The sequence below is a fragment of the Cucumis melo genome, chromosome 5 (assembly GCF_025177605.1).
Source record: "Cucumis melo cultivar AY chromosome 5, USDA_Cmelo_AY_1.0, whole genome shotgun sequence".
Lineage (NCBI taxonomy): Eukaryota > Viridiplantae > Streptophyta > Magnoliopsida > Cucurbitales > Cucurbitaceae > Cucumis > Cucumis melo.
The window spans coordinates 8,595,467-8,667,555 of NC_066861.1; the positions used below are offsets into that span (position 1 = coordinate 8,595,467).

The window sequence follows — 72,089 nt, forward strand, 5'->3', positions numbered from 1 at the left end:
ATTGAACTGTGTGTAGAGACATACAAAGATCGATGTTCGAGTTATAGTTTTAAGTCTTTATAGTATAGGGATGAAGTTGGGTACCTTATTCTGATAACAATATGGATACAGGTCACTTTGTATTTAATACAGACACAATGATCCAACACATTTGTGTAGGTGACATGTGAGTGCGGGGGGAGGGGAGCAAAACCGAGTGGGGAGCTGGAAACATAATCACACAAGATAGAATTCACTTCTTCTCCAATTTAGGGTAAGTAGATGAATGCTACATTAAATGGTATCTTGGAGACTTGAACAAAGGGCCCTACCTTTTCTATAGCACGAGAGAGGTTTTTATTTATTGGTTCGACCACAAACAAGTTGTTTATTAAAAGAGCACTGGTATTTAAGGCTTATAAGTAAATAAAGGGTAAAACAGTAGTTTGATCTAGTTGGTATCACAAACATTTGTGAAGGACTAACTTATACTATTATTAGTTTATATTCATAGACAAAGAAATATATCTACAGTTGAGAAGCGTTCAACTGTGACTCTTTAGTGGAGTGCACTCATAACTAACATAAAAATTGATTAATGGGTTAATGAATTTAGCCAATTAATCTTATTTTGTTGTAGCTTCTAATCTGTAGATCAATTAAGTCCCCTTCTTAGCTCGTAAACGGTAATGAAGTTAATATATATTGGGTGTAATTTGAAATAATGTTCAAATTTACATAGGGAGTTAATATATAATGTATGGCGATACATTATAATATAAAATTTATATTTTAATTAAACTTTATTATATAAATTTAATTTTGGGTATGATTCAAAATTAATTTATAAGAGAATAAAATATTTAAATGAGTTCAAATATTAATTTGAATTAAATTCATATTAAAATGAAAAATTTTCATAAATATAACAAACTACTAAAATATTTACGTGTAACAAACTCCATAAAGTTAGTCATTTTTTAAATATTTCAGGCTTGCCCTTCCGTCATTCTTTCCCATTCATCTGATCCATCATCTTTCTTTTTTTTCTTTTATTTTTCTTTCTTCCCGTTTTCGTCTGTTCCATCATCTTTCATTCTTTTCCCTTTTTTTTATTCAACTTCGTAAATCAAATATAAAAGATATCTTTTTTTTCAAACTTTTATATGGTTGTTTAAGATTGTGTACTGAATATAAAAGACTGAAAAAAAGCATCGTTTAGATTTGGGTAGTCGAATCTAAACGATCGTGTATAAAAAGTAGTCAAATCTAAATGATCATGTAAAAGAAAATAAACGATAGTGTAGACAAATCTAAATGAGAGTGTACCAAAAGAATCTTACAAAAAATCGTTTAGCCAATCTAAACAATCGTATACATTGTGTAGAGAATTTAAAAAATAAATCGTTTAGATTTGGTTACCTAAATCTAAATGATCAAATCTAAACAATCGTATACAGACAATATAAAAAATAGATCATGTACCAAATATGAGCGATCGTGTACCAAATATATTATGCACATTATGAACTTTTTTCGTTTTCAGAATTGTTCTATACAGTGTAATTATTTTGCCGCTTTATTATATTTTTGAAAAGACCCCTATTAAAATTATAGGTTAAACTTCAATGCTCATTTGAAATGCATTAAACTGTAGGTTACGAAAGAAATTTATAAATGAATATGATTCAAATTTGGATTAAATTAAATATAAGATATTTAGTATAACTCCAATTAATTAATAGTTTAGTTTAATTATATTTAAATTTAATTTAATTAAATTAAAACTATAGGTTATCTGAGTGATTCATTTAAATGTGATTTAAATGAATTATTAAGGAAAATTTTCATAACTATAACAAACTAGTACAATATTTACGGCTCGCGTAACAAAGTCCATGAAATTAACCATTTTTTAATTATTTTAAGTTTTCCTTTTCGTCTTTCTTCTCCTCTTCGCTACGATTTCTTTCCATTGTCTTTCTTCTTTTTCTCCTTTTTTTTTCCAAACTGTTATTTGGTTCAAGATCCTGTATCAAATATAAAAGATCTGTTTTTTTCAAACTTGTATTTGGTTGTTCAAGATCATGTAGACTTGAAAAAAATGTCACGATCGTGTAAAAAAATAGCAATTATGTATAAAGAATCTTGAAAAAAATCGTTTAGATTGGAGTAGCCAAATCTAAACGATTGTGTACCAAAGAATAACGAAAAAACAAACAATTGTGTAAACAAATCTAAATGATCGTGTACCAAAAAAATCTTGAAAAAAATTCATTTAGCCAAATCTAAAAGATCGTGTACCAAATTTTGAAAAAAAATTGTTTAGATTTGGCTACCAAAATCTAAATGATCAAATCTAAATGATTGTGTACCCAAATCTAAACGAGCGTGTACTCAAATCTAAATGATTGTGTAACCAAATTAAATGATAAAATTGAAAAAATAAATCGTTTAGATTTGGCTATTCAAATCTAAACGATCGTGTACCAAATATATTACGCATGTTGTTGACGGCGTGGTTGACGGGACAGTTTTGGTATTTTCCATTGTGGGTCTCTGGGCTTTTTCCGTTTTCAGAATTGTTCTATACAATGTAAATATTTTGCCACATTGTTATACTTTTGAAGAGACCCCAATTATTAAGTAAATAGGATTTAATTAATTAATTAAATTAAGAAAACAACCTTTCTACTAACCCTAAAGCGGGTACGAGTGAAATTCATCTTGAACCCTATGTCCCTGTAACGCCCCAAAATTTAAAGTAATTTTTATTATTATTATCTTAAGTTAAATTTTGGAATTTAAGGTGTTATTTAAATTTTTCTTGAAATACTTGGTTTGGGGGAAGTAGAAATTTTAGATATTTTGGAGAAATATCTAATTGGTTAATTAAGGTGGGTTGATTTAATTGTGTTTAGGTGTATTATTGGATTTAAAGTTTTAATAATTGTATTATGAAAATAATATAATTATTTATGAAAAGATTTTTGGAGGAGATAAAGGTGATTGGTTTGGTAGAGGAGAGAGAATATTTGAATTTATTTGGGGAAAGATAAAAAGAAGAAGAAAAGGAGATTTGGTGGGTTTTAAATGAAGAGAGAGAAGATTTGGTTGTTTTGGAATTTAATAAGGAACAGGAAAAAGGGAAAATATAATAAATTTATTGTTATTATTTTTTGGGTTAAATAGGTTCTTGGGAAGTGAGGAAACCATCATCTTCTTCAAAAAAAAAAAAAAAAAAAAAAAACAGAAGAAACAAACCCTAATTTCCTCTTCTCAATCGCTGCCGCCGCCGACCCGACCCGAAGTGCCGCACCGTCTCCTCAGCCACCGTAGATCGCCTTAGCGTTCGTGCATTGTCGTTGAAGCCCAACCGACCACCGTTCGCAATCTGTCAGCCACCGCAAGTCGTTTGCCGTTCGTGCGTCGTGGTCGAAGCCCAGTCGCGCCAGCCGCCTTCGTCGCGTTGTCTGCCAGGTATCCGTCGTTTTCGGTCGCGCTCCATCAGCTGTCGTTCGAAGCCAGTGCACGTCAGCCGCACGCCGTGCAACACGTGCGAGCCACATCCCCAGCGCGTCGAACCGTGCATACCCTCGCCGAGCCGTACGCACATCCTTACCAAGCTGTGCTAGCCACCCGCGAGCCTTAACCAAGTCGCGCTGCTTCCCAGCCGAGCCGTCAAGCTTTTGGGAGCTATAAGCCTGTTTTTGGGTTCTTTCCACCTGTTTTGGTAAGTTTTGACTGGGTTTTGGTATGCCCAACTAAGTTTAAGTTTTTGGACCTAAATAATTTAATTTTGATTTAAATTAAATTATTATTTATCCTAAAGGACCGGTTGGACCAATTGGAGTTTGGGTTGTGGAACTTTTTCTAGTTAAAGGAAATTGTTACAACCTTGATATTGGGTAAGCTGATTCAAGTGGGGTTTTTGGACCTTTATTTCCTTAGGGGTCAAGTTATTAATTGGTGTTTCTAACTATTTAGGACTTTGTTGCTTGGAAAGCGTGTCTTGCTATTAAAATTCGACCGAGCTAATCTCCAGGTAAGAGATTCTACTACTAGACCCTCGAGTTTAATTTAAAAAGACCGCACGTATGAATGGTTATGTACTGATGATGGCTAGTTATAGAGCTTGAAGTTACATATAGAAACTGATATTGTAACTTTGACTGCGGGATGACTATGTGTTAGAGCTGATGATGCATTGATGTTATCACCTACGTTTTAATGATACAGTATTGTGATTGAGCATGATATGACATGATATGATAGAATATGTATGGTATGACATGTTATGGCATGATATGTTATGATGTGTTTGATGATGTGTTATGTGCATGCTATGGATAGGGTGTATGTTAGCTTTACCTATTAGAGTCGTACCCACATGAGTGTCCTTCGAGATTCCACTCTTTTACACAACTGTGTAGTCCGACGGGATCACTAGTCTGACATTGACATTGGCATTGACACAAACATGATTTGAGAGATCCGACGGGATCGTTCACACTTATGACTGCGTAGTCCGATGGGACCACCAATCTGACGTTAACATTGACATAGACATGATTTGAGTGATTCAACGAGATCACTCACAACTCGATCGTCTTAGGTGTTCTCTTGGGTTCTCCAAAGACCAGTTTGTTCCTACAGGATTACGTGCCAGTTCAGGGGTACCACTCTTCAGGACTCTTATAGAAAGTTAACAAACACATAGTGGGACTAATAGTGGGTCCCTTATTGAGTATTTTTATACTCACTCTTTCCATTTCTATTTTTGAGGTAGGGGCAGAGGTAAGAGCAAAGGCAAGCTGGCGAATGACCAGAAGTGACCGTGGCGAGCTATAGGGATACGTTTGCTTCCGCTTACGTCATGTGTCAGATTTCAGAGTTGATATTTCCTTTCATTTTATTCTATTTTATTTATTTCTTTGTTTTTCTTTCCCTTTAAAACTAGTAGGGCCCGAGATAGAATTTGTTTTAATTTATTTCCGTACATTCTTTTTATGATTTTAAGGACAATTCACAATTTTGTTGTATTTTTTATTTACTTGAAATAAATTTTAATTCTTTTCTTTTAAAGTAAAGTCCTCAACTTAGTATAAGAGGTTGGGTCTTTACAGTTTGTATCAGAGCCTAAGTTTTAGGTTCTGTAGACTGACTTACGATGTAAGTCTTTGTTTTTGGTTTACCTCAATGGCTAATACGATCCTTCGTCACTCGCCAGGTATGTTTTAAGACTTTGCTAATGTTATGGTTATAACCTTGCTTGAATAAAATAAATATAAGTAGTATAAATGTTATGACTATTTTGTGACAAGTTGCTACTTATGAAACTTTAGGAAAGATGCCGCCACGTAGAGGTGCACGTCGAGGGGGTAGTAGGGGAGGCAGAGGAGCTGGACGTATCCAGCCTGAGGAGCAACCTGCTGTGCAAGCAGCCAACCCTACCGCACCTGTCACTCAGGCGGATCTTGCCGCAATGGAGCAGCGATACCAGGACATGCTACGTGCTGCTTTGGCACCTTTTTATACTGCCCAGAAGACCCAGTCCGCTCCTGCTCAGACCCAGGTCGCCCCTACCCAAGCCCTAGTGGTACCTCAGATTGTGTCAGACCAGCTGTCAGCGGAGGCTAAACATCTGACGGACTTTAGGAAGTATAATCCTAAAACTTTTGACGGGTCCATGGACAACCCCACCAAGACGCAGATGTGGTTGACCTCTATAGAGAAAATCTTCAGGTACATGAAATGCCCTAATGACCAGAAGGTTCAGTGCGTAATTTTCTTCCTGGAAGATAGAGGTACCGCCTGGAGGGAGACTGCAGAGAGGATGCTGGGTGGCGACGTTAGCAAGATAACCTGGGAGCAGTTCAAGGAGAGCTTCTATGCTAAGTTCTTCTCCTCCAACGTGAAGTACGCTAAATAGCAAGAGTTCCTGATTTTGGAGCAAGGCGACAAGACTGTGGAGCAGTATGAAGTCGAGTTCGATATGCTATCCCGTTTTACCCCTGATGTAGTGAAGGATGAGGAGGCCAGGACCAAGAAGTTCGTTAGAGGTCTCAGACTAGACCTTCAGAGTATCGTTCGAGCCCTCAGGCCAACCACCGATACCGATGCACTACGCCTGACGCTGGACTTGAGTCTGCACGAGAGAGCAGATCTGTCCAAGGCTCAGGTAGAGGGTCAACCTTCGGTTAGAAGAGGAAGGCTGAGTCGCAGCCAGCGTTAGCACCGCAGCGAAATTTGAGGTTAGGAGGTCTCTTCCAGCGACATCGTCAGGAGCTTGCTGCAGCAGGAAGAACATTGAGAGAGCTACCTGTTTGTCGTAGGTGAGAGAGAGTTCATGGAGGTCGTTGCTTGGTAGGGAGCGGAGTTTGCTTCAGGTGCAAGAAACCAGGGCATACTGCTGACGTTTGTCCTCAGAAACTCATTGAGACTACCCCGCACCAGCCTTCTGCTTCCCAGCAGGAAAGAGTTTTTGCCACTACTCGTTAGGAAGCCGAGCGAGCTGGTACCATGGTGACAGGTACACTCCCAATCTTGGAGCATTACGCACTTGTATTGTTTAACTCTGGGTCATCCCATTCTTTCATATCTTCAGTTTTTGTTCGACAAATGAGCTTAGAAGTTGATCCGTTGGGTAGTATAGTATCTGTTTCTACCCCATTGGGAAAAATCATGTTGTCTAAAGATAAGATAAAGGCATGTCAGGTAGAGGTAGCGAACCATGTGTTGGATGTGACCTTGCTAGTGTTGGACATGCAGAATTTTGATGTGATTTTAGGCATTAATTGGTTGTTTGCCAACTATGCAAGTATTGACTGTTCCCGCAAGGAGGTAGTTTTTAACCTTCATTCAGTGGCTAGCTTTAAGTTTAAGGGGGCAGGGCTGTAGTCCTACACAAAGTCATTTAAGCTTTGAAGGCCAGTAAGTTACTAAACCAATGTACTTGGAGTATCTTGGCCAGCGTAGTAGACACTAGAGAGCCGGAAGTTTCCTTGTCGTCTGAATCGGTGGTGAGAGAGTAGCCCGACGTTTTTCCTGATCAGCTTCCAAGACTCCCACCCCTCAGGGAGATTGATTTTGCCATTGAGCTAGAGCCAGACACTGCTGCTATATCTAGAGCTCCTTATAGAATGGCCCCAGCAGAGCTGAAAGAACTGAAGGTGCAGTTACAGGAGTTGCTAGACAAGGGCTTTATTCGACCTAGCGTGTCACCTTGGGGAGCGCCAGTGTTATTCGTGAAGAAGAAGGATGGATCGATGCGCCTTTGCATTGATTATAGAGAGCTGAATAAGGTGACAGTCAAGGACTGCTATCCCTTACCCAGGATTGATGACTTGTTTAATCAGTTGCAAGGAGCCATTGTCTTCTCGAAGATCGATTTACGTTCAGGCTACCACCAGCAAGTAAAATTTTTTGACAATATAGAAACTGCAAATTTTCTTTATTATTTAGTATGCATTACAAAAATTCCCCGCTCTAGAGCAAGAAAGAATAATTAGACCAAAAACACTATTTTTATTTTGGTATCAATCATAAAAGACAGTCTACAAGTTAATCCTGTAAAATAAGACTTCTTTGTATTAAATTCTTCGAATCATTAAACAATTTTTTTTTTGACAAAATAACATTATATATATTGTTTTTTCTTTGTTTCTAATCTAATAATTTCGAATTTTCGATAGCTATATTAGGAGTATACTATAATTTCAATAATAAATGGATAATAAATAGTAAAGAACAATTCATTTTGAACAATAGATGTCTTGATCAGAGATAGTGATATTCCTAAGACTGCGTTCCGTTTCAGACACGGACATTACGAGTTCATTGTGATGTCCTTTGGTTTGACTAATGCTTCTGTCGTATTCATGGACTTGATGAAAAGGGTGTTTAAGGATTTCCTAGACACGTTTGTTATAGTTTTTATTGACAATATCTTGGTTTGACACGTTTGTTATAGTTTTTATTGATGATATCTTGGTTTACTCCAAGACAGAGGCCGAGCATGAGGAACATTTGCATCAAGTTTTGGGGACTCTTCGAGCTAATGAGCTGTATGCCAAATTTTCCAAGTGTGAGTTCTGGATGAAGAAGGTATCCTTTCTTGGACATGTGGTGTCCAGTGAGGGAGTTTCTGTAGACCGAACAAATATTGAAGTTGTTACCAGTTGGCCTCGACCGTTTACAGTCAGCGAGGTTCATAGTTTTCTGGGTCTAACAGGTTATTACAGGAGGTTCGTGGAAGACTTCTCTCGTATAGCTAGTCCCTTGACTCAGTTGACCTGGAAGGGGACTCCGTTTTTTTGGAGCCTAGCTTGTGAGACTAGTTTCCAGGAGCTTAAGAAGAAGCTAGTGTCTGCGCTAGTCCTTACAGTGCCAGATGGATATGGAAGTTTTCTGATCTATAGCAATGCCGCCAAGAAGGGACTGGGTTGTGTTTTGATGCAGCAAGGAAAGGTAGTTGCTTATGCCTCCCGTCAGCTGAAGAGTCACGAGTAGAACTACCGTACTCACGACTTAGAGTTGGCAGCAGTGGTTTTTGCACTGAAGATATGGAGACACTACCTATACGGTGAGAAGATACAGATTTTCATTGACCATAAGAGCCTAAAGTACTTCTTCACTCAGAAGGAGTTAAACATGAGATAGAGAAGATGACTTGAGTTAGTAAAAGACTATGACTGCGAGATCCTGTATCACCCAGGTGAGGTGAATGTGGTAGTAGACGTGCTAAGTAGGAAGGTTGCACACTCAGCAGCGTTTATCACTCAGCAAGCTCCTTTGCTTAGAGATTTTGAGAGGCTGATATTGTAGTCTCAGTAGGGAAAGCTACCTCACAGTTGGCTCAGTTGACAGTGCAACCGACCTTGAGGCAGAGGATTATTATTGATAAGCTAAATGATCTTTATTTGGCCGAGAAGTGTCGTTTGGTAGAGGCAGGGCAAGGTGAGTATTTCTCCATATCCTTTGATGATGGACTTACGTTTGATAGGCGTTTGTGCGTGCCAGAAGACAGTGCAGTCAAGACAGAGCTTTTGACTGAGGCTCATAGTTCTTCATTTACTATGCACTCTGGAAGTATGAAGATGTACCAAGACTTGAGGCGTGTCTATTGGTAGAGAAACATGAAGAGAAGTAGCAGACTTCGTCTGTAGATGTTTGGTGTGCCAGCAGGTGAAGGCACCTAGACAGAAGTCAACAGGGTTGTTACAACCCTTAAATGTGCCAGGATGGAAATGGGAGAGCGTGTCGATGGACTTCATTACAGGACTACGTAGGGTTCTAAAGGGCTATATAGTGATCTGGGTTGTTGTCGACAGGCTCACAAAGTCAGCCCATTTTATTCCAAGGAAGTCTACTTACACTGCCAGTAAGTGGGGACAATTATATATGATCGAGATAGTGAGACTACAAGGAGTACCTGTATCCATCGTTTCTGACAAAGATGCTCGTTTCACATCGAAGTTCTGGAAAGGACTTCAGCTTGCATTGGGCACGAGGTTAGATTTCAGTACAACCTTTCATCCTCAGACTGATGGTCAAACAGAAAGGCTGAACCAGATTTTAGAAGATATGCTGCGAGCTTGTGTTCTGGAATTTTTAGGGAGTTGGGACTCTTATTTACACTTGATGGAATTCGCCTACAATAACAACTATCAGGCTACCATGGGCATGGTACTGTTTGAGGCTTTGTATGGTAGGTATTGTAGATCGCCTGTGTGTTGGGGTGAGGTTGGTGAGCAGAGGATGCTAGGTCCTGAGTTGGTGCAAACTACTAACGCAGCCATACAGAATATTAGAGCTCGTATTTTGTCAGCACATAGCAGACAAAAGAGTTATGTTGATGTACGGCGTAAGGATCTTGAGTTTGATGTGGGAGAGATGGTATTTCTGATGGTAGCACCTATGAAGGGTGTTCTGAGGTTCGAGAAGAAGGGGAAGCTAAGTCCACGCTTTTTAGGACCGTTTGAGATACTTGAGAGGATTGGCCCTGTAGCTTATCGTTTGGCGTTGCCCCCATTGTTTTCTGCTGTGCATGGCGTATTCCATGTCTCCATGCTGAGGAAGTATGTCGTAGACCTGACACATGTAGTTGATTTCGAGCCATTGCAAATTAATGAGAACTTGAGCTACGAGGAGCAGCTTGTTGAGATTCTGGCAAGGGAGGTCAAGATGCTCCGTAATCGAGGAATTGCGCTGGTCAAAGTTTTTTGGTGAAACCACGGAGTTGAATAGGCCACATGGGAGAGAGAAGAGGACATGAGAGCCCAGTACCCTGAGCTGTTTGAGGATTAGAACTTTCGAGGATGAAAGTTTTCGTAGGAGGGAAGATTGTAACGCCCCAAAATTTAAGGTAATTTTTATTATTATTATCTTAAGTTGAATTTTGGAGATTTAGGTGTTATGTAAATTTTTCTTGAAATACTTGGTTTGGGGGAAGTAGAAATTTTAGATATTTTGAAGAAATATCTAACTGGTTAATTAAGGTGAGTTGATTTAATTATGTTTAGGTGTATTATTGGATTTAAGGATGTAAAAATTGTATCATGAAAATAATATAATTATTTATGAAATTTTTTTTGGAGGAGATAAAGGTGATTGGTTTGGTAAAGGAGAGAGAATGTTTGATTTTATTTGGGGAAAGATAAAAAGAAGATAAAAAGGAGATTTGGTAGGTTTTAAATGAAGAGAGAGCAGATTTGGTTTTTTTGGAATTTAATAAGGAATAGGAAAAAGGGAAAATAATAATAAATTTATTGTTATTATTTTTTGGGTTAAATAGGTTCTTGGGAAGTGGGGAAACCATAATCTTCTTAAAAAAAAAAGAAACAAACCCTAATTTCCTCTTCTTAATCGCCGCCACCGCCTGACCCGACCTGAAGCGCCGCACCGTCTCCGTCAGCCACTACAGATCGCCTTAGCATTCATGCATCGCCATCGAAGCCTAGCCGGCTGCCGTTCGCAATCCGTCAGCCACCGCAAGTCGTCTGCCATTCGTGCGTCGCGATTAAAGCCCAGTCACGCCAGCCGTCTCCATCGCGTTGTCTGCCAGGTATCTGTCGCTTTTCGTCGCGCTCCGTCAGCCGTCATTCGAAGGCAGTGCACGTCAACCACGCGTCGTGCAACACGTGCGAGCTGCATCCCCAACGCATCGAGTCGTGCGCACATCCTTACCAAGTCGCGCCTGTCTCCCAGCCAAGCCGTCAAGCTTTTGGGTCCTTTCCACCTGTTTTGGTAAGTTTTGACTGGGTTTTGGTATGCCCAACTAAGTTTAAGTTTTTGGACCTAAATAATTTAATTTTGGTTTAAATTAAATTATTATTTATCCTAAAGGACCGGTTGGACCAATTGGAGTTTAGGTTGTGGAACATTTTCTAGTTAAAGGAAACTGTTACAACCTTGATATTGGGTAAGCTGATTCAAGTGGGGTTTTTGGACCTTTATTTCCTTGGGGGTCAAGTTATTAATTGGTGTTTCTAACTATTTAGGACTTCGTTGCTTGGAAAGCGTGTCTTGCTATTAAAATTCGACCGAGCTAATCTCAAGGTAAGAGATTCTACTACTAGACCCTCGAGTTTAATTTAAAGAGACCGCATGTATGAATGGTTATGTACTGATGATGGCTAGTTACAGAACTTGAAGTTACAGATGGAAACGGATATTGTAACTTTGACTGCGGGATGACTATGTGTTAGAGCTGATGATGCATTGATGTTATCACCTACGTTTTAATGATACAGTATTGTGATTGAGGATGATATGACATGATATGGGATGATATGATAGGATATGTATGGTATGACATGTTATGGCATGATATGTTATGATGTGTTTGATGATGTGTTATGTGCATGCTATGGATAGGGTGTATGTTAGCTTTACCTATTAGAGTCGTACCCACATGAGTGTCCTTCGGGATCACCACTCTTTTTCACGACTGTGTAGTCCGACGGGATCACTAGTCTTACATTGACATTGAGACAGACATGATTTGAGAGATCCGATGAGATCGTTCACACTTATGACTGCGTAGTCCGATGGAACCACCAGTCTGACATTGACATTGACATAGACATGATTTGAGTGATTCGACGGGATCACTCACAACCGATCGTCTTAGGTGTTCCTTTGGGTTCACCAAAGACCAGTTTGTTCCTACGGGATTACATGTCAGTTCAGGGGTACCACTCTTCAGGACTCTGATAGAAAGTTAACAAACACCTAGTGGGACTAGTAGTGGGTCCCTTATTGAGTATTTTTATACTCACTCTTTCCATTTCTATTTTTGAGGTAGAGGCAGGGGTAAGAGCAAAGGCAAGTTGGCGAATGACTAGAAGTGACCGTGGCGAGTCATAGGGATACGTTTGCTTCCGCTTACGTCATGTGTCAGATTTCAGAGTTGATATTTCCTTTCATTTTATTCTATTTTATTTATTTCTTTGTTTTTCTTTCCCTTTAAAACTAGTAGGGCCCGAGATAGGATTTGTTTTAATTTATTTCCGTACATTCTATTTATGATTTTAAGGACAATTTGTAGTTTTGTTGTATTTTTTATTTACTTTAAATAAATATTTCTTTTAAAATAAAGTCCTCAAATTAGTATGAGAGGTTGGGTCTTTACAGTCCCTATCTATCCACCCGGTCTTACTCCTGAAATGGAAGGCTTGTTGGGCCAGCGCCGTTGAGCTTCTCTCACCTATGTAGATCTAAGGATAATATTGTTTGAACTGAAGTTCATAGTTAGTTCAAGGTTAATATTAAGTTACCTAGGTCATCATAATCGAAATAGTCAGTTTTATATAGTCAACGATGTTATAACTTAAAAGTGACTATTTTATGGTTATAGTTTTACATAAACTCTTTACATAGGATGCTCCCAGTTCCATGTGTCTACATGAACAATTTAGGATCATCTCGTTTGTACTAAGTACAAAGCGAGCCGTATCCATAGCGTTCCCAAAATAAGGCACCCAACTTTGTTCATACACGATAGATCGTTTGGGCTATATACTCGAACTTGATCCACGTTTATGTCTCTACATAAAGTTCAAGTCTATATTAAATAGCCTCTAGACCTTAGTTTATTGGATTCAAGATTATAGTAATCAATTTTCACTAATAAGTACTCTATTGAATAAAATATAATTTAAACTACAAACTACGAGTTTTATGACAAAAATTCCAATATGGATTTTTCTAATTCCCAAATTAATATTGAGAAAAAGTTATGTAAAATCTTCCTCTACATAAGGGCATTTATCCTGATGTATTGGATGATTTGGTTCTATTTTAATCTTTAGTAAAACATATTACGATACACTTGTGGATTCGATGTATGGTTCTTGCTTGAATTGGTATGCAATATCGTGACACTTAATTGCATAGATTTTCTATTGGTAAAAGGTTGAGTTTGCTTACAAAATTGTAATTAGTTAGAAGAGTATTGATTTAACCAAATTAGGACCAAATCCATATAATAATTAGCTAGGCAAACTTAATGCGTAATATGTTTCTATAGTATTTTTATAATTGTTTGCCTGACTTGACCTAGATCATAATGCGATTAGTTTTTCTAGTATACGTCATAGGCTCAATTAGTATCAATTAGTTGCTTAGGACAATTTGGTTGTGTTTCTAATCAAATTGGTTGAGATTTAGCATTTAGATCAAGTGATGAAAATGCCATGATCGAACAAATTGAAATACGGTGACAAATACAATTTTATATGTGTCAAGAATTATGCAATGTAGGTAAGGTCGTTATTAAATACAAGTACGTTCGAAAATTAAAATTATTGAAAAAGGGTGCTTACTAGATTTGCGTTGACAAAAAAGAAAATTATAGTTTACCCTTACTCTTACCGTAGACAGGTGTAAATACGGGTATCGAATCCAAGAGAGTGAGACTAAGTAAAATTTCTTGAATAAAAGCTTGAAAGAGATGAGATTAGTAAAAAAAACAAAATAAAAGCATTGTAAACAATTTGGGAGAAATCAATAAGGACCAACAATTAGGGGAGACTTTAAATTGTAAGTGAATTCACGAGAGAGAAATTAAAGATTGAAACTCAATAAGAAAAGTGAGGAATGAGTTTAGGCTATTAATCTATTCTTATCATTGAATCAAAGATGATTAAGAATTGAATCATGCTTAATTAAGAGGGGTTCTTGATTCAAGATTTTTCATAAGATCAATTCCTGCTTGATCTCGGAAGAATTTTGATCAAGACAAGAAAAAAGATGATTTCTATTGGGAATTCGTTTAATTCTTGCAATATTAAACTAAAGTTCTTAACTTATTCTTTAAAGAAAATTGAAGTTCTCTTCGCAATTTTGACAATTCAAGAATTAATTGGGAATTAATTGTGCACTAAAAAGATATGCAATTAATTTCAAAGAAAAATGCCAAGAACAAGGAAAATTCATCAAGCATATTTTAATTTCAAGAATTAGTGAGAAACAATAAAAAATAAAGTAAATTTTTGTGTAGAGAAAAGTAATCCAATTAATCTTGCATTAATTGTCATACCTAAGTATCTTGCATACAAAGATTGAATCAAAATTGAAATCAAGAATGAATTTGACAAGAATTATTGAAATTAAGATGTCGCCACGTACTTGAGACGACGCGGAGCGTCCGACATCCTTAAAAAGGGTTTTAATTTTAAAAATAAAAAAGGGGAGTCGCCACCAATCCTTTTTTTACGGTATGATTGGACACCGAAATAAAGTAAATCATTTTAAACAAAATAAAAACTAGTCTATGAAAAAATTAGAGTTGAGTTCGGGAGTCATTTGTGTACGGAAAAGGTGTTAGCACCCCGTAACACCCATTTTAGAAAACGGTGGCCAAATTTAATGTCTTGAATAAAATTCATTTTTTTTAAAAGAACTATGTCTTATTTCGTTGCTCACCACTCTAATATTTGGAGCAATGATCCCATAAAATAAGTGGGATACACCAATTAATTAGACTATATTGAGGAAAAATTCGTCACCTTAAGAGAATGAGAAATTATTACAATTTCTCAATTTCTATCATAGGCTAGTCTTCGAATAAAGTTTTTTTTTTTTAAAAACATTGATTAAATTTATTTTCTCTTAGGTTCGAATCTCGGACTCCCAAAGATATTAATCCCTCACCTCAAGAATCTAGAAATAACACTCCTAGAAATTTCCAGATTCCATCGTAAGATTTGTTTTTAGCGAAATTGACATGGGTTATTATATATATATATATGTGTATATATATATATATAAAAGTAAATTAGGAAACCTTATGAAATATATATTTAATTTTGAGTTTAAAAGAAATAATTTTAAAGCAAAAAAAATTTCTAAATGGTTTAAAGAGAGAAATTTAAAAAAAGATTTCAAAATTACTTACGATTATGGTTAAAAGTATTTTAGAATTTCAAGAAATTTTTAATGAAGGTCAATTAGAAATAACACATCATAAACCAAATCAAATATACCACACAATAAATTAGGTAAATAATTTATTATATTAATGCATGCATATACTAAATATAACCATAATAATGAAAAATAAGTTAAAAGAGAAGGCAAAGAAAAGGTACATAATAACGAAAAATAAAATCAGAAAAAAAAAATGAAAAAAGAACTAAATGAAATAATAAACAAATAAATATGTAAAAAAATTAAATAAATAAGTGAAGAAAAGAGGACATAGTAAGTTAAAAAAAATAATGAAATGAAATAATAATAATTAAAATAATAAAAAGTTAAAAAAATCATAAATATAAAAAAGTAAATAAATAAATAAATAAATAAATAAATAAATAAATAAAGTTATATATATAAAATTAAAAAAATACTAAAAAGATTATATAATAATAATAATAATAATAATAATAATAATAATAATAATAATAATAATAATAAATTTTAAAAGTTATAAATAAAAGAAAAATTAGAAAAAAACTAAACTTAAATAAATAAATGAATAAATTAAAAATAAAAGGAGAAAAAGAAAGAAAAAACCGCCACCTTAAAAGAAGAATATATATATATATATAATAAAGGGAAATTGTACTGGGTGGTAAAATAAAAATATAATTTAACAAAATCAGCACCAATCTTTTCAATTTTGCAAATATAGCAATTTTTTAATTTTTGTTGATATTTCTTATTTCATTTTTTTCATTATTACAAAATTACCCTTCAGCTGCTTTATCTTGTTCTTTCGATCTTTTCTTTATCGTTCTTCTCCTTCAATCTCCATTCTTCGTTTTCTCCTTCAATCTCCATTCTTCGTTTTCTTCTTCTCTACTGCATCGTTCTTCTTCGCGATTTCTCCTATTTGTCGACTTCTCTTCTCCTCGTCTTCTTCAGCCTCTTGTCCACCGTTCTTTCTTCGTTTTCTTCTTCTCTACTGCGTCGTTCTTCTTCGCGATTTCTCCTATTTGCCGACTTCTCTTCTCCTCATCTTCTTCAGCCTCTTGTCCACCATCCTTCTCTTCTCTCTTCAGTTTCATTCTTTTAGATTTCTCCCTCTTCGTCGGCTTCTTTTTTTTTATCATCTTCTCCTCGTCTTCTTCTCCTATTCTCCTAATTTTTTCTTCAGGAGAAACAAGAATCATGTATGTATTTCTTCCCCTTTTTTAAAGCCTTAATATTATTTCTATGAATTGTTATATTTATTAAAATTAGGGCTACGATTTGTTATTACTCATCTCTTTTATTTGTTCCTAATATCTACGATTTGGTTCTGTTTTCTCGACCCAACATGATTTGGTTCTGTTTGGTTTTGTTTTTTTTTTAATTTGTATCAGTTTTTTATATCGGTTGTATGATATACTTATATTATATGCATTAATTGACTGATATACATACTACGTGTTTTTTATTTTCCCTAAATTGTTGCAGTTCATTGTAGTTATGGTTAAGCTTGCGGTAATTGTTTTTCATAGTGGTCAATGGGATGAGCAACAGTCCTATGTGGATTACAAAACAAATTGTGTTTTGGTTGATGAAGTGATATCATCATTTGATTCTTTTGTGAACTTGATACGTACTGAAATTCAAGTTGAGTCGTGTATTGAACTTTCGATTTTGTTGCCTATAGGTAGTAATAGTGTTCAACATGTTCTAAAGATTGTTGAAAATAAAGATGTGACTTGGTTCTTGACATTGGTTAAGGATCAATCTACCAAATATCCTTTAGTTGCTCATTCTATAAATACAGTTTTGGATGTTTCAGTTGGTTCTTCTTGTTCTTCTTCCATAGTTGAGGTTGATTTGGGAGATGAATTAGTAATTTTTAGAGATATTAATATTACTAATAGTAAGGATGGGTTGACTTTTAAGGAGAAGGATTTGTTTTGTAGTAAAGAAATTTTGCTGAAGTCATTTCGCTTTATAGCTGTCAAGAGTAATTTTGAATTTAAGACATTGAGATCTAATTCAAGATCAATTGAGTTGAGATGTAATGAAGATGGTTGTCTTTGGTTTGTTAGAGCATCGCGTTATAAAAGAAGTGAATTATGGATGATTCGAAAATACGTTAGTGATCATAGTTGCTCAATGATTGTTCATTCTTCTCATAAGCAAGCATCTTCAGAATTTGTTAGTCATTGTATGATTGATTATTTGAGGTATAGTTATTCTCATTCAACACCAAAAGATATCATCCATCATATGCGTATGAATTATGAAGTTTCTGTTAGTTATTATAAGGCTTGGAGAGCAAAAGAATCTGTTATGAAGTTGTTGAAAGGAGATGCCGATGATTCTTATGCTTTGATTCCAAAGTTCTTCTCAAAGCTAAAAGAAATAAATCCAGGTTTGTTTTTCTACCAATTGTTATATTGTTCAATTTATTTCGTTTTATACTATTGCTATTTTTCATTCATTATTTTACTTGTATAGCTGGTATACTAACTAGTTGTTGTATACCAGTTTAGTGTTTAGTGTTTTATATTAGTTTACTGTTTTATATTAGTTTACTGATATACCTATTATGAAGTATACTTGCTGTATGATGTATGCAATACTGATTATATGTTTTACTATTTAGTGTTTTATATCAGTTTTTACCGATATACCTATTATGAAGTATACTTATTGTATGATGTACACAATACTGATTATATGTTTTACTATTTAGTGTTTTATATCAGTTTACTGATAAACCTATTATGAAGTATACTCATTGCATGATGTATGCAATACTAATTATATGTTTTACTATCTAGTGCATTTATTAAATTGATTATTCTATTTTGTTCCCTTTTTGTAGGTTCATTTACTGCATACGAAATAGATCCAAATGGTCATTTCAAATATTGTTTTATGGCTATTGCATCATCAATTGAAGTTTGGAGATATTGTAGACCAAATATAGCCGTTGATGGGACATTTTTAAAGTGTAAGTATGGTGGAACATTGTTAACTGCAGCAACTATGGATGGTAATAGTAAAATTTTCCCTCTTGCATTTAGCATAGTAGATTCGGAGAATGATGCTTCTTGGAAATGGTTTTTTGAACAATTAAAACTTTCTTTTGGAGATCTAAAGGGATTGGTTATTATTTCAGATAGACATATAAGTATTCCAAAGGGTGTTTTAGATGTGTTTCCAACGGTACAATATTGCGTTTGTGTAGAACATCTTTTAAAAAGTGTGAAGTTGTCATTTAAAGACTCTTTAATTGAAAAGCTTTTTCGTCAATGTGCATACTCGTATACAATAGATGATTTTGAGTTATATATGAGATGGATGGAGTCGATATACCCATCTATTAGAGGATATCTTATGAAAGTTGGTTTTGAGAGATGGTCACGCGCATACTCTAGAAAAAGAAGATATCAAATAATGACAACGAATATTTGTGAAAGCTTGAATTCTAAGTTGAAGATTGATAGACTTACCGGTTGCATCCTTGCTTGAGGCCATTAGAGAGTTTCTTCAACGGCGGTTTTATGAGAGAAGAAAAGCAGCCTCATGTTTAAAGAGTGTTTTGAGTTCTTGGGCTGAAGGACTAATAAGAAAGCTAGTTAATTAATCAAGAAGCTTCATTGTAAGTGTTATGTTTTAGATATTTGTTTATAATAGTCAATTATCGATATACTATATTGAAGTGTAATGATTAGTTAATACACTGATGATATACCATAATTTTTTGTGTTCAGGTGAATCCTGTGAGTGAAGTTGAATTTCAAGTAGTTGATGGAGGCAAGAATTTTTTAGTAAAGTTGAATTGTAATAGTTGCAGTTGCCTTTTTTGGGATTTAGAAGAAATTCCATGTGCTTATGCTCTTATTGTGATTCGTAGTCTTAATTTGAATCCTTATGCATTCGTTTCACAGTATTACTATGCTACTGTATTGTCTGCAACTTATGGTGGTTTAGTTCGTCCGATTGATAACCATACTGATTGGAGTGTTGTGGAGGTGAACGACAATATATTGCCTCCAGTATTTAGACGTTCAGCAGGAAGGCCTCAAAAAAGAAGGATTCCTTCTATTGGTGAAGTTTCAAAGAGCTCAAAATGTAGTCGTTGTAAGAGAGCCGGTCATAATATTAGAACTTGTACATTTGAACCTATTTGAACAATTTAATTGTTTTGAAATTTAGCAATTTTCAATGATGTATTATTTGAACAATTTACTTATTTTGAAATTTAGCAATTATCAGTGATGTATTATTTGAACAATTTATTTTCGAATATTTTCTTCTCTACTTCATTGTTTTTTGTTCTTAATTGATACACTTGATATAAGGTATTTAAAGTCCAATATACCTGTGATATAGCCAATATAAAGTCTATCAACATCAGAGAAACATTCTTTTTCTAAGTGATATATGCAATATAAGATACTTCAAACGCAAAGATACCAAAACAAGATAAGGTACATCAAATACCCAAGATACCTATGTGATTCAAGATAAGGTATATCACATACGAAAAATACTTATGTGATTCAAGATGAAGTATATTACATACGAAAATTACATATGCAATTTGAGATAAAGTATATCACATGTGAAAACATATTCAAAAGTGTCCAAAAGAAAAGTTTATCAAGGTAGCAAATCAAAACTTGGTGGTTCAAATGCAACATTTGACTTTTTTCCCTTTTTGGGAGATTTATGCTTTTGGGCCAATTCCAAATCAATATCTTTTGGTGTGGGTTTCAATTTCCTTTTCGGTCGCTCATGTTGCACATGTTGCACTTTACACTTTTCATCATTGGCAGCAAGTTGTGAAGCTTTCCTTGTAAGTACTCTATTTTGAGTAGCCTAAAAATATACAATTTTATTTATTAGTATTTTACAAAAGAAAATTAAAATTTTAAAAATATTATAGTTTAAAAATGATTTTACCACTTGTTTGCCTTTATCGTTCTTTCCCTTTGTCCTCCCTTCTTCATTTTGTTGGTGTTTTTCTTGTGTTATCACCCAAATCCAATGTATAATAATAAATCAACATGTATCAGCAAGTTTATATACGTAGAATAATAAGGTGTATCAGTCAATAAACTTAAGTTTAGAAAAGTTATAACCTCTTGAATTTCAAGGATGTCTTCAACTAATTTGAGGCTTGTTTCCATTAACTCCTTTCCATCTAACTCTCTTTCATTTGACTGTTCTTCAGATTCTCCAATCTTTAAATGAAAAGTATGAAATATGTGAATAAGTCAGATGATATATCTAATATTATATATTTTATCAAAATGTATCAAGACGTATACTAAATTACTTACGGTTGGGTGATGTGCTTCTTTTGAAACTTCATTCATTTGTTTTTCTTCATTGTCTTTTTCATTCTTTAATAAATAAGTAGAAAATTTTATTAAAACAAGTGTAACAATAAAATGATAGACCTTATTGTTCTATGAAAGTATATTATAAGTTACTTACATTTTTGTCTTCATTTTCTGGATTCATTGGTTGATCTTCTGCATTAACTTCTTGATTCTCTATTTCTTCCTCATTTTTTTTGGCATCTTCTTGATTCTTTTATGATTTATGAAAATGTATAAGTAAATTGAATAATTAATATCCATAAGAAAAATAAAATTATTGCAGGTAAACTAAATGTATATTACATTGTTGATGAACTTATCAATATTCTTGATTGCTTGCTCCAGTTCTTCTGCATTCTATTCTTGTTCAATTTCTTCTTCATTAATCTATAATATCAGTATATCAGTATCAACAAATGATGTATATCAGTATGATTTATATAAGTTGTATGTTATATCGGTACGTTGATATACCTTAATTAACAATAAATTTACCTCAATTCAAAAGAAAAATAATATATTTACCTCTGCATCATCCAAGTTATGAATATTCATTCTTTCCTCAAGACGTTGCAAACTTAAAGTTGGAGCATGATTTTCATGGTACGATCCTTGTGATTGTTTTTTTGTTGGCATTCTTTCATTGATTATGGTGATTATATTATTTAACAATTCCAATACTTCATTTTTTCCATTTTCTACGGTATTCTTCAAGCTTTCCAAGTCCTTCTTCACTTCTTGAATTTCTTTTCTCAACGATTTTTTTGTCTCATCATTTACAGTTTCTTCCTCATCACCTTTGTCATTCTCATCTTCTGTTTCTTCAGTTCGTTCTTTCTCAACTTCATTTGGTGCGTCATTTAGGAAGAATTGAAAGTTTGGAGAGATTAGTTCATCGCTAGTTAGAGTGAAAGGGATAACTGTAAACTGTATTTTTAAAATAAAAGTTACATCAGTTGATACACTTCATATGAAGTTAACTAGGTACATAAACAAAGTGATATACCTACAATGTAGTATATAACTGATTAGGTTGTAGAAGAAAAAGAATTTACATCACTTGACTTGAAGTAATTCCGTTGCAGATATGTCCAAACAGAGGTTGCTGTTCTAATTTCCAATTTATGATTCTTGGGCTTCGATGTCCAATTCTTGTGGCTATCCCATTTGGACTTTCAGAAAGCTTTGGGATGATTTCTAGTGCCCAACAAACTAAAATGTGTGGAAATCCTTGTAGTGAGAAATTGACGGTCAAGTCTTCTGCAGCTTTTCTCATATATCCAACAGTTAGGTTAAAAGACAATCTACCCTATGGAAAGTTTAGCAAAGTTTCCTCATCATCTATCATTTTAAGGTGTTTCCAATCTACTACATTATGAAGTTGTTTGCAGTTGATGAAACAGTCTAAAATAAGAAGATTTGCTAATTTAACCATGAGTTGGTCACTAAGTTGTGCTATACTAAAGGCTGCAATAATTTTGTTTCTGTCTAATATATCAATATTACTAAAGCAGGCGGTTCTCAATTCACTATTGAATTCCTCCTTGATATTTGAAGTTGTGGATTGTGGGAATGGTTGACAATTCAATCCGCTTATTAAATGAAATTCTCTCAATCCAAATTTTACTATATTACCCTCTAGATTGAAAATCAAAGTGTTGTCAGTTGATTGCTTAGACAGTCTTCTAATCAAATGAACTAACAATTATCCAGGACACTTTTTGATTTGAATATCAAGAAGGTGCACAAATAGACTCTTCCTAAACATTTGCATTTGCTCTTTGGACAACTTTTTGACAATTGACTCTATTATTGTCAACTTTGAATAGTAATGAACTTTGTTTGCAAGGTTCTCTTCAGCATTAACCTGTTTAATATACAAATCAATGTATTATCAACAATATATCAAGTGTATCAACATATCATAACAAGTGTATCAACACATCATAACAAGTGTATCAGCAATCATAACAAGTGTATCAACATATCATAACAAGTGTATCAGCACATCATAACAAGTGTATCAGCAATCATAACAAGTGTATCAACATACCATAACAAGTGTATCACAAGTGTATCAACAGTATATAAAGTATATCATGCTTAGTGGAGCAAGTGTATCAACAACATATATTGGTGTACCAACAATATATATTGATATCAGTAATTACCTCTTTCTTCAATGATCATTTATTCTTTCTTTGTCCTTTTCTACTCTTTGAACTTTCTTCACCCTTCTCAAAATTTATTTTTCTTTTTCTCGTTTTAACTTTTTCAATCTTTTCCCTGTTTTGTTTGTATACCATAAAAATATATAGAATATTAGTTCCAAATTGTTTGTATTCAACAAAAATATAAAATACTAGAAAAAGAAATTAAAAATACCTTGCCATTTTTCGACTGAAGTTCTCAAGTGTATCAATAAGATGTTTCAAGTGTATAAGTTAGAAAAAAAATCAAACAATATTTCTGTAAAGTGTAGAATATGAAATACCTTACCATTTTTCGACTGAAGTTCTCAAGTGTATCAACAAGATGTTGTCCGAAGTTTGTTAAACGTGAAGGGGAGAAAGAAAATAACAAGTTCGTCTGAAGTCTGTTCGTTTTCTTCTTCGTCCGATTGAAGTTTTTTTTCGTCCGATTTGAAGCGAAACCCTAAATTTTGGGGATGAAAGGGAAATTCCACGGAAGGGAGCACGGGAAGGGAAATTGCATGAGAAGGGGATTATATTGGGTAATTTTGTAATTTTATAAATTTTAAACGTGGGTTGGGCTTTAATTTGCTAATTTATTAAATTAAATGTGCTATACATGCAAGAGCCCCTATAATAAATATGATGATAATAATAATAATAATTAGTATAAGATTTTTTTATAAGTTTTTCTTTTTCTCTATTTTTTAGAGAGAAGAAAAATGTTAAAATACTCTTTTATTTTTAGCATAACGTTAAAAAGGTAGCAAAAAGAAAAAAAAAGAAATTTTCCTTATACTTTTTTTTTCTTTCTCTCTATGTTTAAAAAGAGAAGAACAAAAATAAGGATTCAATCCCGAAGAAAATTACTTGTTGTATGAGGTGCGGATCATTGGGAGTAAACCATGCCTAATGCAACATCCAACTAAGTTTTTCCTTTGTTATAGGATTAGAATTAGGGTAAAAAAAAAGACAATATGAAGATAAAAATAAAAACAATAAAGTGAAAAAGCTAATAACCCACATTTTTTAGGAATACGTTTCTTCAAAGAACTTTTTTGCACAGATTCTCTTACACATTTTTTTGTAGAGATTTTCTCTAAAAAAATTTTTTTCCTTTGTAGAGATTCTCTCTAAACACTTTTTTTTTTTTTGTAGAGATTTTCTCTAAAACAATTTTTTTCCTCCATAGAGATTCTCTCTAAAGCAATTTTTTTCTTCCCCTTTCCAAATGACAAAGGTCCCTATTTATACACCCGGGGTGTGCCACAAATTAAGAAAATTTAATAAGTATAAAATCAAATTAGATATTATGTAATTTTATTAATTTTCTTTTTTCTAAAATAGTAAAAATATGATATTGAAAGATTTTGTTCAAATAAATTTATTTGTTTTTTTTCCTAAAGTGATAAAGATAAATCAAAATATGGTGTTAAAATTTTTTTGTATAAAATAAATTATTTTGTTTTTCCTAATATGATAAATCAAAAAAAGATTGTGTATAAATAAATTAATTTGTTTTTTTTTCTAAAGTGATAAGTGAAAATTAATTTGATTTTTTTTAAAATAATAGATATTCTCATTAATGATTTTTATTTTCCCTTTTAATAAAAGATTTTAAAAATAATAATAATAACAATTATCATAAAATTTTATATTATTACAAAAATAAAGTTTACCTTTTTTCTTTTTTTAACAAAATGAACAAATAAAAAATCTTAACCATTACTACAATTAATATGTTTTTTTAAAAAATGTAGGATAAAATTAGGTGGCTACAACATGCCCCCCTTCGTGCATCCTTATAGAATTAGAAGGTGGACGAAGGTGTAGCTACTAACTCGCCAAACTAAGGTATTTTAGATAAATTTTCGGCGTTAGGAGCCAGGGATAAAACAAGCGCCTCATGACAAGACAAGAATAAATAAGTTGGAGGTCAGGGATAAAACAAGCGCCATCACAACAATACATGGTGTCAAGGGCCTGGGATAAAATAAGCACCTCATGACAAAAGAATAAATAAGTTGGAGGCCAGAGATAAAACAAGCATCATTGCAGCGACGTGGTGTCAAGGGTTAGGGATAAAACAAGCGCCTCATGACAAAGGAATAAATAAACTGGAGGCCAAGGATAAAACAAGTGTTATCACATCAACATGGTACCAAGGGCCAAGGATGAAACAAGCACCTCATGACAAAAGAATGAATAATCAAGCTAGAGGTCATATATTAAATTATCATAACAAGAATGTATACCATGCCACCTATGGAATGTAGACAATGCAGACAATGTGAAAAGCCATGTTTGCATGAACATGTTAATTAGGTATAAAAAATTGAATCATTGTTTACTTTTCTCAAGAAAGAAAAACCAAAACATGCGTAATAGCCCAATAACGTTCATGAGTACTGAAACCTCAAGTACAAGCTCAAATCCTTAAAATATTAGTGACTTGATGAGAAAATGCTAGAATCAAAAGCTAATCGTAGCTCTATGCATAGTATTTCTTCACATAGTCCGCGCTTAATGGGTTAGGCAAGTCATCTCCGTCCATATTTGTCAAAATTAAAGCTCCTCCTAAGAAAGCTCTTTTTACTACATACGATCCCTCGTAATTAGGAGTCCATTTTCCTCAGTGATCCTTTTGAAAAGGTAGGATCCTTTTTAACACTAAATCTCCTTCTTGGAAATAGTGGTGTCAAACTTTTTTGTCATACACTCGTGCTATTTCTTTTGTACAACTTTGTCCTTTACATAGCGCAATCAATCTCTTTTCTTTTATGAAATTTAACTGCCCATACCTTACTTGAGCCCACTTTGCTTCATCTAGTTCTACCTTTTGGATTATCCTAAGGGATCGAACCTCAACTTAAATAGGTAAAATTGCTTCAAAATCAAGATTGAATCAAACTCTAATTACATGAAAAATTAAAGAAAAGAAATTCTTAAAGAATATGATTAAATCTAAGCCCACTTACCTCAAGAAATTAGCCCTCCATCATAAAAAAATCTGGAATTTAATTTGAAGAGAGAAAAAAAAATGGTAGAATGATGGATATGATTCTGGAAATTGAGAGAAAATTTGAAGAATTTTGCGGTTTATTTGAGAGAGAATGGTGGATTGATGATGAAAATATTGAAATTTAAGGGTTTATATAGAAAATAATGAAAAGAACCGTCAAGTGGTCTCGAACTCATGACCTTTAGGCCCAAGCGCGCTTCATATTGACGAAATTTTGGAGAAATTACGGAAAATTGGTAAAAAGTTACCAAATTGCCATTGAAAAATACGAAAAAAGATTGATTTGCAGACGCTGAGGATCGAATTCAGGAGGGATGGAGAGGCGCACGGCTTCAGGGGCAACACGTGGTGGCTAGTGATTGGTGGGCGGACAGACAAACGTGCACGCAGACAAAAATTTGAATAATTCGAATTTTATTTTGCGTTAGTTGGAGAACAAATCTGTGACGTCTAGGGCATGAGAAGAGGGTCAAAACGACTTTGTTTCTTATCAGAAAAATCTAGAAAATTGATGCTTCGCTTGGAGTTTGAACACGTGACGTCTCGATTGTTCGCGTGTGTGGATGGCTGATGCTTGTCATGACTTTTGAATATTTACGAATTTGTCCCTAATGTTCAATTTGACCGTTCTCCTTCGTTTTAACTCCGTTTCAAGTGATTTTTGTTGAGTTGGGTTCGTAATGAAGTCTACTTTTATACTCTGCATAAAATATCAAAATAATGAACATTTGTATGATATGGGCTGAGAATAAGTTATCTTTAAACAGGTCCCCAATATACGAATTTTCGTTTAGACTCAAGCTAGGGTCTTTTATTCATTGAATTTTACAATCCTCTTTTCTTTCCAATAATTTAATCTTGTTGAAAACTTAAAACAACTTTAAAGCCCCCTTTGGTTATCTCGATTAGAAAATTATTTGGTTTAAGAAATTAACATGCTCCTTGAGTTCGATTTGGACTTACCACTATGATTGCTTATTTTTTGTCTTAATTCAATAATTTATTTAACACGGATTTGAGTGATGAAATTCGTTTGTCAGCAGTACTGTGCATCACATTGCCTATTGAGACAAATCAATTGTCTTAGATCCAAGTTTGGTCCTTTTTGGTAAAGGAACTTGTACCTTTTCCAAGCACCCTAACATTTTCTACATTCTATACGAAGACAACTTTCCATTCAATACTTCATAAGGTAGCTTACTAGTCTTCCTATGTGGAATTCTATTTAATATAAAATTTACTGTAAACAAAACTTCCCCACAAAAGTGTGAGGTAAACCTAAACTATTTAACATGTAATTAATCATGTCCTTTAAAGTTTGGTACTTTCTTTCAATAATATTTTGTTGCGGTGTATAAGGTGTTATAGTTTGATGAAGTATACCATTAACTTCACAAAATTCATAGAGTGATGATGATTCATATTCACGACCTCTATCTAATCTAAGCACCTTTATTTTCTTCTCAAGTTGAATTTCAACTTTTGCTTTATATGTTTTAAAAACATTACACGTTTCATCTTTACTATGTAATAAATATAGGTAGCAATATTTACTACAATCATCAATGAATTTGACAATATCTATTACCACCTTGTGTGAGAGTACTTTTCAGGTTACATACATCACTGTGGACTAAATCAAGTAACTTATTACTTCTTTTCACAGATGAAAATAACTTTCTAGTAAACTTTGATTCAACACAAATTCACATACATGTCTACTATCAATGTTAAAATTCAACAATAGTTTTAAACTTAAGAATATATTTAAAAGAACGATAATTAATTACATGAGTCAATCTACAATATCAAACATCACGCAATTCAACAATATAAGTAGAAGAGTTGATATTATTATTATTATTCTTTGACATTTGAGCCAGTACATTCAGTTTGAACATGTGATCACTTAGATAGCCTTTCCCTAAATACATACCTCCCTTTGACAGAGTAAACTTATCTGACTCAAATATAAGCTTGAACCCATTTTTATTAAGTAAAGTTCTTGACATTAGATTCTTTCGAATATCAGGCACATGCTACATATCATTAAGGGTAAGTATCTTTCTAGAAGTCCATTTCACTAGGATCTTTCCTTTAACTTTCACAAAGGCCGTTGAAGCATTTCCCCTGCACAACTTATCGTTGCGATCTTGCTTTTCATATGTAATGAACCATGACTTCTCCTCACAAATGTGCCTAGTATTACTAGTATCAATCCACCAACCTTTAGTGTTTGAAGTCATATTTACCTTATAAATGACGACAACAAGATCATCACTTTCCACGACATTTGCTTGATTGTTGGAATTTTGTCTTTTCTTGTGCTTGCACATTGCAGCAGTATGACCACTTTAGGGTAATGGAATACTCTCCGCAAGTGCGCATTGCTAGATTGGGGTGGTACATAAGAGGTGGTTGGAAGGTCGATGGTCCTCAAATGATCCTAAAGTTATTGTTCACCATGTTCCTCTCGGTCCACATGTTCTTAGAGTTTGGGTGGACTTGCCAAAAAAGTCGGGTGCATTTTTATAGAGACGATGACATACATTGAGGATGCGGTTGGAAGCACACTAACATGGCCTCTTGACAAAATTATTTTAAGTATGTACATTCTTTACTTATTAACTTCTATGTAGCCTTTTCAACTAAAATCTTTGTGTATAAATTTAATTATTCATTTAGTTTTTGTTCGTAATTTTTTTGTAGGTTGATAAAAGAACAATTGTATTAAGCCCAAGAATGTCATTACCAAGACACAACAAGCTTCAAGTATTTAGATTTATATATCCTATTACCTTTTTGTAACTAATGGATGGTATAGGTTGATCATTGTGTTGGGCTTAATGATATATTAGTGACTATCTTTTGTGAGAATACTTAAGCATACAAATAGCATTTTGTGCAGGGTTATATAAATCGTTTGTGTTATATTTTATGTGCAGGGCAATCTATAAGGATCATTTTTTGTTATTTGACTTTTCATGCATGAGACATGAACAATAGCATTTTAAATATATTTCCTTTACATAAATGGGATGTGTTTTATATGTTGATGTTGAGAATTGAATATTGATATTTAAAAAAGTTCATTATAGATAAAATATGTGAAAATACTATATTATTCAATCTTTTATCTAAAGGTATGACTAAACATTTAAACTTGTTAAAAATGCTATTATAACCAATCAATAACTTTTTATACTTGCTATAAAAAGTTTTTCATAGCGAACAAAACACTATCATAAATAATATAAATACAAAAATGCTATTACAAAGCTATTTTTATAGCCTTTTCAGAACGAAATCAAAATGCACACTTTTCATAGCTTTCATAAGACACTATATAAAGTTTTTCATAGCTTTGAAAAAACTCCATCATAAATGATATAAATAGAAGATCGCTATTAAAAACTTATTTTTATAACCTTCTCAAAACACTATCAAAATGCATATTTTTCATAGCTTTGATAAAATGCTATTAAAAATCCAGACTTTTAATAATGTGGGTTGTCACGACATTTTGTGAAATGCTATAAAATGTCTACAATAACATTTTTAGCGAGCTATCCTTGACCATTTTTCCTGTAGTAGGGAAAAAAGTACATAGAGATATAGTTCTACCTGTCACCTTTTGCTTTGAAACAATTGGTTTATCTTATGTTATGTGTATCGACATGTAATCTATTTGCTCTAGTTAGTAGAGGCCATAAATGGTTTACTGAGTTTATCTATCATTCTTCATACTTTCTTGTTCCTCTCTTCTAAACAAACAGTTGAAGACCTCCTAGTTTCCAAAGAACAAATGGCGGGTGGTTTTGTCTTGGAAACTTGCAAGAATTTGATATTAGTTTTTAATTGCCTCAAAACATTGGACAAGTAAGTTTTCCATCTTTTATCTTTGACGAATTCAATTGTCTTTATATCTCAATAGTCAACTCAATATTTAAACTTCTTAACGTATAGAAAGCTAAGTGATCAGGTTGAAAACTAAGCGATGATCATGTAGAAAGCTAAGTGATCAGGTTGAAAGCTAAGCGATTATGTAGAAAGCTAAACGATCGTATAGAACGCTAAGTGATCGAGTTGAAAGCAAAGCTATCAGGTTGGAAGGTAAGCGATTGTGTAAATAGCCAGACGTTCAGGTTAAAAGCTAAGCTATCATGTAGAGAGCTAGAGGATCGGGTTGAAAGCTAAATAATCATATAGATAGCCAGATGATCAGGTAGAAAGCTAAGTGATTGTTAAAGGTTGAAGACTTGAAGGTGTTTAGGATTTCTTATTTAAGTCTTGTATTAGGTTCTTGTTTCATGTACTACTCTATATAAAACATAATATTAAGATTTCGTTTTCTATATACACATGGAAAAGAGAAGTGTTATAGTTTCTTAGAGAATACTAATTTTATTGATTTGTTGGCATAAGAAAAAAATATTTGTATATTTGTTTTATTTTCAATAACAAAATGATCATATACATTATTTTATCAACAATTACTAACAAAATCAAGTGACAAACAGAGACAAAATAAGATCTATAATGTCAGTTTAAAACCGACATCAAGCAAAACTGACATTGAAAGGCATCTTTAATGTCAATTTAAAACCAATAACACAGCAGAACCGACATTAAAGGGCTTTAATAACACAATCATAGATGTTGGTTTAGAACTGACATTGTATCTCTTTAATGTCAATTTTAAACTGATGTTGTTGGTCTCTTTAACATTGGTTTTAAACTGTAACGCTCCGAAAATTTAAGGTAAAATTTTTCTCGTTTTATGTAAAGTGCAAGTTGATATAATAATAATATAATATTAATTATATTATTATTATTAATATTTATTTTATTTGTTATAATATTAATATTATAATTATTATTATTAATCAATATTATAGAAATATTATTATTTTAAAACAATAAACATTATTATTACATAATATTAATTTATTATTTGTTTAATATTAATATTATTAATATATTATTAATATTACTTTATTATTATTATAATTTTTATTAATATATATATATATATATAATAAAAATTATTATTATTTTGTAACACCCTAATTCGCGCCGCCCCCCCCCATCGAAATTTTTCTTCTTCTCTTCCATTTCTTCCTCTCCCCGACGCCGCGCCTTCCATCTTCCCGTCCGTCTCTGTTTTTCTCTTCATCTCCGTCTCCGCTTCTTCTTCTTCTTCGTCCGTCGTCTCCGCCACCATCTCTTTTCCTCTCCGTCTTCATCCGTTGGATAGCCACCAGCCATCGTCGTCCGCCGCGGCTCCCCATCCATTTCCGATTTCCTTCTCGGCCTCACACAACGGCAGATCTGCCGCCGCTCGTCGCCGCTCCACGAAACAGCCAGCTCCGTCTCCATCTCCCGTAACGCCTCCCAGCGTCGTTTCGCCACCGCCGTCGTTCGCCGGAAGAGAGAAAGCCCTCCAAAAACCGTGCGACCCGGTTCCAAGCCAACCCGATCCGGTTCCAAGCTGACCCGACCCGAAACCGCTTCCAGCCGAGCCGAGCGAGCCGCGTGAACCAAGCCGAGCCGCGAGCCGAGTGAGCCGAGCCGCGAGCCGAACCAAGCCGAGCCGCGAGCCGAGTGAGCCGAGCCGCGAGCCGAACCAAGCCGAGCCGCGAGCCGAGTGAGCCGAGCCGCGAGCCGAACCAAGCCGAGCCGCGAGCCGAGTGAGCCGAGCCGCGAGCCGAACCAAGCCGAGCCGAGCCGAGAACCAAGCCGAGCCGAGCCGAGCCGAGCCGAGCCGAGCCGAGCCACCTAAGCCTTCCTTCCTCCACTTCGGTTCACGGTGAGTCTTCGGTAAGGATTGTTTTGATGAATTCCCTAATGTTACCTCGTCCGATTCGAGTTTGAATGTTGGATTAAGATATGGCCCTACTTTTCTCCCTTGAAGGTAGTACAGAGTTGACGCTTAAGTTCTCGGATTCCGCGGCAGGCCTGGTTGGAGATAGCTTCCTTTCCTTGGGTAAGTCAACGGATGTCGCTTCCGACATTTTTAAATGACTCCTACTAAAGTCGTCAACTAAAACTTTCGTGTTTCGTTAGGTGGATCTGTCGAGCGTAGATTTCGATCGAGGGGCATAACCGAGTATCAGGTAAGGGTTTTCCTACTACTGGACCCCGAGTCCAGGCTAAAACCGTAGTAATCCACAGGGGATTACACGTTAGTGACTGTACTGAATATCTGTATGCGTGTTGACTGTTAAGTACTGATATTATATTCTGTCTGATGTAAATATACTGTGACTGCTATTTGTGGATTGAGATTTTATGTTGATGGACCTTAAAGTTACGGTTCAGTATGTAGTAAAACACTGGTCTGGATGTGGTTCATGGAGTTTGGACGGGGAAGGACAGTGAGTCCGGTTTTTGGGTTGGTTAGTCGATCGGATCTAGGGTTTTCCCTAATGGTGTGCGAGTTGGTAATGCATATATCAACTGAGGGTGTAGATGTTTAAACCTATACTATCTGACTGACAAAGCCTATAGCGGGATTGTGATATGAATGCCGTTGGGATGTGACTGATGTAGACAGTTTAGTTTGGACTGAGGGGTAACGGTTAGCTTCATCTATGGGGTAGTGTGCCTTACGGATATGTGCGTCCTTCGGGAGCACTAGACTGATATGTGCATCCTTTGGGAGCACTAGACTGATATGTGCGTCCTTCGGGAGCACTAGACTGATATGTGCGTCCTTCGGGAGCACTAGACTGATATGTGCATCCTTCGGGAGCACTAGACTGATATGTGCATCCTTCGGGAGCACTAGACTGATATGTGCATCCTTCGGGAGCACTAGACTGATATGTAGGGTACCCCCGAATAGGAAGTTAACTGTTGTCCCCTAACGGGCCCAGTAGTGGGTCCCTTACTGGGTATGTTTATACTCACCCTTTCTCTTCTTTAACATTTCAGGTAGGGGTACAGCGAGGGGCAGACCGACGAGAGGCAGGAAGGATGCGTGAAGGCCATATGGACGCGTCTGGTTTTCTTTCCGCTTCCGCTATGTATTTTGTCATAATATTTTGACTTGTGATTTTGAACTGGAGATTTGATATTTTATTTTGTGACTTTTTGATTTATTTAAAATAGGGCCCGAAACTGTCTTTTTGTAAGGTTTCTAATGTTTTAATGAATCGTAACTGGTCCGTTTTAAATTTTATGTTGAATGGTCGAGTTTTGGTGTTTGGTAGTGACCTCAGCTTAGTCCGGAAAGTTGGGTCGTTACAGTTGGTATCAGAGCCTAAGTTTTAGGTTCTGTAGACTGACTTATAATGTGAGTCTGTATTTTGTGTCCTTATGGCTGAAACGATCCTTGCCGCTCGTCAGGTACGCTCTCATGAAAGTATATGTATAACTCTACATGCATTACCTTACCTAAGTTAAACTGCAAATTCAATTACCATTTATGACTAAAGGAATCGTTGGTGGTTGTTAGGGAAATGCCACCAAGGAGAGGTGCACGTAGGGGTGGTCGAGGAGGCCGAGAAAGGGGAGCAGGACGCGTTCAACCTGAGGTGCAGGCTGTAGCCCAAGCCCCTGACCCGGCTGCGCCAGTTACTCATGCGGACCTAGCCGCCATGGAGCAGAGGTTTAGAGATTTGATTATGCAGATGCGGGAGCAGCAGAAGCCTGCCTCGCCAACTCCGGCGCCAGCTCCAGCGCCAGTTCCAGCACCAGTTCCTGCTCCAGCTCCGACTCCGGTACCAGTTGCACCCCAGTTTGTGCCGGATCAGTTGTCAGCAGAGGCTAAGCATCTGAGGGATTTCAGGAAGTATAATCCCACGACGTTCGATGGGTCTTTGGAGGACCCCACCAGGGCTCAGATGTGGTTATCGTCCTTGGAAACCATATTCCGTTACATGAAATGCCCTGAGGATCAGAAGGTTCAGTGTGCTGTTTTTATGTTGACTGACAGAGGTACTGCATGGTGGGAGACTACAGAGAGAATGCTAGGTGGTGATGTGAGTCAGATCACGTGGCAGCAGTTCAAGGAGAGTTTCTATGCGAAATTCTTCTCTGCCAGTTTGAGAGACGCCAAGCGGCAGGAGTTCCTGAACTTAGAGCAGGGTGACATGACAGTGGAGCAGTATGATGCGGAGTTTGACATGTTATCCCGCTTCGCTCCCGAGATGATAGCGACCGAGGCAGCCAGAGCTGATAAGTTTGTTAGAGGCCTCAGACTGGACATTCAGGGTTTGGTCCGAGCTTTCAGACCCGCTACTCATGCCGATGCACTGCGCCTGGCAGTGGATCTCAGTTTACAGGAGAGGGCCAACTCGTCTAAGACCGCTGGTAGAGGTTCGACGTCGGGACAGAAGAGGAAGGCTGAGCAGCAGCCTGTTCCAGTGCCACAGCGGAATTTCAGACCAGGTGGTGAGTTTCGCAGCTTCCAGCAGAAACCTTTTGAGGCAGGGGAGGCTGCCAGAGGAAAGCCGTTGTGTACCACTTGTGGGAAGCACCATCTGGGCCGTTGCTTATTCGGGACCAGGACCTGCTTTAAGTGCAGGCAAGAGGGTCATACAGCTGATAGATGCCCGTTGAGAGTCACGGGGATCGCGCAGAATCAGGGAGCAGGTGCTCCACATCAGGGTAGAGTCTTTGCTACCAACAGGACTGAGGCTGAGAAGGCAGGCACAGTAGTGACAGGTACGCTCCCAGTGTTGGGGCATTACGCCTTAGTTTTGTTTGATTCGGGTTCGTCACATTCTTTTATCTCTTCCGCATTTGTGTCGCATGCCCGCTTAGAGGTAGAGCCCTTACACCATGTTCTGTCAGTATCTACTCCTTCCGGGGAATGTATGTTGTCGAAGGAAAAGGTGAAAGCATGCCAGATTGAGATAGCAGGCCATGTGATTGAAGTAACGCTGATAGTCCTGGATATGCTGGACTTTGATGTAATCCTGGGTATGGATTGGTTGGCCGCTAACCACGCCAGCATAGATTGTTCACGTAAGGAGGTAACGTTTAACCCTCCCTCGATGGCCAGTTTTAAATTTAAGGGAGGAGGGTCAAAGTCGTTGCCTCAGGTAATCTCAGCCATCAGGGCCAGTAAACTGCTCAGTCAGGGTACTTGGGGTATCTTAGCGAGCGTGGTGGATACTAGAGAGGCCGATGTATCCCTGTCATCAGAACCAGTAGTGAGGGACTATCCGGACGTTTTTCCTGAGGAACTTCCAGGGTTACCTCCGCACAGAGAGGTTGAGTTTGCCATAGAGTTGGAGCCGGGCACGGTTCCTATATCCAGAGCCCCTTACAGAATGGCCCCCGCAGAACTGAAAGAACTGAAAGTACAGTTGCAGGAATTGCTTGATAAGGGATTCATTCGACCGAGCGTGTCACCTTGGGGTGCGCCAGTATTATTTGTTAAGAAGAAGGATGGATCGATGCGTCTATGCATTGACTATAGGGAGTTGAATAAGGTAACCGTAAAGAACAGATATCCCTTGCCCAGGATTGACGATCTATTTGACCAGTTACAGGGAGCCACAGTGTTCTCTAAGATTGATCTTCGGTCGGGATACCATCAGCTGAGAATTAAGGATGAGGATGTACCGAAGACAGCATTTCGTTCCAGATATGGACACTACGAGTTTATTGTGATGTCTTTTGGTTTGACGAATGCTCCGGCAGTATTTATGGACTTGATGAACAGAGTGTTTAGGGAATTCCTAGATACTTTTGTGATCGTGTTTATCGACGATATCTTGATATACTCCAAGACGGAGGCCGAACACGAGGAGCATTTACGTATGGTTTTGCAAACACTTCGGGATAATAAGTTGTATGCAAAGTTCTCGAAATGCGAGTTTTGGCTGAAGCAGGTGTCCTTTCTGGGCCACGTGGTTTCTAAGGATGGAGTCTCTGTAGATCCAGCTAAGATAGAGGCAGTCACCGGTTGGACCCGACCTTCCACAGTTAGTGAGGTTCGTAGCTTTCTGGGTTTAGCGGGCTATTATCGACGGTTTGTGGAGAACTTCTCCCGTATAGCTACTCCTCTTACTCAGTTGACCAGAAAGGGAGCTCCTTTTGTTTGGAGCAAGGCATGTGAGGACAGTTTCCAGACCCTTAAACAGAAGCTAGTTACCGCGCCGGTTCTTACTGTACCTGATGGTTCTGGCAGTTTCGTGATTTATAGTGATGCTTCCAAGAAGGGTCTGGGTTGTGTTTTGATGCAGCAGGGTAAGGTGGTCGCTTATGCGTCTCGTCAGTTGAAGAGTCATGAGCAGAACTACCCTACACATGATCTAGAGTTGGCAGCAGTGGTTTTTGCTTTGAAAATATGGAGGCATTATTTATATGGTGAAAAGATACAGATATTCACAGATCATAAGAGCTTGAAATACTTCTTTACTCAGAAAGAATTGAATATGAGACAGCGAAGGTGGCTTGAGTTAGTGAAGGATTACGATTGTGAGATACTGTATCATCCAGGCAAGGCAAATGTGGTAGCTGATGCTCTCAGTAGGAAGGTGTCACATTCAGCAGCACTTATTACCCGGCAGGCCCCATTGCATCGGGATCTCGAGCGGGCTGGGATTGCAGTGTCAGTGGGGGCAGTTACTATGCAGTTAGCCCAGTTGACGGTACAGCCGACTTTGAGGCAGAGGATCATTGATGCTCAGAGTAACGATCCTTATCTGGTTGAGAAACGTGGCCTAGCAGAGGCAGGGCAAACGGCTGAGTTCTCGTTATCCTCTGATGGTGGGCTGTTGTTTGAGAGACGCCTCTGTGTTCCGTCAGATAGTGCGGTTAAGACAGAATTATTATCTGAGGCGCACAGTTCCCCATTTTCCATGCACCCAGGTAGTACGAAGATGTATCAGGACCTGAAGCGGGTTTATTGGTGGCGTAACATGAAGAGGGAAGTAGCAGAATTTGTTAGTAAATGCCTGGTGTGTCAGCAGGTTAAGGCACCAAGGCAGAAACCAGCGGGTTTATTACAACCCTTGAGCATACCGGAATGGAAGTGGGAGAACGTGTCCATGGATTTCATTACAGGGCTACCGAGAACTCTGAGGGGATTTACAGTGATTTGGGTTGTGGTGGACAGACTTACTAAATCAGCGCACTTCGTTCCGGGTAAATCCACCTATACTGCTAGTAAGTGGGCACAGTTGTACATGTCTGAGATAGTGAGATTACACGGAGTGCCAGTGTCGATTGTTTCTGATAGAGATGCCCGTTTCACTTCCAAATTTTGGAAGGGTTTGCAGACTGCTATGGGCACGAGGTTGGACTTTAGTACGGCTTTCCATCCACAGACTGACGGTCAGACTGAGCGTCTGAACCAGGTTTTAGAGGATATGTTGCGAGCGTGTGCATTGGAATTTCCAGGTAGCTGGGACTCCCACTTACATTTGATGGAATTTGCTTATAATAACAGTTATCAGGCTACTATTGGCATGACACCGTTTGAGGCCCTGTACGGCAAATGTTGTAGATCCCCGGTTTGCTGGGGTGAGGTAGGTGAGCAGAGATTGATGGGTCCTGAGTTAGTTCAGTCTACTAACGAAGCGATTCAGAAGATTAGATCACGCATGCATACCGCTCAGAGTAGACAGAAGAGTTATGCAGATGTGAGGCGGAAGGACCTTGAGTTTGAGGTAGGGGATAAAGTGTTCTTAAAGGTAGCACCTATGAGAGGTGTCTTGCGTTTTGAAAGGAGGGGAAAATTGAGTCCCCGTTTTGTTGGGCCGTTTGAGATTCTGGAGCGGATTGGCCCTGTAGCTTATCGCTTGGCGTTGCCTCCATCACTCTCGACAGTCCATGATGTGTTTCACGTTTCTATGTTGAGGAAGTACGTGCCAGATCCATCCCATGTAGTGGATTACGAGCCACTAGAGATTGATGAAAACTTGAGCTATGTTGAACAACCTGTTGAGGTGCTTGCTAGAGAGGTGAAGACGTTGAGAAATAAACAAATTCCCCTAGTTAAAGTCTTATGGCGGAATCACCGGGTAGAAGAGGCTACATGGGAGCGTGAAGACGACATGAGATCCCGTTATCCCGAACTGTTCGAGGAATAAAACTTTCGAGGACGAAAGTTCCCTAAGGAGGGAAGAATGTAACGCTCCGAAAATTTAAGGTAAAATTTTTCTCGTTTTATGTAAAGTGCAAGTTGATATAATAATAATATAATATTAATTATATTATTATTATTAATATTTATTTTATTTGTTATAATATTAATATTATAATTATTATTATTAATCAATATTATAGAAATATTATTATTTTAAAACAATAAACATTATTATTACATAATATTAATTTATTATTTGTTTAATATTAATATTATTAATATATTATTAATATTACTTTATTATTATTATAATTTTTATTAATATATATATATATATAATAAAAATTATTATTATTTTGTAAAACCCTAATTCGCGCCGCCCCCCCCCCATCGAAATTTTTCTTCTTCTCTTCCGTTTCTTCCTCTCCCCGACGCCGCGCCTCCCATCTTCCCGTCCGTCTCCGTTTTTCTCTTCCTCTCCGTCTCCGCTTCTTCTTCTTCTTCGTCCGTCGTCTCCGCCACCATCTCTTTTCCTCTCCGTCTTCATCCGTGGGATAGCCACCAGCCATCGTCGTCCGCCGCGGCTCCCCATCCATTTCCGATTTCCTTCTCGGCCTCACACAACGGCAGATCTGCCGCCGCTCCACGAAACAGCCAGCTCCGTCTCCATCTCCCGTAACGCCTCCCAGCGTCGTTTCGCCACCGCCGTCGTTCGCCGGAAGAGAGAAAGCCCTCCAAAAACCGTGCGACCCGGTTCCAAGCCAACCCGACCCGGTTCCAAGCTGACCCGACCCGAAACCGCTTCCAGCCGAGCCGAGCGAGCCGCGTGAACCAAGCCGAGCTGCGAGCCGAGTGAGCCGAGCCGCGAGCCGAACCAAGCCGAGCCGCGAGCCGAGTGAGCCGAGCCGCGAGCCGAACCAAGCCGAGCCGCGAGCCGAACCAAGCCGAGCCGAGCCGAGAACCAAGCCGAGCCGAGCCGAGCCGAGCCGAGCCGAGCCGAGCCGAGCCGAGAACCGAGCCGAGCCGAGCCGAGCCACCTAAGCCTTCCTTCCTCCACTTTGGTTCACGGTGAGTCTTCGGTAAGGATTGTTTTGATGAATTCCCTAATGTTACCTCGTCCGATTCGAGTTTGAATCTTGGATTAAGATATGGCCCTACTTTTCTCCCTTGAAGGTAGTACAGAGTTGACGCTTAAGTTCTCGGATTCCGCGGCAGGCCTGGTTGGAGATAGCTTCCTTTCCTTGGGTAAGTCAACGGATGTCGCTTCCGACCTTTTTAAACGACTCCTACTAAAGTCGTCAACTAAAACTTTTGTGTTTCGTTAGGTGGATCTGTCGAGCGTAGATTTCGATCGAGGGGCATAACCGAGTATCAGGTAAGGGTTTTCCTACTACTGGACCCCGAGTCCAGGCTAAAACCGTAGTAATCCACAGGGGATTACACGTTAGTGACTGTACTGAATATCTGTATGCGTGTTGACTGTTAAGTACTGATATTATATTCTGTCTGATGTAAATATACTGTGACTGCTATTTGTGGATTGAGATATTATGTTGATGGACCTTAAAGTTACGGTTCAGTATGTAGTAAAACACTAGTCTGGATGTGGTTCATGGAGTTTGGACGGGGAAGGACAGTGAGTCCGGTTTTTGGGTTGTTTAGTCGATCAGATCTAGGGTTTTCCCTAATGGTGTGCGAGTTGGTAATGCATATATCAACTGAGGGTGTAGATGTTTAAACCTATACTATCTGACTGACAAAGCCTATAGCGGGATTGTGATATGAATGCCGTTGGGATGTGACTGATGTAGACAGTTTAGTTTGGACTGAGGGGTAACGGTTAGCTTCATCTATGGGGTAGTGTGCCTTACGGATATGTGCGTCCTTCGGGAGCACTAGACTGATATGTGCATCCTTCGGGAGCACTAGACTGATATGTGCGTCCTTCGGGAGCACTAGACTGATATGTGCATCCTTCGGGAGCACTAGACTGATATGTGCGTCCTTCGGGAGCACTAGACTGATATGTGCATCCTTCGGGAGCACTAGACTGATATGTGCATCCTTCGGGAGCACTAGACTGATATGTAGGGTACCCCCGAATAGGAAGTTAACTGTTGTCCCCTAACGGGCCCAGTAGTGGGTCCCTTACTGGGTATGTTTATACTCACCCTTTCTCTTCTTTAACATTTCAGGTAGGGGTACAGCGAGGGGTAGACCGACGAGAGGCAGGAAGGATGCGTGAAGGCCATATGGACGCGTCTGGTTTTCTTTTCGCTTCCGCTATGTATTTTGTCAGAATATTTTGACTTGTGATTTTGAACTGGAGATTTGATATTTTATTTTGTGACTTTTTGATTTATTTAAAATAGGGCCCGAAACTGTCTTTTTGTAAGGTTTCTAATGTTTTAATGAATCGTAACTGGTCCGTTTTAAATTTTATGTTGAATGGTCGAGTTTTGGTGTTTGGTAGTGACCTCAGCTTAGTCCGGAAAGTTGGGTCGTTACATTAACTGATATCAAAGCCCAACCAACATTAAAGGGCTTTAATAACACTATCATAGATGTTGGTTGCCAACTGACATCATACCTCTTTAATGTTGGTTTAAAACTCACATTAAAATTCAATTTTTACTACAAGAAATTGGGAGATTCCCGATGCACACAAAGGCTCGAGAGAGGGAACGTTCGGAGATAAGCCTATTCCCAACACCGATTTACATACGTCGGTACACGGCGAAAACATTCTTTTAATATTACCTTGTCTCGATGTTTTACGATGGACATTGAGAAACAAGAATCCATTCTTGACGTCTGCATCTAAAGCATCGGGAATAGTTCAAAATTAAAATAAACATCTGACTTTTTCCCGATGCACCATGCATGGCGTCGAAACTAGGTAACATAGATCCCAAGGTCTTGCATGGGGCATCATACATAAGTTGGACATTAATTATGTCAGAGCATGGTTCCTGACGAGCCATGCAAGGCATCGGGAATGATGATACCTTTTTTCGACGCCATTAATGATACGTCAGATACTGGACGGAACTACCGACGTTTTCGTGGTGCATCGGGAGTTTTCCTATATATTTCTTTTCAGTTCTATAAAAGACAGAACTGAAACGAAGGAGAAGAGGAGAAGAGTGAGAAGACAAAATCCAATCGCCCTGTGCCTACCGTGCCTTACCGTTGCTGTCGTCTTCCTCATTGCCGCCATTCCCTCACCGTCGTGCCGCCGTTCATCCATTGTAAGTTTAAAACTACTTTTTGTTAGGGTTGAAGTTAGTTAGGTTAGTTAGTTTATAGTTTTATTTTTTTTAAGTTAGTTTAAGATGGAATATTGAATTAGTTTTAGGATATTGAATTGGTTTTGGAATGTGGGTTGAAAATTTGAGGGGGTTATTTGAGAAATTAGGTTGGGAAATTTAAATTTTGGTTCCAAAATTTAAAAATATGAGGGTGAAGAATTAATTGAATGAAATGGCTTAAGAATTAGGGGGGAGGGGTTGAATTGGAATTTTGATTTAGGAGGTTGAATTGGAATTTTGGAATTTGGGGAGGGGGAGGGTTCAATTGGGATTTTGAAAGGGGATTGATAAATTGAACTTTTCAAGAGACTGGGGTAAGTTTAATTGAATATTTGAAGGGGATGGGTTAAAAATTGGGGGGGGGGGGGGTTGAGGATAAAATGTTGAAGGGGGTAAGGGTTATTATTGTTTTAAAAATTATGCAATTTTTTGTTAAGATTCGTTTTGGCTATCCTGCAGTTATGGTAGCCTTTAGTTCAATTCCAGTTGTTTATTTCTTAGTAGTTTTGAATAATTTTGTTGTTGATTTGGGATGACTATCTTGCAGTTATGATAGTATTTTTTGTTTTGAATTTGTTTGAATTTCTAAGGGTTTGAAGGGGGTGGTAGTAAGGTAGCTTGTAAGGTAGCGTTGTTGGAACGGGTGGGTAGAATGTTGAAGTTGTTTGTGGTTAATTAGGTTGTGTGGCTATCATGCAGTTATGGTAGCCTATGTAGTTTGAAATTAGTTTTAGTGAAAATTTTAGGAGATTATATATTCAAGAGAGTAAGTTTAGGATGTGAGATGAGAGAAATATGCTTCTAATCAAACCTATTTATATTTTAAGGACTTAAACGATGGACAAGGGTTGGATGAAAGTTAGGAATAAGATTTCCCTTGAGTATAGAGATGGAGTGGCCCAATTTGTAGAAGTTGCCAAGTTTCACGTTGATGCCTACGGACGAATAAGGTGTCCATGCAAGAGATGTATGAACTCAAATTGTGACTCACTAGAGGGTGTGGAACGACATCTATCGACTATTGGAATATCCCCTTACTACACAGAATGAGTGTATCATAGAGAGTTAGTTAGCTTTAGAGGTATAAAAAACTTTGATGAAGGAACTAGTAGTAAGCAGTTTGATGAAGAAGATGATATGTTTGGTATGCTGAATGATTTACAAGTCTCGATTGAACAGGAAGAGGAAATGGAGGAATCGTTTGGAGGATGAAATGTCATGGAATATTGGGGTAGATATAGATGAAGATACAACAAACATATTTCAAGACTTATTGAATGAAGCACGTGATGAGTTGTACCCTGGTTGTTCTGCATTTTTCTCCTTGAATTTTTTGGTTAAGTTGACGCATGTGAAGATTCTAAATGGTTGAAGTAACAAGTCCTTCAACATGTTGTTAGAACTCTTAAGAGCAACATTTTCAATGTGTAGTAGTACTATCCCTAGTTCATTTTATGAAGCCAAACGAAAACTTTGTGACTTGGGCTTAGGATACGAGACTATTCATGCGTGCAAGTACGAGTGTGTATTATACTAGAAAGAGTTTGCTAAATTGCAACATTGTCTTACATGTGGCGAGGCTCAGTACAAGATTAATCATAACAGAGGAAAAAATTTCACATAAGGTACTGCGCCACTTTTCTTTGGTATTGAGATTACAGCGCTTGTTTGTATCGTAGGAAGGATTCACTGACATGAGATGGCATAGAGATAAACATGTTGAAACAGATCATGTGTTGAGACATCGAGCTGATGCGGAGGGATGAAAGCACTTTGATTCTAAATTTCCTGATTTTGATTCTAATCCACGAAACGTACGTTTGGGGTTGGCTTCAAATGGGTTTAACCCATTTGATCATATGAGTATCTTATACAATATGTGGCATGTTGTGTTATTTCCTTACAATTTGCCACCATGGAAATGCATGAAAGAGACAAATTTCATTATGTCACGCTCATACCCAGTCATAAATCTTCTGGTAGGGAAATTGATGTGTATCTCCAACCATTGATTGAGGAACTTAAAAAGTTATGGAATTTCGGGGTTCGTACGTATGACTCTCTTACAGGTTAGTTCTTTCAGCTACATGCAGCCTTGTTATGGACGATTAATGACTTCCCGATGTATGGTGATCTATTAGGGTAGAGTACAAAGGGGTATCAGGCATGTCTCGTATGCATGGGTGATAGATCATCATTCGAGATGCAAGGTACAATATCCTTTATGAGACATAGACGCTATCTTCTAGAGAACCACGTGTGGCGTAGAATTAGGTTACACGATAGAAAGGTAGAGTGTAGGGCTCCCCTTAATTGTGATGAATGGGTATAAAATCTTAGAATAACTAGATCAGTTGGAGTTTCCAGTTATGAGGAAACATCCTTCAATAAAGGATAAGAAAGGAAAGAGAGCTCTTAATTGGACGAAGAGAAGTATTTTTTTCGAACTTCCTTACTGGTCAAGAATACTGTTACGTCACAAACTTGACGTAATGCACATTGAGAAGAATGTTTATGACAATTTGGTTGGTACGTACATTGTTGAATATCGAAGGAAAACCAAGGATACCATGAATGCTCTGTTGGACCTCCAAGATTTAAAGATAAGAAAGAAGTTACACTTTATAGAAGTTGGTAATCGGTTGGTCAAGCCGCATGCGAGCTACACGTTGACTAGCAATGAACGAGTTGAGTTTTGCAAGTTCTTGAAATCAGTTAAGTTTCTCGATGGATTTATTTTCAATATATTATGATGTGCAGATGAAAGAAAGGAAAAAATATCAGGACTTAAAATGTACGATTGTCGTGTTTTATTACATCGACTGCTACCTATTAGTATTCGAGCATTCTTATCAAAAAACGTGTACACTGCCTATTACTGAACTATGTATTTTTTTCGTGACTTGTGCGCCAGAACGATAAGAGTAAGTGATTTGGACAGATTGCAAGTAAACATCATAATCATACTTTGTAAGCTGGAAAGAATATTTTCACTTGCCTTCTTCAGCATTATGGTACACCTAGTCATTCACTTACCATATGAAATCAAGGTTACTGACCTAGTTTCCTACAGTTGGATATATCCCATTAAAAGAAGTCTATGCACTTTAAAACAGTATATCCGAAACAAAACATATCCCGATGGGTCCATTGCAGAAGAAGCATATGTGATGGATGAATCAAATATCTTTTGTTCGTGTTACCTAAGTGGGATAAAGACTTGATTCACAAGAGATGAGAAAAATGATGATACCATTCCAGAGGATGAGGTGATTGGTGAGTTTGAAGATTTCAAGCAGAAAGTACGACCCTTAAGTGCCTCAAGTCTTTATACTCTATCACAGGAAGAGAAACTCCTCTTCCATTGGTATATCCTCAACAATGTAGCCAAAATATCGAAGTATTGCAAGTAAGCATTTCTTATCTTCGTATTTCTTAGGTATAGTTGTTGAGTATTTGTTATACATTGTTGTTACACAAATTATACATTGGGAACTATATTTCTACTGGAAAGCATACAAACGCAGCAGAAACAGAATCGAAAAAATACTCTATATACAACTAAACACTTTAGAAAATAACATGCTTAAGACAACCCTAATTACAAAGATTAGGGTTAAAAGAAATTATTTACCTTTGAAGCTCCCTGAAGCTCCAAACCTTCTCACAATCACACACTTGGAACCACCACCAGAATTCACCCGTTATACTCAGGACTAAGAACTAGGTTGTGGTACCCGTCGAATGAAGGAATTTTAGAGAGAAATATGGAATGAATTTTTTGATAAAATTAGCCAAAAAAACCATCCTTTAACCGCTTGAAGAAAATGAACTATTTATAACCTAATTACATGCATAATTGCTTGTAATTAGTTAGCTAATTTTTCAATACTTTGTATTCCATTAACATTTAGTGGAATTACTCACCATTCCATTTAGTGGAATTTTTGTATATTCCCATTAATTTTAGTCAAGGGCAAAATGTTCATTTGACCATTTTAGTCAAAGTCAAACTTTGACTTTTCAAGTCAAAAGTCAACATTTTGACTTTTTACCATTTTATATTTTTTGACTAATTTCGACCTCCCGAATATGAATCCGCATTCATTTTCTTGATACTTAAATCACATTTGAATATAAAGTCTTATAATTGACGATTATATCACATATATATTCGTCGATTTTTCTCTCTTTACCTAATTCGAATAATTCGAATCATTCCAACATGTTGTTCTAAGTTAATTTCGTATGAGCTAGCAGGGGAACCTAATGAACCTATAGATCATGGGCTCCAACGATCCGAGATTAACTGGCTAAACCCTTTTAGACCAAGCTAATCAACATTCGTTAACTAACAAGTCATTCTACTAAAGTCTCGTAGTGCACTCCCCTCACTATAGATATATTTCTGTCCATCTAATATAACCATAATCAGTAAGTTAATCCTTCACAGGTTGTTCGTAACATCGGCTGGGTCAAAATACCGTTTTTACCCCTGTGACTACATCTTGTTCCTTAAGTCCCACTGATCTACTATTGAACATTTGGTTTAAGATCCAACCTATAAACCGAATCCCTCTCAGGCCAATGAGAGGTTGGGGCTGTTGGGTTTTATGTCCTAAAACTCGTAGATAGTAAATATATAATCAATTGATCGTTATTAATAAAGTGTTTTATTATTATAATTTCAATAAGTACTATTGATTATATTATTAGTTTTGTCTTAAGAACCTAAATCCAATAAACTAACATCCTAAGCTGTTTGATGAGTCTTGAACAGTATGTAGAGACATGCGGGGATCAATGTTCAAGATCAGCTTAAAGGGTCTATAGTATAGGGTTAAAGTTGGGTACCATATCCTGTTAACACTATGGATACGGCTCACTTTGTATTTGATACAAACACATTGATCCAATACGTTCATGTATGCAACATGCGAGTGAGGGTATCCTATGAAATGAGTTTGCGTAAGACTGGACCACGAAATAGTAATCACTAGATGTAACTCTGTTAACTAGTTGGAGTTCTATTTCATTACTATGACCTAGGTGACTTAGTTTTAATCCTAAGTGTATTATGAACTCCTGTTTGCGAGGGATTGTCCTTTGATTTGTACGAGTGAGAGTGGCCAAATTGCCGACTCAATATGCTTATCATTTTGGGGACAAGATCGAGTGAGGAGCTAGGAACATAATCACACAAGATGGAATTCACTCCTTCCCACCTTTAGGGTAAGTTAAGTGTTCCCTTAAATGGTGTTTCTGGGACTTGAACGAAGGGTCCTACCCTCTCTACGGCATTAGAGGGATTTATGTTTAGTGGTTGGACCATAAACAAGTGGTTCATTAGAGGAGCACTGGTATTTAAGGACTAGAAGTAACCTAGGGGTAAAACGGTAATTTGACCCAGCTGGTGTTACAAACACTTGTGAAGGACTAACTTACTGGTATTGGTCTATATCCATGGACACAAAAATATATCTACAGTGAGAAGAGTTCAACTGTGAGTCTTTAGTGGAGTGTACACATAGTTAACGAATATTGATTAATGTGGTTAATGAGTTTAGCTAATTAATCTCATATCGTTGTAGCTTCTGATCTGTAGATCTATTAGGTCCCCTTCCTAGCTCATAAAGAGTAATGAGATTTATTTATATTGGTCGTAATTTGAAATGTTCAAATTTACTTTGGGAATTAATATAATGTATATTGATACATCATAATATAAAGTTTATATTTTAATTAGACTTTATTATATAAATTTAATTTTGGATATGATTCAAAATTAAATTACGAAATAAAATATTTGAATGAGTTCAAATATTAGTTTAATGTGAATTAGATTCATATTAAAACTATAGGTTAAAATTTAATGTGTATGTGATACATATTAAAACTATAGGTTATAAGAGAAATTTATATTTGAATATGATTCAAATTTTGGATTAAATTAAATATAAGATATTTAATTTAGAAATTAATTAATTGGATAATTAATTAGTAGTTTAATTTAATTTCGTTTAATTAAATTTGATTTAATTAAATTAATTAAAACTATAGGTTATGCGAGAGATATTCATTTAAATATGATTTAAATGAAATATTAATTAAATATGATTTAATTAATTAATTAATTTAATCAATTAATTAATTTAATATATATTTATTTAATATTTATTTATTAAATTAATAAGGAACGTGGGTGGTTTTCCCACGTTCCCATTTATTCTCTCTAACTTCCCAAGAAGAGAGAATTCTTTCCGTAACAAAAACACAGGAGGCGTTTTGTGATTTTTTTTGAAGAAAAAAGGATCATCGCATTCTCTCTAGAAAACTTTTTCTCTCTAAAAAAAATTCCCTCAATTCAATTTTGGTTCCCATAAACCATCTCAATTAGAGAATAGGGAGGTTTCCAAGTGGTGGTGCGCCAAGTTAGTGTTTGGTAGATTCAGAGTTGTCAACGAGAGTAAGTTCTTCTCTGTATTTTCATCACAGCATGTTTAACAATAAAAATTAGTTTTGTAATTTTTGTCAATGTATTGGTATTTTTTAAGGTTCCAATTAAAATTGAGTCTCTGTAATTCTTTCGCTGGAAAGGGTTTTCATCCCTTCAGGGACCCCTATGTTCAAGACTTGGATTCAGTTCTTAATGGAATAACCTATCTACTAACCCTAAAGCGGGTAGGAGTGAATTCCGTCTTGCACCCTATGTTCCCAACTATTCACCCGATGTTATCTCTGAAATGGGAGGCTTATTGGGCCAACGCTAATGAGTTGCCTTCACCTATGCAGATCTAAGGATAATCTCGTGTGAACAGGAGTTCGCAGTTAGCTCAGGATTAAGATTAAGTTACCTAGGTCATCAATAAACGAGATAGTCATTTTTAAACAGTAAACGACGTTATTATGTAAAAGTGACTATTTCATGGTTCTGTCTTATGTAAACCTTTTACATAGGATGCCCCTTCTTTCATGTCTCTACATGAACGATTCAGGATTACATCGTTTGTGTTATTTACAAAGTGGGCCGCATCGATAGTATTTCTGAATAAAGCGCCCGACCTTTAATCATATACTATAGACTATTTAGACTATTTACTCGAACTTAATCCATATTTATGTCTCTACATAAAGTTCAAGTTTACTCAAAAATAGTCTTGGGATCTATGTTTATTGGATTTAAGAATATAGTGTTCAAATTCTCAATAATGACTTTATTGAAAAGTATATGATTACAAACTACGAGTTTTAGGACATTAATTCCAACAATTCCTAATTTCGATGTCATGCATGAAGCATCGAGGATGTTACTCTGACACATAATAAATGTTCGAGTTTATCCCGATGTCCTGTGTAACCCGTCAGGAACTACATTCATATTTCTGATGTCGTTCGATAAGTGTCGGGACTGGCTCATTTTTTCTGATGTTTTTCATGACATGTCAAGCAAAGATGGTATTAAAATAATAATTTTACCGTGTCTCGACGTATGGATCCCGATGTCGAGAATAGTCATTTGTCCTGATGTTTCGTCCTCTGACACCGTTTTGTGTGTCAGGAAACCCCGATTTCTTATAATACACGTACCCGCATATTTATATAGTTTATATATTTCAATTCTAGTTAAGTGTTCGTATTTGCTTATTGAATGCTTGTTTTATATATCCACAGGCACTATGTCGTCATTCTTGAGCGGTTTCAACGAGACGGATGTCATATTCCTCGAGTTTGTAGAGGATCTAAATAACCCTGCGAGAGGGTCGTCGTTAGTGAGCAACAATTCGAGTGAGTCTAAAAATGTTATAAATTTTAACTTAGGATTATTGGAATTTTTTGACATTATATATTCTTATAATTTATTTAACAAGTACTTCTCAACCATCTACAACTTCGACTCCTAGGAGACGTGTAGAGTCTCGATTCTTAGAATTGGAACGCAATGTTACAGCCAATGGATGGATTTCGATGAAAATCTCCCTAGGCGCGGAGAAGCCTATTTCCCTACACGCCATTCGCTTCAACTAGGCGATAGGCGTGTGTGTGCGAAAGACATTTCCTGTCTGTTGTCTTAAGTGGACGGACGTAGGCAGAGAATACATTGAGGTCGTCAAGGGAGACCTCCAGATAAGTCTATTACACATTTCTGTTTTCATTTGAAACATATTTAAGTTAACCAAGCTAATGTGTTATTTTTGTAATGTGTAGCGGTTTTTTGTGCTTGATTTCAATGATCAAGCAATAAATAGGTTCTTTGAACATCAGATGCTCAACACCTTTAAAGAGTTCTGGGGCGACTGTCACAGTCACTTCAAAAAGTACAGCGACCCCGAGGAGGTCCGTGCCAACCCACCATACATATTGGTGGGACGTAATGAGGATTAGTGCTACCTTTGTGACCACTACATGAGTCGTGCATTCCAGGTGAGCAATTGAACCCTTTGTAATGGTTAATTATGATTTCAACTTTAATGTGTACAAGAAATAAATAATAGTCTTGGGATCTATGTTTATTGGATTTAAGAATATAGTTTTCAAATTCTCAATAACGACTTTGTTGAAAAGAATATGATTACAAACTACGAGTTTTAGGACATTAATTCCAACAATTTCATCCTTATTTGGATCAATTTGTTATAGTATTTATTGATGATATCTTAGTATATTCGAAGAACAGGGATAAACATATAGAACATTTGAGAATTGTTTTGCAAATTCTAAGAGAGCGACAGTTATATGTTGTTCACCAAGTGCTTTGGCATGATCAAGTTGTATACCTAGGTTATGTAGTGGCTGTTGATGGAATCAAGGTTGATCCTCAGAAGACAGAAGCTATTGTTAAATGGCAACGACCTACATTTGTTACTAAGGTACATAGCTTCCTTGGTTTAGCAGGTTATTATCAAAAATTTGTGGAAGGATTCTCAAAGTTAGCACTTCCATTAACTAGCTTGATTAGGAAAGATTATAAGTTCATATGGATTGATGAGTGTGAACAAATTTTTTAGAAGTTAAAAAAAAGACTTGTTACTGCATCTGTGTTAACTTTACCAGTGTCTAGTAAAAAATTCGAGGTCTATTGTGATGCGTCTCATCAAGGGCTCGGATGTGCATTAATGCAAGGCGATAGAGTTGTGGCTTATGCTTTAAGACAGTTGAAGTAGCATGAAGATAACTACCTTACCCATGATTTGGAGTTGGCAGCTATTATTTTAGCGTCGAAGATTTGGAGGCATTAACTGTATGGCGAGCATTGTCATATTGATACTGATCATAAGAGTTTAAAATATATCTTTGTTAAAAAAGGGTTGAATTTGAGACATTGACGTTGGATAGAGTTAATTAAGGACTATGATTATATTATAGAGTATCAAGCTGGTAAAGCTAATGTTGTAGCTGATGCTCTAAGTCAGAAGTCCAAGGTGATCAAGGAATCAGTAAACTCAGTGAATATGCCTTTATTAATGAAGTTTGGATGCTATAATTCTTTGTTACCTGTGAGTTTGAAAGGGAACTTGATTGCTAGTTTCCAGGTAATAACTACTTTGGCTATTGATATTGTCAAAGGATAACTACATGATTCCGTATTACAAAAGTTAGTTAAAGATGTGCGTGCGGGTTGAGAGGTGAACTATACACCAAGATCTGATGGAGCTTTGTTAAAGCATGACAGGGTTTGTGTGCCTAGAGATGATGTATTAAAGAATGCTATTCTAGAGGAAGCTCATAATTCAGCATATGCTCTACATCCTAGTAGTACGAAGATGTATCGTACTTTGAAACAGTATTATTAGTGGCTAGGTATGAAGCGTAAAATAGTGAATATGTAGCTAAGTGTTTGATTTGTCAGCAGCTTAAACCTGAGCACAGAAGTCCTACAGGTTTGTTGAATCCACTTCTCATTTCAGAATGAAAATGGGAGCATGTGACGATGGATTTTCTATTTAGATTGCCTAGGATGCCTAATGGTATGGATGGTATATGGGTGATTATTGATAAGCTTACCAAGACGGCCCTTTTCTTACCAATTAAGGTAACCTTTCCATTTGACAGACTCGATAAGCTGTATGTTGATTGGATCGTGTGTTCATATGGAGTTTCAGTGTCGATTGTATCTGACTGTGAACCAAGCTTTATTTCTAAGTTTTAGCCTAGTTTATAGGCTACACTTAAGACTAAACTTCGTTTAGTACGATATTTCATCTCCTCAGATTGATAGACAATCTGAGAGGACAATACAAACCCTCGAGGAAATGTTAAGAGCTTGAGTGCTCTAGTTAAAAGGAAGTTAGGAGAGTCACCTACCTCTGACTGATTTTAATTATAATAACAGTTTCCATACAAGTATTAGAATGACCTTGTTTGAAGCTTTGTATGGCAGATGTTGTTAGACGCTAGTGTGTTGGAATGAACTGGGTCAGAGGAAACTAGTTGGACCATAGTTGGTATAAGCATCCACTGAGAATATTAGATTTATTAGAGAAGCACTTAAGGTTGCTCGTGATTGACAGAAAAGTTACATAGACAAAAGAAGACGAGATTTGGAGTTTGAGGTTGGGGATCGAGTATTCCTTAAACTTTTGTCTTGGAACGGTATGTTGAGATTTAGAAGAAAAGGGAAGTTGAGCCGTAGGTACGTATATTGGACCCTACGAGGTGATTGAGCATATTGGTCCTGTCGCGTATAGGTTGGCATTGCCTAACGAGTTGTCATAGATTCATAATGTGTTTCATGTCTCGGTTTTGAGAAAGTATATTCATGACCCGAGTCATGTAATTGAAGTGCAATCTCTGCAGTTGAAGGAAGATTTAACTTATAAGGAGGAGGTTGCAAAAATCTTAGATCGTAAGTAGCAACCGTTGAGAAATAGGATTATATCGTTGACTAAAATCTTGTGACGGAACCATAATGTTGAAGAAGCTACTTAGGAGATCAAGGAGAAAATGAGGGCTAAGTATCCATATCTTTTCACTTGTTGACGGCTCGTAAAAGTTTCGAGGATGAATTTTCTGATAGAAAAATGAGCATGGCAGCAGAAGAGATCATATGGAACGCTCTAATTTCATCTAATTGTCATGAAATTGAAAAATAGAAAACCAGAAAAACATAGAATTCAAGAATACTAACCTTAGAATTCAAAATTCTCTTTCATTTGTTGATCATTTTTGTTGATTCCAAGTCGTAGACGACCACAAGTGTCTTCTATACTATTCTCTGGCTTTAGAACGTGATTGTGGGATCAAATCGGTGATCGTTCTTCATCGAGAACTTTTCTCATTGCGTGCTTGCGGTACATGTGTGCGTACGTGCGGTGAATGCGTGCATGCAGTGCGTGCGTGCGTGCGTACATGCGTGCGTGCGTGAGTTCGTAATCTCAACTAGTTCAATTTACCTTTTTACCCTTGAGATTACTTCTTGTTCCTTAAGTACTATTGATCCTCTAATGAACAACTAGTTTAAGGTCCAACCTATAAACCGAATTCCTCTCGAGCTAATGAGAGGGTGGGGCCCCTTGTTCAAGAGACTTGGATTCAGTGCATAAGGGAATAACCTATATACTAACTCTAATGACGTCATGAGTGAATTCCATCTTGAAGGGATGAAAGCCCTTTGCACAGTAGAAGAATTACAGAGACCTTAACTCAATTTAATTGGGAACTTAAAAAATACCAATACATTGGCAAAATAAATTACAAAACTAATTTCTATGGCTATGGCTAAGCATGGTGAATTAAAAATAAAATACATAGAAAAACAAAGAAGAGGAAACTTACGATCGTTGGCGTCTCTGAATCTACCAAACGTGTATTTGGAATACCATCACTTAGAAACCTTCCTATTCTCTGGATTGAGATGATTGAGATAGTTTGTGGCAACCAAATTGGAAGGAGGATATTCTTAGAGAGAAAAAACTTCAGAGAGAAAATGACGTACGTAAAAATCACAGAACTCTTCTATGAATCATACCAGTAACTCTAGGGAAGTTGAGAGAAAAATGGGAATGTGGGAAAACCACCCACGTTCCCTATTAATTTAATAAATTAATATTAAATTAATATTCATATTAAAAAAATAATTAATTAATTAAATCATATTTAATCAATATTTCATTTAAATCATATTTAAATGAATATCTCTCACACAACCTATAGTTTTGATTTAATTAACTTAATTAAAAAAATTAATTAAATTAAAATAAACTAAACTATTAATTAATTCTCCAATTAATTAATTTCTAAATTAAATATCTTATATTTAATAAAATCCAAATTCGTATCATATTCAAATATGAATTTCTCTCATAACCTACAGTTTTAATATGTATCATATACACATTAAATTTTAACATATAGTTTTAGTATGAATCTAATTCACATTAAATTAATATTTGAACTTATTCAAATATTTCATCCTCTCATCAATTAATTTTGAATCATATCCAAAATTAAATTTATATATTAAAGTCTAATTAAAATATAAACTTTATATTATAATGTCTCACCATACATTATATTAATTCCCAAAGTAAATTTGAACATTTCAAATTACAACCAATATAAATAAATCTCATTATCCTTTACGGACTAGGAAGGGGACCTAATGGACCTACAGATCAGAAGCTACAATGAGATGAGATTAATTGGCTAAACTCATTAACCACATTAATCAATATTCGTTAACTGTGTGTACACTCCACTAAAGACTCACAGCTGAACTCTTCTCACTGTAGATATATTTATGTATCCGCAGATATAGACCAATACCAGTACGTTAGACCTTCACAAGTGTTCGTAAAATCAACTGGGTCAAATTACCGTTTTACCCCTATGTTACTTCTAGTCCTTAAATACCAGTGCTCATCTAATGAACAACCTGTTTATGGTCCAATCACTAAACAGAAACCCCTCTCATGCCATAGAGACGATAGGGCCCTTTGTTCAAGTCTCGAAGACACCATTTAAGGCAACACTTATCTACTTACCTTAAAGTCGATAAGGAGTGAATTCCATCTTGTGTGATTATGTTTCCAGCTCCCCACTCAGTCTTATCCCACAAATGATAAGTATATTGAGTCGACAATCTGACAACTCTCACCCGTACAAATCAAAGGACAATCCCTCCCGAATAGGAGTTCATAATACACTCAGGATTAAGACTAAGTTACCTAAGTCATCCTAATGAAATAGAAACCCAACTAGTTAACAGAGTTACATCCAGTGATTACTATTTCGTGGTCCGATCTTATGCAAATTCATTACATAGGATACCCTCACTCGCATGTCGCATACATGAACGCATTGGATCAATGTGTTTGTATCAAATACAAAGTGAGTCGTATCCATAGTGTTACCAGGATAAGGTACCCAACCTTAACCCTATACTATAGACCCTTTAAGTTGATCTTGAACATTGATCCTCGTATGTCTCTACATACTGTTTAGGTCTCTGCAAACAACTTAGGATCTTAGTTTATTGGATTTAGGTTATTAAGACAAAACTAATAATATAATCAATAACACTTATTGAAATAATAATAAAACACTTTCTTAATAATGGTCAATGGATTATATTTACTATCTACGAGTTTTAAGACAAAAAACTCCAACACATCTTGCACCTATGTGGGCTATCTGCCCGGTTTTACCCCTTAAATGGGAGGCATATTGGACCAAAGCAGATGAGCTGCTCTCACCTATGCAAATCCAAGGATAATTTTGTGTGAACAAAAGTTCATAGTTAACTTAGGATTAAGGTTAAGTTACCTAGATCATCAAATTAAAAGAAATAGTTAGTTTTAAACACCAACGGTGTTATAACGTAAAAATGACTATTTAATGGTCCAATCTTATGCAGCTCTTCACATAAGATGCCCCTATTTTCATGTCTTTACATGAACAATTTATGATCACATCGTTTGTACTAACTACAAAGCAAGTCGAATCCATATTGTTACCAGCATAAGGCGCCCAACTTTTTCATAAACTATAGACCATTTAGGATATGAACTCAAACTTGATCTACATTTATATCTTTACATAAATTTCAAGTCTACAAGATAGCCTCGAAACCTTAGTTTATTGGATTCAAGATTATAGTATTCTATTTCACTAATAAAAAATTCAATAATCACATTATTGAATGTAATTAACAAACTACGTGTTTTATGACATAAATTCCAAAAAACTCTGAACTGTGGAAGAATGGCAGATATGTCTCATACCCTCAACTTCTTCATGTGTCTTAGGACATTGTTCCTTTGACAAATAAATTCCATATCTGTAAGGCAACAAATTTCTTTTGGAACTCTCCATCTTATATTTTGACAATATTTTGTCTATATAAGATGTTTAAGACATGGGTAGAGTTTTGTTCTAATGGTTCCGAAGAATTTGGATTCCGATAACATATTGTACATCTCCTAAATCTTTCATTTGAATTTGCATAGCTAGCCATTTATTAATGTCAGTCAGATAACCTACATCATTCTCAATGAGTAAAATATCATCGACATACAAAACTAAGAACGCAACGATCCAATTGACGATCTTTTTGGAAACACAAGGTTCATCAACATTTTGTTCAAAACCATAAGACTTGATTGTAGTATCAAATTTTATATACCAAGATCTAGATGCTTGGTTCAAACCATAAATTAATTTTTAAGCTTGCAAACCTTTCATTCTTGATCCTGTTTTATAAACTCCTCTAGTTGAGCCATATAAATACTCTTCTCAAGATTACCATTCAGAAATGTTATCTTGACATCCATCTGTCAAATTTCATAGTCATAAAAACTAGTGATAGATAAGAGTATTCTAATTGACTTTAGCATGACAACGAAAAAAGAAAATTACCACAAGTCAAACCTTAAAAGTCTGCACTTCACCGACTTGGTTTTGTTTTCTCTTATAGATCCATTTACAACCAATTGGTTTTACGTTATTTGGTTGATCTACAAGAGTCCAAACAGAATTGAAGTACATTGATTCCATTTCGAGGTCCATGGCTTTGATCCACTGATCACGGTCCACATCATTCATTGCCTAGTTAAAGGTCTATGGATCCTCTATGCCATCATCAAGTATGATGACTTGAGTTTCAGTTAAACTCAAGTAACGGTCAGGTTGATGAATAAGCCTCCCACTACATCGAGGCACTCTCAAGCTAAAAGAAAAATGTGATAAATTAGATATACTAGTTTTATTGACTACTTTAGTGGATGAACTAGGTATATTTATAGCGTCTTTGGCAATCTTTTTCAATACTAATTTACTGTGAGGTTGATGATCCCGAGTTTTTCTCTAATAATATGGAATTTTTCGATACAATTACCTTGTTTTCTTGAGGATCGTAAAACAAGCCACCTTTTGTTTCCTTTGGGCAACCCATAAATTGGTAGAATTTTGAATGGCATTCCAATTTCTTAGAATTTTGCATCGACACATGTGTTGGACATCCCCATATTTAAAAGTGACCTAAACTACTTTTACATCCTTTTCATAGCTCATAAGGTGTTTCAAAAACATTTTTAGAGGGAACATTATTCAGAATATGGCGTTTCTAATTGATTAAGTTGATCTCCTAACTTGGAAATGGATGCTTTCATGATTTCTTTGTCATTTTTCATGGCTTCAGTTGAATTAACAATATGCTCATTCAACTTAGCTAATTTTTTCTCAAAATCAGTTTCAAAACTATTTAAGCTAAGAGCTAACTTGGAGAGGATCTCCTATAAGTACGTACCTTGTGATGATGATGAGAAAGAAGAAGTGTTGGTAGGTTTTGGTTCTTGAGGTCCCCACCTAAGATTTGGATGGTCCCTCCAACCAGATTTGTAGGTGTTACTCTGTGAATCATTTCTTCTATAACCTCTCATGGCACTTACCTCTTTAATCTCCTAGCATTGATCATTGTGGTGGCCTAACAAGCCACAAACTCCACAAGAGGTGACTTTAGGAACCTCCCCCTTGACAAAAGAAGAAAAAAGTTTAGTCAGTAAATTCACTTGTTCTTTGATAGAATTATCATTAGATGAAGGAGAATTAGAATCAAGTGTTCTATTGGAAAGATTTTGGGAATTCTCGACCATTCTAGAAACTAACTTCCTTGCTTTGTAGGGGGTTTTATCTACAAGGCCTCTCCCGAAGCGGCATCAATTAAGTCCTTATCCAATGGCAACAATCCCAAGTAAAAATATTGCACAATGTCCCTTTTGGTCAATTGATTATATGGCAACCTCGCACAAAGTTCATATACCCCTCCCAATATTCAAATAATGTTTCATTATGTGATTGCTTAGCACCATCGGGAATGGTATATTTTTATGCCTTAAAGGAGGAGGATTATAGTAAAAGTTGTTTCCTATTGACTATTCCGTCTTAGAATGAAAAGGTTTAATACTACCTGTAGCTATGGATCATGTCTTCCAAAAGCTATGCAAAAATTCAATGTTTCAAGTATCGTGTTATCAAGCTTTAGTTTTATAAAACAAGTTTTCATAAATAGTTTAACAAAACATAAAAACTTGTTTTATAAAAATGTTGCTTTAGTTTTATAAAACAAGTTTTCATAAATAGTTTGACTTACTCTTTTATTTATTTTCCCTCTTTCCAGGTAAAGATCGTGAATCTCTGTGGTGCTGGTTCATTCATGTCCCCCTCCTAAAATTAGAGCATTACATGGCCACCAACTTTTGCTTGGTTTGTTCCTGAACCACATCTTACTGGAAGAGGTTCCACTCTAATACCATTTATAACAACTCAGGCCCAGGAAATATAGAATTGCTCCAAGCTAAGCACGCTTAACTTTGGAATTCTTATGATCGAGCCACCGAAACCACATCTTACTGGTAGATGTTTCGCTTTGATACCATCTATAACAACCCAGGCCCAGGACTCAGACCACGATTTGAAATTTGGATCTTCGATACTCCCCTACGACCTAACAACATCATCTTTACTTGTCTTAAAAACTTATTAGAGTTTCTTTGAAATTAATTGCATATTTTTTTAGTGCACCATTAATTCCCAATTAATTCTTGATTTTTCAAAATTGTAAAGGAAATTTCACTTTTTTTTTTAAAGACCAAGTAAAAGACTTTAGTTAATATTGCAAGAATTAAACTAATGCCCTATGAAAATCATCTCTTTTCTTGTCTTGATCAAAATTCTTCCAAGAAGTTGATCTTGTGAAGAATCTTGAATCAAGAACCTCTCTTAATTAAGCATGATTCGATTCTTAATCATCTTTGATTCAATTCTTAATCATCTTTGATTCAATGATAAGAATAGATTAATAGTCTAAGCTCATTCCATACTTTTCTTATTGAGTTTCAATCTTTAATTTCTTTTTGTTGTGAATTGACTTGCAATTTAAAGTTTTCCTAATTCTTGGAAATTATTGATTTTCACCAAATTGTTTTAAATGCTTTTCTTTTCTTTTCGTTACTAATCTCATCTCTTTAGAGCTTTTATTCAAGAAATTTTACTTATTCTCACTCTCTTGGTTCAACATCCGTGCTTGCACCTATCTACGGTAAGAGTAAAGGTAAACTATAAATTTTTTTTTTGTCAAAGTGAATCTAGGTAAACACCCTTTTTCAACAGTTTTAATTTCTGAACATACTTGTGTTTAGTAACGACCTTACCTACATTGCATAATTCTTTATGCATACAAAATCACCTTTGTCACTTGCCTAACATGGACCCCCCCCCCCACATACCCATTCCCCTTCTCCATCCCCTCTCATGACGACCATCCTTCTTCTCCAAAATTTCAAACTCCACATAGCTCTCCTTCATGTCGAACATCTCTGTCGCCAAACCATGCACCCATAAAGCCACCCATCATCAACTTGGACCCTGAGCACATAGATTTAAATGTCCCCATTGTAAACTTATTGGAAGGGAAAGTAAAGACAGAGAAGGTGGTAGAGGATGTAGCGAAGTTAACCTTGACCTTCCATTAATCGTTTATGACCCACTTTTCTAAGGCATCGTTGTCGAGGAAGATGTAGGCGAGACGAGTTCGCGGAAGAAGTACAATCAGATGAAGTAGCCCCTGCGAAGAAGGAAGTTGAGTTTTGCGATGTACTTCATAATGTAATCGCAGAATCCATGAACGCAACTTTTAAGGAAGTGCTTTTGGAGAATGTGGCGTTGAAGGAAAAAATCGCTATCCTTAACACTCAAGTGCAAGGTTTAGAGCCAAAGTCTCAAACTTCAACTCCACGGTTTGCAACTCTCCTTTTCCTTAACGAACTTAACAAGTTTGATGATTTCTCACTCCAACTAGTCACGTCACATTGCAGAGGGGCACGATAGGCAATTTGCGACACAATTGGAGTATATGCACATGGTGTTTATACAACGTGGTCCATAGCATGTCATCAAGTCAGATTGATAACGTCAATTCCTCCCATTCAGCTTAAAGATCCTACTCTTGGCAAACTCGATCCTCGTCCAAAGAACTAATTTAGGGTGTTATTTTGGACTTCTTCTATTTTGCCTTTATTGTCTTATGATCTTTTGTATTGAACTTTTCACATTTATTAATCAAATATCTATCAAGTCTCTTTCTCTTTATTCATGTGATTTACTTTCTCTTGGCAAGTGCCTCATTTATGCATGCTTGCTTTGTCTTATTCCTCGCAAGGGTAACTTTCATGATGAAATTAATTCTAAGACTAATTTAACTTGTACCTAGTGATGACGCTTTCCCTAACGAAATGAACTTAGTAAATATTTATTGTAGTCATTAGGCAAGCAAGCTTTACCTCAAATCTCTTTTGTAAATTTTTCAAAGTCCACCTTATCATTCACTTTTTCGCAACGAAGACCTGACGAGACTCTAAATTTTGGGGCGTGTGAGGTTCGAGTCAAAGCTTTCGAAAAATCAAGGAACCCTTCCTTTTCAAAGTTAAATGTTTTTTATTTAAAAAAAAACAAAACTAACTCATTTGTTTATTCTTAATTCAAGTGAATTAAGAACTCCTATGTTGCTGCCTCTCACCAAAGTAATAAGAAGCAAAGCTTCAACAAACCTGAGAGTAAACAAACAAGAGGCAATGAGAGTTATTAAGGAGAGAAACAGACTCATAGAGTAACTATGATTTTTCACTCAACGCCTAATGTAAATAAATAACATAGTTAATAAAAGCTGAAGTGAGAAAAAGAAAGGAACTAAGAGTTTTTGAAAACATTGACTATTTTGAAAAAGGGGAAATAAGATTTTCTGAAAATGAACAAGGATATTTTGAAACTTAAGCTTGTCGCATGTAGAATCTAGAAATATTTTCAAGTTTAGAGTAAGCAAAGAAAAGAAGAAATGCCAAAGTGCGAGATAGATTAGAAAAGCATTCTGAAAGAATTAATGATGTGCACACAAAAAATCATCTTTAGAATCACGAGATGATGCTTGAGGACAAGTATTATTTTAAATTTGGGGGTGTGATAACTTGTAGAAAAAAAAACAGAGAAAAAAGTAGGCAATTTGATTACTGCAAATCTTATGATACAAAAGAACCTTATCCCTGTTTCATTGTGTTCTAGTGCTCTAATCGCAGGATTTTAGGCAAAAGAAGTGATGCTTAACGATATAATGCTTACGCGAGAAGATGCACTCAACCTATGTGGTTGTAAACAATACAAGCTAGGCAACATGATGCACTAGCAAACAATTTTGGTTAGCGCAAATGTCAGAACAAGGACAAAAGGACGTCTGTGTGGCGCACATGCAACTTTTCATAGGCATTAATGATGCATGGAATGTCTTGTCAATATCAAGCCTCGCCTATAAATAGAGCCTCTCACTTCAGAAAAAAATGGGCACATTTTGGCCAGAGAGCAAGTTCTTACATCATTCATCCTCTCTCTCCCCTTGAGTTTTAGGTGAGAGCTTAGAACAAGAGAGAGAGAGAGAGTTATCTCCTTCATCTTCCCCCTCATCAATAGTAAAAAAGCAGAGCCAAAGAGTATGAGAAATCAGACTCTGTGGTGTAACACCTTCTTTTCACTACTACAAAAACAGACTTTCTTGACGTTTTTAAACTGTCACGAATTATTATTCTTGACGGTTTTAAAATCGTCGTTGAAGCCAATGTCAAGAAAGTCAAAATTCTTGACGATTGATAAAAATGTCAAGAATAGTGAACGTTGACATTTTATAAACGTCAAGTATACAAATTTTCATGGCAGTTTAAAACCGTTAAGAGTAAAAGTATTCATGAAAATTTAAAACCGTTAAGAGTATAAGTATTCATGACATTTAATAACAGTCAAGAAATTGATTGTTTATGACATTAAAAAATCATCAAGAATATACTTGTTTATGACATTTTAAAAACGTCAAGGATGTACTTCTTTATGACATTTTAAAACCGTTAAGCATGTTCTGAATTTTTTTAAAATTGTAATTCAATTATATTATGTCAAGTATACAAATTTTCATGACAGTTTAAAACCGTCAAGAGTAAAAGTGTTTATGACAATTTAAAACCGTTAAGAGTATAAGTATTCATGACATTTAATAACAGTCAAGAAATTGATTGTTTATGACATTGAAAAATCATCAAGAATATACTTGTTTATGACATTTTAAAAACGTCAAGGATGTACCTCTTTATGACATTTTAAAACCGTTAAGCATGTTCTGAATTTTTTTAAAATTGTAATTCAATTATATTTTGTTCCTGTATTGTGCTCTCATTGTCCTGTATAGTGGTACAACAACAGTTTCATAAATATATATAAACGACAATATTCATCAAATATAGTTTCAAAACTCAAACATAAATATGCACTAGAACAATTCCAAAACTTTAACATATATTAAAATTTTACCATATATGTATCAACAGTTCGAAAACTTTACATATTTGTTTGATATTGTCACATACAAAATATTACTTCTACCAATCCAACCTAATATGATAATTTCAAAATTACAAAAATCATAAGACTATAATTCTAGTTCAAGAAACACAACTTAACTAAAGAAACTTGAAACTCAATGACCTTGGATGAAACTTGGCTTCAAATAAACTTGCATTCTGCATCCTCTACCTCCAATTCATGAGCTAAAATAAGTACCACCAACAGCAGAGCCAATCTACAAGAAGTAGATAACATCACAACAATAAAGTATGTTCAAAACTTATTCAGTCAAAGAAATCAACTAACAACTATTAAGAGTAAGCTGATCATACTACAATAATATCACAGTTTCTATTCTCCAACAACCATAATGAATTTAATGCCTAGAGTTGCTTCCAGACCACCAGAATCATCAACATAGTTGATCATTAATACTTTACATTGTTTTTTAATAGACCAAACGGTGCCCATCAGAAACTAACCACAAAAATAGTCCTTAATTCAAGGCAAAGACAAATAAAATCTAAAATACCTTCACAACATTATTGATATTTGCATCAGAAGGCAAGCAACTCTCAACCTCTTTTCCATACTTTGTATAGCATTCGTGCCTTGCAAGTATGCTTTTGTATATGCATTTCTTTTGTAATTATGCATTAGAAAATCACCAACTCAAGTAAATGAACAATTCTACAACATAGTTCGTACTAATTTATTGAGGCCCAAATTAAACATCAAAAGAAAAACAAGCTAAGGAAACATCCAAAGCAATAGAGCATAAACATCAAAGGAACTGAAAATACAAAACAGATAATTAAGAATCAAAGGTTGAACTTCATAATAATCAAAAGATCAAAAGGAAAAGAATTCCTTTAAATCACATCAATGACTATACTCTCTGTGAATGAACTTTGTAGAGTAATCTAGAGATTTTCAATGGTATTCAGATGGAATCTTGCTTGTTTTCAATTATTCATTTTCAACATAATCTCAAGTGGACACAACAAAAAAGCCAGTTTTCAACATGCCTTATAAAGGTTTACTATACTACAACCATGCCTTATATTGAACTAAGAAGAGTTGAATCACATCAGTACCTTGAAAAGTTGGCGACAAGGACCCCAGTGTGAGTGCTTCAAATTCAACAGAATCGATCTTAAATTTGGGAATTTTCTCTGCAATTATAGGTTTGGTAATATTTCTTGCTGCTTTGCATATTGCCTGTGTCAAGAAAAAAAATTCTGAACAGATGCATAAGAAATGGAGAAGCTACAAAAAGAAGGGGAAATCAAAAAGTAAAGGAAAGGGAAAATAAAATATGTGGCAGCATGACCGGTGGAATTAACATAGTTAACCAACATAAAAGTTGATAGAATGACTTAAGAATGAGTACTGTTGATGAAACAGATAAACCTTATCAAGATAGGGCCACATATATTCAATAATCATAAGAAAGTGTAACACAAAAAATTTAAATAATATGAAAAGTACTTACATTATAAACGACCTTATTTTGGATCAAGAATGCTTTATCACAAGTCAAGGTATGTTGAGTGTTGACATCTTTTCTAGAACTTTTATACTTTATTTTCTTTAGGATATAGCTCCAAGATAGGGACACCTCTTCCTACTGGTTTCAATAGTATCGACAACCTATTTTTATGTTAGACACGTCCATCACTATAGATTCAAGTAGAAAATAAGTTAGTTAAACTTTGAAACTACTCAAAGAAAACAAGTATTAAACAAAGAAGAGTCCTAGTAATATATGAAAGAGCAACAACGAACAAGGACGTCAAGTACAAACATGCGTCCATCTGATACTATTCAATATAATTCCCTGTGAATAAGTAAAATGTACCATGAGCGAGCTCGTGAAAATATAGAATTGTCGAGAAATCTCAAAACGAAAGAGAACACAAAGGCTCAAAGTACTAGGAGAGGAAGCAGTCTCTGTACTATGAGAATTGGGGACAATACTGGGGAGCTCTGGAAACTTGCTTCCCTCTCCCAAATTGAGTTTAATTTCTTTCAACCCATCCAAGCCAATCACAAAACAACTAATAAGTGAAAAAAAAAAAAGAAACAAAATGAAACAAATTGTATTTCTTACATTTACAGCATCTATCGTGTTCATTGAAGTTTTCAAGAATTGATGGTAAACCAATAACAGTGAAAGTAGTTTTAGACTTTTGATAGAAGAAAAAAATTTATTATTTATTGAATTGAAGAGTGTGGAGCACAATGGCAATAACGAAGCTTTGTTCTTCACTATTTTTCACCTTTTTCTCTATTCACACATTTTATCAAACACCTTTTAGGCCCTCTCTCTCCATAAAATTTAATAAAAAATTTAAAAAATAAATCTTTTATGACAATATTTCATCCTTTATTCGCCATGAAAAATAAAGTAAAAGATGGATAAAACATGGGCAGAGTATTAATCAAACCCCATCACAATATATACTCTACAAAATGTAATACTATTAAAAAAATCAGTAGAGCAGCGTATATGTAACGCCCCAAAATTTTCGAGGTAAATTTTGTCATTTATGTAAAAAAAATTCGGGAATTTAAAATTTCGGGTTAATTTTTTGTTGGTTTTGAAGAGGGAAGAGAAAAAATCGAAGGGTATGAATTTTTTTTTATAATATAATATGGTATAAATTAATATAATAATAATATAATATATAAATTATATTATTATTATTATTAATTATATTATTATTATTATTATTATTATTATTATTATTATTATTATTATTATTTTATATATATATATAATTTTTTAAAAAAAACCTTAAACACGCGCGCGGTCGCCCCCATTTCTTTTCTCCTTCTTTTTCGACGGCACCAGCACGGTCGTCTCCATCTCTGTCGTCATCTGTCTCTCAACGCCAACGAACAACCGTCGCGGTCGCCCCATTTTCGATCTTCCTCTCGGTCTCACGCAACCAGTCGACTGCCGACCACCCTACCTCCGTCTTCATCTCCTTCATCCCAGTCGCCGTCGTGCGTCCTTCGTTCGACCGTGTCTGCCGACGCCCAGCCGCCCTCTGTCGCATCGTGTGGCCGAGCAGCCGTCGACCAGCCCCAAACGTCCGCGTATCTCCGGTTTTCGCAAGCGCCTACGCGAAGCCGAGCTGAGTCAAGTCGAGCCGAGTCGCAAGCCGCGAGCTAAGCCAAGCCGAGCCAAGCTGAAAACCGAGCCGAGCTACGAGTTGAGCAAAGCCGCGAGCCGCGAGTTAAGCCGAGCCAAGCCGAACCGAGGACCGAGCTGAGCCACAAGTCGCAACCCGAGCCGAGCAGCGATCCAAGCCAAGCCGAGTTGCGATCCAAGTCAAGCCGAGCTGCGATCCAAGCCGAGCCGCAAGCTGATCCAAGCCGAGTCGAGCCGCGAACTGACCAACCCAAGCCGCGAGCCGAGCTGAGTCGGTCACTTCCAAGCCAAGCCGAGCTCCCTGTTCACCGAACCACCTGAGCCTTCTTCCCTCCACTTCGGGTCACGGTGAGTCTTCGGTAAGGATTATTTTGGTGAGTTTCCCAATGTTGCTATAACCGATTCGAGTTTAGATATTGGAGTAAGACATGGTCCTACCTTTCGTTCCTTGAAGGTATTAGGGAGTTAACGCTCAAGTTCTCGAGTTCCGCAGCAGACTTATTTGGAGATAGCCCTCTTTACTCGGGTAAGCCGACGAATGTTGTTTGAACGATTTAAAAAGTGACTTTTACTAGTGTCATCGTTTAAACCCTTATGATTTCGTTTAGGTGGATTCGTTGGGCGTGGACTCGATCAAGGGGCATAACCAAGTTTCAGGTAAGGGATTTCTTACTATTGGACTTCGGACTGAGACTGGAAACGTAGTAACCCACATGGGAATTATATAATAGTAACTGTATTGAATTGATTGACGCATGTTTGACTAGTACATATCACTTATATGCTCTTGAATGATTAAAGCTAACGTGACCGTTAGTTGTAGCCTATGTACTATTATATATGTAATGAGTTGTTCTGTTGATGGGTATTGATGGCCTGATGTTCTATGTATTGTGGTTATGTTGAGGGGTTGTGCTGTCAATTGGAATAGTAATGTCAATGGATTATGAAAATCTTAATGTTATATAAAGTTAAAGTCTGTTATCAAGATACTGGTTATGAATTGTGGAGGTACCAAGGATTTGGAAATCTCTTGGGTAGATTGTGTATACGCGATTGAGCGGTGCTGTAAACTGAATACGACTGTTATGCATAATATGGACGTTATGCATAAAATAGATTATCCATAGATGGGCCAGGGTTGGATTTGAGACGAAGTATCTTCAGGGGGATTTACAAAGTGGTGATTTGACTATTAGACTGAATTTAGGGAATGTCACGATAAAGTGTGGGTTGGACATACATATAGCGACCGATGAGACTGTTGATTAAGCTTAAACTGTCGGTCTGGTTAAGCTTATAAACTGAAACGCTAACTTGAATGTTATTGTGATGTGACTGTTGTAGACAGTTTAGTATGGACTGAGGGGTAACGGTTAGCTTCATCTATGGGGTAGTGTACCTTACTGATATGTGTATCCTTCGGGATCACTAGACTGATATGTGTATCCTTCGGGATCACTAGACTGATATGTACATCCTTCAGGATCACTAGACTGATATGTGTATTCTTCGCGATCACTAGACTGATACATGTATCCTTCAGGATCACTAAACTGATACATGCATCCTTTGGGATCACGAGACTGATGTGTGCGTTCTACGGAACCACTAGACTGTTTATGTAGGGTACCCCTGAATAGGAAGTTAACTGTTATTCCCTAACGGGCCCAGTAGTGGGTCCCTTACTGGGTATATCTTATACTCACCCTTTTTCCTCTTTAACTTTTCAGGTAAGGGTACAGCGAGGAGCAGACCGACGAGGGGCAAGAAGGATGCGTAAAGGCCATATGGACGCGTCTGGTTTTCTTTATGCTTCCGCTAATGTATTTTATTACTCGTTATTTTCATTTTATGATCGAGTCATGGTTAGAATATTTGTTTTGTGGTTTGGTGTTTGATGATTTGAGCACTGTATTTTGGAACTCTCGTGAATGTGATTTAAAATAGGGTCTGAAACTGCTTTTGTGATATTTTAAAACGTCTTTAATGAATCGTAACCGGTCCTTTATGAGCTTGTGTGTTTTATGGTCGAGTCTTAGTACTGCGTAGTGACCTCAGCTTAGTCCGGAAAGTTGGGTCGTTATAGTACAAACAAACTTGTCTAATATCCTGGCGAACTTCTTCTTCTGTGTTTCAGTCCTTTAAAAATTTCTTGAAATCATACACAGTCCAATTGTTCCAACTTCTTCTTCACATCTATGTCAAAACCCTTCTAGTTCTTATTCCAATTCCAAGTCAAAATAAAATGAAGTTGATATTAAACTTACACAGAACATAACTATGCATCTACCCCTGTACATTCTTTTAAATCAATATGAAACTTTATATTCAACTTATGACCATTAACAACTTAAGTAAATATTACCACATAGCAATAGAACGTGGTATTCTTGACTAATAAAATGTGGCAATGATGAGAAAATAAAATCTACCTGATCTGTAATGAACATTATTATGTTTATTTGAAGAAATATTCATACCACAAAAGTGGAAAAGAAGAACATAAGACAAGATGAAAAAAAAAACATTTTCAACAATCATGTTTTCTACCTTTACTTTTATACACAAGAAAAAGTACATAACTTGAACTATGGAAATATCACCAACGAGTGAAAGTTGTTCTCTTGTAACATTACAATTTGAAATTTCGTAAAAGGAGAACATGTAAAAGAAAAATACCAGCATTGTAGTGGCGGACTCTCTGAAATTGCCATCAATCTGGATCATAGTACTGGCATGAGAAAAGAACCAATATACATAGTCAAGTTGCTGTTGAAGAACCTGATAGTACAGCCCAACAAAGAACTTGATAAACCTGACAAAAATGAAGGAAAACCAATGTTTAAACGACAAAGACACACTTTTAGCAAATGGGGAAGACGAATGCGAATGACGAACAGTGGAAACGGTGGGGTGCGAATCGACGAAAACGACAGAGGACTGAGTTTTCGTGAATGGAGAAGACGAAATCTTGGAAGGCGACTTCCATGCGAGAGAAGGCTCGATAGAAACATGACATAGGATTTGATTTTCACGAACAAGGAGGACGAAGAGAAGGTTCGTGCGAAAGATTTAAGGCGACCGCGAACAAGGAAGACGAAGAGAAGGTTCGTGCGTGAGATTTAGGTCGACGGCGAACAAGGAAGACGAAGAAAAACACGACGACATTAATGAAATTTTTTTTAAATTTTTTTTAAATAATGAATAATTCAATATTTTATTTTTTTAATTATTTAGTAAATCTTGACGTTTTTAAAATGTGAAGGAAAAATATCTTACTTGACGTTTAAAAAACGTTAAGAAATTTGAAAAATGACTCCCCTCCGTTTTTTCATAAAAATTCTTGACATTTTAAAACGTCAAGACTTTAATCGATATTACTTGACGTTTTTAAAACGTCAAGGATAAGTACATATCATTTGACGTTTAAAAAACATCAAGAATGTCGAATTTATAAAAATTCTTGACGTTTTAAAAATGTCAAGAATTTAATAGATAATACTTGACGTTTTTAAAATGTCAAGGAAAAATGCTTATCGGTTTGGAAATCAGAGTTAATGTATCCTGTAAGGATCAAATCCTTAGCTCCATACACAAGCATGTAGTTTCTCGTTCTCTTAAGATACTTGAGAATAATTTTAACCGTCGTCCAATGGTCTAACCCTGGATTGGATTGATACCTACTGACTATTCCCACTGTATAATAAATGTCCCACTGCATAATAAATGTCTGGCATTGTGCAGAGCATAGCATACATTAAGCTACCCACAACTGAGGCATAGGGAATACGTCTCATATCCTCAACTTCTTGAGGTGTCTTAGGACCCTGTTCCTTAGACAAGTGAACCTCATGCCTAAAAGGTAATAAATCCTTCTTAGAGTTCTGCATCGAATATAGAACCAACTTTTGTCGATATAGGTTGCTTGAGATAGTACTAACATTTTGTTCTTATGATCCCTTATGATTTGGATTCCAAGAACATATTGTGTTGTGCCTCTCCTAAATCTTTCATTTGGAATTGGGCTGCTAGCCAAGTTTTAACGTCAGTAAGGTATCCCACATAATCCCAATGAGGAGGATATCATCCACATAAAGTACTAAAAAAGCTACTTTACCTTTGTTGATTTTCTTATATACACAAGGTTCATCGATATTTTGGTCAAAATCGTAGGATTTGATCGCAGTATCAAACCTAATGTTCTAAGATCTAGATGCTTGTTTCAACCCATAAATGGATCGATTCAGCTTGCAAACTTTTTGCTCTTGACATTGGGTTATGAACCCCTCGGGCTGAGACATAAAGATAAAAAGCAGTCTTAAAATCCATTTTCTATATTTCATAATCATAAAATGTGGCGATGGACAAGAGAATCCTTGTAGACTTTAACATAGCAACAGGGGAAAAAGTTTTCTCATAGTCAACCCCTTCCCTTTGGGTATACCCTTTTGCTACAAGTCTAGCTTTGAAGGTCTGTACCTTCCCAGCTGAATCTCTCTTTCTCTTATAGATCCACTTACACCCTATAGGTTTTACCCCTTCAAGTAGATTTACAAGCTCCCACACTGAATTGAAGTACATAGATTCCATTTCAAGGTCCATGGCTTTGACCCATTGGTCCTTACTACATCATTCATTGCCTGTTTATAGGACAATGGATCCTCAACACCATCATCTGGTATGACAACTTGAGTTTTAGTTAAGCCCAAGTAACGGTTAAGCGATACAACTCTTCCACTGCATCGAGGCATTCTCAACGATTGAGAAGGATGAGACTGACCTGATGTGGTGGTTTCATCAACTCTTGACGAGGGACCAACTTCATCAACAATCCTTGTTGATCCATCAGTAGCTTTATTTAATACTAATTTGCTTCGTGGTTTATGATCTCTCATGTGGTCTTCTTCCAAGAAAGTAGCATTTGTCGATACAAACACTCTATTTTCTTGTAGATCAGAGACTAGACCACCTCTCGTCTCTTTAGGGTAACCAACAAATTGGCATAACCTTAAACGAGGTCCAACTTCTTAGGATTTGTCACTAACATGTGTGCTGGACAACCCCAAATTCTAAAGTGACTTAAACTAGGTTTACGTCGTCTCCATAACTCGAAAAGTGTTTCAGAAACACTCTTCGAGAGAATATTATTCAAGATATGAACTGCATTCTCTATTTCATACTCCCAAAACGAGCTAGGCAATTGAGCATAACTCATCATTGAACGAACCATGTCTAACAAGGTTCTATTTCTCCTTTCTGATACACCATTTTGTTGAGGTGTACCAGGTGCTGAGAGTTGGGATTGGATTCGATGTTCTATCATATAGTCCTGGAATCTCAAATCCATGTACTCTCCACCTCGATCAGATCGAAGTATTTTAATCTTTTTACTTAATAGATTTTCAACTTCATCCTTATACTCCTTCAACTTTTCAAGAGCTTCAGACTTATGCTCCATTAAGTATAAATAACCATACCTTGAATAATCATCTATAAAAGAGATGAAGTATTCAAAATCCCCTCTAGCTTTTACATTCATCGAACCACAGAGGTCTGAATGTATAAGTTTTAAAGGCTCTTTGGCTCTATAACCTTTTCCAGTAAAAGGTCTCTTTGTCATTTTTCCTTCAAGACAAGATTCATATGGAGGTAATGAATGATCTTCTAACTCGTTTAGAAGTCCATTCTTTACCAATCTCCCGATCCGATCGAGATTTATGTGACCTAATCTTAAATGCCAAAGATATGTATTGTTATTTGGAGAAATTCTTTGCCTTTTATTTTGAGTGTTAGCAGTTATAAACATCTCATGATTTAAAACTGCTTTTGTTTCATTAGGTCTTAATATATACAAGTTGTTTTCAAGCTTAGCCGAACAAATATGTACACCATTCTTAGAAATGAACGCTTCATTCATAGAAAAATTAATTGAGTACATATGTTCAATAAGACAAGAAACGGAAACTAAGTTCCTTTTAATTTTAGGAACTATGTATAAGTTTTTGAAAAACATGAATCTATTTCCAAAAAACAACTTAGCATCTCCCACTGCGCGAGTTGAAATGACATCTCCCATTCTAACCTTGAGTGTCATCTCACTCTCCTCAAGCTGCTTGAAGGAACTAGTTTTCCGTAAAGAAGAACAAACATGGTTAGTGGCCCCTGAATCAAGTATCCAGGCATTTTAGTCATTTTCCACTAAGCATGTTTCTAAGAAAAGTAAATCATATTTACCTTCCTTTTCTTTCTTCTTAGCAAGGTACTTGGGGTAGTTTCTTTTCCAATGTCCATCAACATTGCAGTGGAAACATTTTCCCTTGATGGCTACCTTAGCCTTCCCTTTGTCCTCGACAGCAATAGTAGGATGTTTTCCCTTCCCTCATTTCCTCTTCTGAATTTTCTTAGATCCAGAAGATGAAGGTGCAAACCTCCTGGAATGGGCAACATTTTCCTCTCCTTCTTTCTGCCCTTAAGAGACTGAAAAATTTGCAACTATTTTAGGAGGGTAGTCATGTTGTACTCTATCTTGTTCATTTCCACATTGCTGCGAAATTGAAGAAAACACTTTGGAAGAGATTTCAAGATATAGGACACTTGACTCTTCTCATCAAAGACCGCTCTATTCATTTCTGCTATGTTGAAGTTGACTATCATGTCGAGAACATGTTCTCTAACATATTAGTCCTCTTTCATATGTACATTATAAACGTATTTAATAGCCT

General features: G+C 36.2%; 1 long non-coding RNA gene across 9 annotated transcripts; it reads right to left on the minus strand.

Annotated features, from left to right (window-relative positions):
* Positions 1-19,977: 19,977 nt before the first annotated feature.
* On the minus strand, positions 19,978-26,062 carry LOC103504302 (uncharacterized). 9 transcript variants are annotated; one of them, XR_007821081.1, is made up of 10 exons: positions 25,933-26,062; positions 23,262-23,417; positions 22,934-23,048; positions 21,773-22,629; positions 21,288-21,689; positions 21,066-21,149; positions 20,878-20,973; positions 20,721-20,783; positions 20,341-20,621; positions 19,978-20,256 (listed from the first exon to the last, which is right to left on the minus strand). It is a non-coding gene; the product is annotated as an uncharacterized LOC103504302 (long non-coding RNA). The 9 variants fall into 9 exon arrangements; XR_007821087.1 differs by lacking the exon at positions 25,933-26,062 and having other exon boundaries at positions 20,341-20,402; positions 20,520-20,621; positions 23,262-23,616; XR_007821083.1 differs by lacking the exon at positions 25,933-26,062 and adding an exon at positions 23,148-23,162 and having other exon boundaries at positions 23,262-23,615.
* Between the last annotated feature and the right edge of the window lie 46,027 nt (positions 26,063-72,089).